Here is a 54295-nt window from a genome sequence, read left to right as displayed (position 1 = left end):
CAGATTTACGTTTTAGAATGCTCTTCTAAAAAGCACTTTTACACTTTTCTCACAAACCATAACATAAAACTTTGTAACTCTTATTACCAATTTAAAGTGTTATTTCACCAAAATAAGCATCTCTAAAGTATGCATAACAATTTTAACTTTAGTCTAGTTCTAACTTCTAACAACAAAATGACAGGTAGGATTACACGGGAATGTGACAGTTACAGAGGTGAACCCAAGCCTCTGTCATGGCAAGTTAGAAAAATGCTTGTTTGACTTCAATAAACTCGAAAAAATTCACTAATACAATGTAGATTTTTCATTCTATAGTGCAACACAATCCCCCAAATACACAAAGGCAATAGATTAATCACATTGCACCAAGTAAACTATACAATAACAACTAATTAACAAGAGTTGGCCCATCATTTTTTATACAACTAAGAAATTAACCGTCTAACTAATAATTAATTGCAACAAACGATCATCACTAATCAATGATATCTCTCACCATTGGAGCTAAAGTTCTTGGTATGCTTGTTCCTCTCCAAATGAATCTGCATCTGCAAATATCCTCAACTCTGCATCTCCAAACTCCTGCTTCTCCAATTCCACCATCTGTCTCCACTCCTCTGCCTCCACTCTCTATCGTCTTTGTCAATCTCTTAACACCTAAATTCTCTTCATTCTCATCCTCTTCTTCTTCTGCCTCCTCTTCCTCACAATCCGTGGCTGTAGCTTCTGCAGCCACCACTAAATAATTCCTATAATACCCCTCACTATTCTGTCCTCTCTTCCACACAGAGGCAACAACTGTTGCTGTGGGAATCAGCATCAAATTAGAACTTTCTTGTTGCTGTAAGAGCTAACAAAAATCTGTTCCAAAAGGTCTCTTCAGTCATGTAGCAAAAAAAACATGTGATTGTTTTTGGATGCTCTCATTGGTGAACCCTTCACATATCCTCACAGTTGAACATGCAAGGCCAACAGGGTATTGTAATGTCCTGTCTCAATATCCTCCTCTTTCACCTGATGGAGGAGGAGCATCTCAATAATAAAGTCTTCCCAATCAATTTCCCCAATTCGTTTTCTCTTTTTTCTCTTCCCACTAAGTACACATTCCGAAGGGGCAACATTGTCATTGTCACATGTATCAGCTGATTCAGCTCTGGATGGATCCATAATCTTATTAATCCTTACCTTCGCAGAATTTATCTTTGCTCTCCTCTTCTCATTTGCCATGCAGCCATTAACAAATGACGGAGGCATAACATCCAGCCCTACATCTTTCTCCAAAATTTTCTTAAGCATAAGTTTCTGGCTCATTTCTGATTTTCCATTCCACCATTTCCTACAAGCACTACGCTCAAACCCTCTCCTTCTCTTCCTTCCATGTAACTCTTCACTCTCTCCTAATAACCTCCGACCATCAATCTCATTTGAAAACTTAGCATAAATCATTCCCAAGCATTCATGAGAAAGCTCAAACTTATCACCATTTCCAATCCCTCTTCTAGTCAACCCACTTCTATCATCCATATCAAAATACTGAGCATCACTTTCCACCTTATCCTCATCAATCCCATACTCAAAATCTTTTTCCAAACACTCCCTAACCACATCATCAAAATCAACCGCACCACACTTTAGCCCTTCCCTGTCTTCTTTTTTCTTCTCCCGGGACTTCAACTCCATATAACGCATTACAAAAGGTGCATTCTTCACTATGTTCTTTACATTCACATCCTTTCCCCATGGCAACGCTTGAGCCACCTTCACAAGCGCTTCCAACAACTCTGAGTATCTCTTTCTACATGTTCCAAGCACACAATGTACCTCCTTGGCAACATCCTCAATCCTCAATCCAACCCCATTCAACTCTGCAACAAACACCAAAACAGCTGCCACCAATGGCATTGGTCTCCTCCCAGTCGTCAAAAACCACTTCACTGCACAATTCAACAAAAACACTCCTTGTTGTCTCATCTGCTCCAACTTATCCCTCTCCAATTCAACCAATTTTGACAATTTCGAGTTACTAAACACTTTCTCAAACATAATCACAATATCAAATTCAGGCAACTTCAAATTCAAAAACTCAACCACACGCGTAACCATTCTTCCTAATTCATGCACATCACAATTCAAAACAGACGCAACCTCACCCAGAGGTAAAGATTTATTCTCCATTCTCATAACAATATAACCACACGCACCGATTAAAATCGGAAACCACTCCCCTAACCCAAATTCACCCTCAGTGATTTTATTAATCATGTTTTTGACATCCACGGATCTTTGACCGGTCAAATTTAATTTATAAGTATATTCATCGATTAATTTCTTAGATTCGTAAACTTTTTTATCTTTATAGTTTAGGACGGAGCCGGTACCTGCAGAACCGACGTGGATGTAAGTTCCGATAGGGCCATCGCGACCGTAGGTTTGGGGGTCAAAATTGTCGAATGATTGGACCGTACCGCACGATGCGCAAATCAGGTTGCCGGATATGTCATCGTGGGTTAGAGATTTTGACCAGCAGCTAGTGCACGACATTTCTGATGGGGTTTGGAGGTGTTTGGTTCTTGAGAAAACTCCAATTTTAAACAGAATTTGGGAAAGATATAATTGATAGCTGAAACAAAAACCCTAGCAAAACCCTCTGATATAATTTCAGTTTCACTGGGAGGAGAAAATATATTAAAATATTTGCGTTTTGTGTAAACAGAAAAAGCCGCTGAGTCCCTGTTGTTGGATTTGGAGAAGTACTTTCACAAAAGAATTATATAGATAAACCGAATCTGTGTATCGAAAAACGTAACAAAATCATCACTGTTGATTTTTAATTAATGGTCGGAATTTTACTATGTTATTNCGACCGTAGGTTTGGGGGTCAAAATTGTCGAATGATTGGACCGTACCGCACGATGCGCAAATCAGGTTGCCGGATATGTCATCGTGGGTTAGAGATTTTGACCAGCAGCTAGTGCACGACATTTCTGATGGGGTTTGGAGGTGTTTGGTTCTTGAGAAAACTCCAATTTTAAACAGAATTTGGGAAAGATATAATTGATAGCCGAAACAAAAACCCTAGCAAAACCCTCTGATATAATTTCAGTTTCACTGGGAGGAGAAAATATATAAAATATTTGCGTATTGTGTAAACAGAAAAAGCCGCTGATGTCCCTGTTGTTTGGAGAAGAACTTTCACAAAAAGACTAGTTTCAAATTCCTAATCCTAATATAAATACGGTTAATTTTTTAACGGGTTAATGTATAAAAAAAATTTTTACCCCTACTTTGAATTAAAATTTTTAATTTGACCTTAAAAGAAATATATACAGTATAATGTTAGTTATCTTACAAATTAATACAAAAATAAAATATGAATAATTGAAATATTATAAAAATTTATGTTACTATTCCGACGATGCCAACAACGACATTTTCGGATTGTGAAGATAAAGAAACCCTTAATCTATTCTTTTGTGCTACATCCATCATCTAATTATTGAAGAATTGATATCCGACGATATTTTTTTGAGGCGATCTCCTTAATGTGCCTCATGTATTTAGTGCTTTGGTGACTTTTTTCTTTTATTGTTAGAAGTGTCTAAACCAACTTATACGTATCTCAACTAATTTATAGAGTTTTCAAACTGTTAATCAAAGAAGAACTCTAATGATCATCCTTATTATTGCCACTAGCTTTTTAACTGTTACAGTTGACAAAAATAAAAAATATAATTTACTTAAAATATTGTGTTAAAATACTATTTTAAAGGTATAAAAATTGAATCCATACTAAGTTTCTTTGATGTGATCTCCACAATGTGCCTCATGCATTTAGTGCCGTGGCGGTTTTTCGACTGCCACCTTTATCCCAAATAAAAAAGGTGATTTACTAAAAAGATTTTGTTAAAATTGCGGTTTTTTATAACGTCTATTAAAATTATGGGTGAATTTGTTACTATCAGATTATATTGGGCTAATTTAATTTAGGTAAAAAATAATGGGTGAATATGGTATCCCCTTATAAACCCTTTAAAATATAGAGTAATGCTATGCTTACTCACGAACTTTCTAACGTCTTACTCACATTTATTAAAATTACATATAGTACCCGTACTATGCTTATGGTACCCGTAGTAAGATCGTGAGTAAGCATAGTACTATTGTAAAATATAACCCATAATAAACCTATGACATGAAATTATGGATTAATTATAATTAATTGAACTCAACTTCTTGAGTAGTGAATGTAAAATCTTAAATACAGAAAACATTATCTCATATATTCAATTTAACTTAAATTTTGACTTAAAAGTTATAATAGAATAATACATTATTCGAAATTTAGAAATCATGGATCACAAAATCATATAATATATATAAGGTAGGTTATTGAATCACAAATGATCTGCAGTAATACTACATAGGGGTGCTAAAAAACGGTTAATCGGTGAATCGAATCGGTTTTCAGTTCAAAAAAATTCCTGAATCGAAACCAAATTGATTTAGGGGAAAACCGGTTTTTCAGTTAACCGAAAAATTAGTTAATCGCTTTGAAAAAATTGGCTAACCGGTTTTGAACTGGTTTTCCCCTAAAATTGATTTAAACTTTTTTTTTTAAAAAAAAAAATCCGGAATTAAATTGTAAACACAATATATATCCAAATAAAAATAAAACATTCATATATATCAATTGTCCACAACTAACAATACATTAAAAATTGATATAAATAAATTTAATTTTTATTTTATTTTAATATATAATATCCATTAAGATTATTTTTTTATTTTATATATATATATAAACCGGTTAGTATAATCAGTTTCAATTAATCAGTTTGCATTTTCACCCAAACCAGAAACCGAACTTAAAATCTAGTTTTTTAAATTCTTTAAACTGTAACCGAACCGGTTTTTCGGTTCGATTCAGTTTTTTACATTTTTTTGAACACCCTTAATACTACACTCACAAACCCTTCTCACTAATTTTCTCTGACAAATACGACGTGTCAACTCATAATTGATCAGCTCGTAATGGGTCCTACCTAACCAAATGCGAATTGACTAATTGTGAGTTGTCATATCAGTGTTTGTAAAAGGGCATGTTATGGCAACAACTATAATTCATTATAAAAGGGCATGTTACGGCAACAACTGTAACTAGCGTTGTCCTTACAACGACACCTCCAACTCGTGAGAAAAGAGGAGGCTTTGATCTATGCTTTTGTGTTACATCTATCATCCGATATTACAAGATTGACTGCACATAATGTTTCTTTAACGTGGCGTTTATAGAGTAATGCTACATTTACATCACCCATTACATCATGATGTGGCATATCCCACATTCACACAAATTTTTAATTATTTAAAATTTTTAATATTATAATAAAATAATTATTAGTAAAATGGTGATGTTGTAATAAAAATGATGTAATGGGTGGTGTAAATATAGTATTACTTAACGTTTATAACATGCCTTACACATCCGGTGCCAAGGTCGCTTTTCAGCTGCCACAGTTAACCCAAACAAAATAAAAGGTAAATTTTTTGATAAAATACTATTTGTTGATAACGTCTATCAAAATTATTGTGGATTTTATATAGGGCTTCTCTGTTATTTAGTCCAAATCTAAGGGTGAATATACCATTCCCCATATATATTAAAAGAATCCGCGTGTGACATGTTAGTCCCTATTGTTCTGATCTTACGAAGGACACATTAATTTTAAACTTTCAAAATCGTCCTCTAAACTCACGGACGTTAGAATGAAATGAATAGACAAAAGGGCATATATGACTTTCGGTTCCATTACTACATAAAACATTTAAATTATAAAAACCTCCTAAAAAGTTTTTAGATGAGGTTGAACATTTATTTATTTTAAATAAAATAAATAAATCAAAATGGATTAATTTTACATAATCTATTAACATTAAAATAATTTTTGCTGGACTAATCTTCATTCACAAAATCTTTTTTGTCATAACCATAACCACACTCCACCAATCTCCACAACCCACCCCTTCTAGTTTTGCTCCCATCGCCGCCTTGTAACCTGCCACTATTTTCACCTCCTGACCACCCTTGTAATTAGCAGCGCCACCTCTTAACCTCTTACAACGAGATGTGTTTAACCCATTGTGACATCCCCTTTATCTTCATATTAGATTTGTGATCGGTGACTTTGTTTTATGCCGTGGGTTTTCCCACCGTGGTTTGTACTGTTTGCCAATTTAGTACATTTTGTTAGTTACTGTTTTTTTATTTTTTAAATAAAAATATTAATTTCTGTGGCCCATTATTCTTTTTTAATATTTAAATAAATTACTCCTCATATCAATTATTTTTCCCTTAGATAGTGGATAGCGGGACATGTGGGAAGACATAATGCCTATCCTATAATGTTTCTTCTTTTCATAGGAAAGAAGTCTATAGAACAACATACGTTATATTTTCTACAAAGAAAAGGGTCTCTAGTCTAACAAAGAAAAGTTTGTGATATCTCTATCAATTGCATGGATTAAGGTCTTCGATAGACTAGACTAAAAATTCTCAAATATTTGGTGTATGTGATTTCTTAATATTGGAATCTGTTGCTATGGCAAGAGACATGTGTTTTTGGCCTCACTTTAGTTTATTAAAATTGATGACATATTGCTTACATTTGGTATGAGAGCAATATCTCGTCTAGTTTTTGGTTCCGTTAAATTTTTTTATTTGGATTTCTTTGATTGCTATTATCAATGATTATGTTGAATTGTTGCTAGAATGTGTTTTTCATTCATTAAGGTTTGTGATTCTTCCATATATATATATGTGTGTGTGTGTGTGTGTGTGTGTGTGTGTGTGTGTATTTGGAGGATTAAATTCCTTATGCAATTGTGAGAAAAACAACTATTGAATTGTCAAAAACAGACTTATAATGACTGAGATATTGCATTTCAAAGTTTTGGGTTTATAATGGGTCATTTTCAGGTCGGGTATCTGGTTGCAAACACTATTGAAGGTTAAGACACTTCAAAATGATATGTCGTTTCCTTCCTCTAAGAAAACACGTGTCGTTTTGTCACAAAAGAGTCACTTGAACCGAGAAAAACAACATGTCGTTTTGAACACTTAAAAAAAAAACGACGTGTTGTTTTAATCAAGGAGAGGCCTTTTTCGGTTGTCTGGGCTTGACTTTGGCTTCTGGGTATGAGTTGAATTCATTTAAATAGTCATTTTTGACATTTTGGGCTTATTAGTTTGTTTTTCTTTGCAAATTACTACTTGTACAAATTTATTTAGGATTGTTATACATAATTAATTTTCTATGCATATTTTAGTTTTCCTTAATATAAAGAATTGATAATTGATGTAATGTTTAGTTAATAATTTTGATGTCATATTTAAGTTTACATTTGAGTAATTAAGTAATCGCCACAACATTCTTAATTATGAAAATGTCTAGTGATATTAAGTTTAGTCACATAAAGTCAATGACATCAATAATTGTAATTAATCATGAAAATATAATAATTTAAATGGGGTAATGTTTATATTGAAATGTTTAATTAGGATGGGCTGATGAGATAAAATTATTAAAAAACAAAAAAAAACTAGTTGCCCATAGGCCTATAAAATTATTTTAAAGATAAAATGCTAGTCTCATCATAAAGTAATTTAAATCACTTGCGTGTTATAATCTAAGCCCACATGAAAGATTATAATGACTTCTTGTTTTATTTGTTTGGATTGTTCTACATGGGTAAATATTCCATATTGGGTCATTGCTTGTTTAGTAAGCTTTATTGTTTATTTTGCCATTGTTCAAACTTTATCTGTTTCAAATTTGATTCCTCTCATATTGCTCCTTTGAGTGGTGATAACTATGCTGATTGGAAGGAGAAAATTCTCCTAGCATTAGGGTGCATAAACCTTGATTTGGCACTTTGAGTAGATGAACCACCAAAGCCCACAGAATCAAGCACCCAAGTTGAGAAAACATCATATGATCTTTGGGAGCAATCCAATTGCTTGAGTTTGATGTTTATCAAGTCTCATATGGGATAGTATTTAAGGATCCATTCTTGATTGTGCTTAAGCAAAAGAATATCTCAAAACTATTCAGAATCAGTTTGAGACTTCTGATAAGGCATTAGCGAGCATCCTAATGACAAAAATGTGTTCCATGGAATTAAATAGTACCAAAGGTGTGAGTGAGCACATCATGTAGATGCAGGACATAGCCGCTCGATTGAAATCATTGGAGATTGAGATGTATGAGTCATTTCTAGTTCTCTTCATCCGTTACTCGCTCCCGTCTAAATATGGACTCTTCAAGCACTGTTACAACACATATAAGGAGAAATGGTCATTCAATGAAATTCTGACCATGAGTGTGCAAGAGGAAGGGAGTTTGAATCAAGAGAGGATTGAAAGTGCACATTTGGCGACTCGTGACAAGAAACCATCCAAGAAAGGGAAAGGCAAAACGCCTCTTAGTCAAGTTAATAAAGGCGATGTCAAATGCTTCTTTGTAAGAAGAAATGACACATAAAGAAGACATGTCCCAAATTCAAGCATTGGTTTGAAAAAAAAAAGTAATCTCATCTCTTTAGTGTGTTTTGATTCTAATGTAAGAAAAATGCTACGAACATCGACGCTTTGCATCGAATTTTTACACTAAACGACGTGTCCACTGAATCAGATGAGTCACGTATCACGTTAACAAATATTCCACGAATGAACGATCGTCCATAAAATATGGACGATCATTCATTGTTATTGGACGGCCGTTCATTTGAAATGGACTCCCGTCCATATTATATGGACGGGCGTCCATATAATTTTAGATGAAATATTCATTTTTAAAGTATAAAATTTTTAGATGAAATAAAAGAAAAAAAAATTTGATTTTAAGTAAAAGTATGGACGCTAGTCCACTCATTTGGATGGTTGTCCATATACAGTCCACTCATTTGGATGGTTGTCCATTGTATATGGACAACCATCCAAATGAGTGGACTGGCGTCCATTCTCAATTTTTTTTTTTAATTTCAATTTTTTTTTATTTATAAACAAAATGCAGAGCAAGAGAGAAATGAATGTAAAATGTTTGGATTGAGATAGAAACTGAATGTAAATTTTTTTAAAATTAAACAATGGACAGGCGTCCATCTAAAAGGGACGCCTGTCCATTGAATGTAAAATTTTTTAAAATTTTACACCCGTCCATTATTTTTCTTTTAAAATTTTTTAGACGGGCGTCCATATAATATGAACGGGAGTCCATTAAATATGGACGGGCGTCCATAAATGTTGGACAATTGTTCATTCATGAAAGACTCCAGCGTGGTCATGTGTGACTGGTTGCCATGTCCTTTGGTATAAAAATTCGGTGTAAAATTTCGGTGTCCGTAGCATTGCTCCTAACGTAATTCATGTTTCTCATAACACTTGGTGGATTGATTCTGGTTCCATAATCCATGTTGCCAATACCATGTAGGGCTTCTTAAACCAAAATAAACCGACAAAAAGTGAATGTTCCATCTATTTAGGAAACAAGATGCGTTCACATGTTGAGACGGTTGGGACCTATAGACTTGTCCTTAGATCTAGCTTTATTTTATATGTTGAAAGAACCTTTTATGTTTTATCCTTTTCTAGAAATCTTAGGTTTAGTTTCAAGAATTTACCTTATGGTTTCAATTTCAATTTTGTTGATACTTCCCTTCATTTGAATAAAGACCATGTTCATGTTGGTCATGGTATTTTAAATGATGGGTTATTTAAACTTCATTTAAATTCTACCCTTGTTTATAACCTTACGACTATGCAGGTAATAATGTTGGCATTAAGTGTGGTGTTATAAATGAGAAATTCTCCATGTTGTGGCATAGATAGAATTAAGAGATTGGTAAATGATGAAATCCTTTAGGCTTTTGACTTTACTGATTTTGGTACTTGTGTGGATTGCATTAAAGGAAAACAAATTAACAAGGCCAAAAAGGTGCCATGAGGACTAATGTTTTAGAGATTACACACATTGATATTTCAGGTCCTTATGAAACGTGTTTTAATGGTAAGAAATATTTCATTACCTTTATTGATGATTATACATATGTATCTCTACTTACTTTATGATAAAGGTGAAACATTAGATGTTTTTAAAGTCTATAAAGTGAGTGTAGAGAACAATTGGGTAAATAAGTTAAGATTGTGAAGTCAGATAGAGGTGGTGAATATTATGGTAGGTACACTGAAAAGGGACAATTACCAGGTGCATTTGCAAAGTTTCTAAAAAAATTAGGTATTGTGTCACAATACACAATGTTAAGCTCACATCTCAAAATGGTGTGGCTGAAAGGAGAAACCGAACATTGATGAACAAGGTGAGAAGTATGATTAATAACTCTAATCTCCCGTTGCCTTTGTGGAGTGAAGCTCTAAAATTTACAGCATATGTACTAAATAGGGTTCCAACCAAGGTGGTTCATAAAATGTTGTTTGAATTATGGAAAAGTTGGAAACCTAGTTTAAGGCATGCACATTTATGGTGTTGCCTAGTTGAAGTTAAGATCTACAATCCACATGAGACAAAGTTAGACAAATATAGTTAGTGGATATTTCATTGGCTATGTAGAAAAGTCTAGCGGATACAAATTTCATTATCCATCTCGTGCGACGAGAATTGTGAAATCTAAGAATGCAAGGTTCCTTGAGAATGATGAGATTAGTGGGAGTAGCGAACCTCAAAACTTAGTTTTTAAGAAGGATTACAGTTTTGAACCTACTCCTACATCTTCATATAAATTGGTTGTGTTTCATGATAATTATCAGGAATCAACAACTCATGAACAACCAATCGTTGAGGAACCATATCATTATAAGGATATTCTTATAGATTCAGTTACTCAACATTCTTAAGCTGAGCATGTTGATGTAACATTGAGAAGATCTTCAAGAGTTATGAAACCTGGAATTTCTTCAGAGTATGTTGTGTACCTATAAGAATCTAACATGGATATTAGTGCTGAAGATGACCTTATTACATTTTGATAGACTATGCGTAGAAATAAATCCATATTATGGCATAATGCCATGAAGGATGAGTTGGATTTAATGGCTAATAATCAAGTTTGGAATCTTATTGAGTTGCCTAAGGAAGGAAAGACCATTGGTTGACAAAAAGAGACTCTTTAGGCAATATTGAAAGATACAAGGCAAGACTTGTAGTCAAATGATTCACTCAACAAGAAGGAATTGATTATCACGATACCTTATTTCCTATTCTAAAGAAGAATTCATTTTGGACAATCATGGCATTGGTGGCTCATTTTGATATGGAGCTACATCAAATGGATGTGAAAACAACATTCCTTAATGGAGAACTAGAGGGAGAGGTTTATATGAAATAACCAGAAGGTTTCATTTCAAAGGGAACGATCAATTGGTTTGTAGGCTTAAGAAATCTATATATGGGCTAAAACAAGCCTCTTATCAATGGTATTTAAAATTCCATAATGTCATTTCTTCATCTAGTTTTACGAAGAATATCATGGATCAATGTATATACCATAAGGTCAGTGGGAGCAAAATAGTTTCATTAGTCCTATATGTAGATGATATTCTATGTGCTTCAAGTGATTTGGGCTTACTTCATGAGATTAAGTGATTTCTCTCGAAACAATTTGATATGAAAGATATAGGTGAAATTTCATATGTTATAGGCATATAGATTGAGAGAGACAAATCCCGAGGGATATTAGGATTGTCTCAAGAAGCCTATATTAATAAAGTATGAAGGGCTGTACATCTAGTGTTGCAACTGTTGTCAAAGGTGACAAATTCAAATTGGAATAAAGCCCAAGAAATGATTTAGAGAGAGAACAAATGAAGGACATTTCTTATGCTTCTGTCGTTGGAAGTTTAATGTATGTTCAGGTTTGCACAAGATCTGATAATGCATATGCAATTGGAATGTTGGGTAGATATCAAAGTAACCTGTGTTTTGACTATTAAAGAGCTGCAAAGAAAGTCATGCAGTACCTTTAAGGGACTAAGGACTACAAGCTTACATATAGGCGATCTAATAATCTAGAAGTGATTGGATATTCAGATTCTGACTTTGCTCGTAGCCTTGACTCAAGAAAGTCAACATTAGGATATGTCTTCTTATTAGCTAGAGGGTCCATTTCTTGGAGAAGTACAAAACAATATTTGGTTGTTACTTCTATCATTGAAACGGAGTTTGTATAATGCTTTGAAGTGACATCACATGCTACAAGTTTAGGAGTTTTATTTTAGGGCTTGAAGTTGTTGACACAATTTCCAAGCCATTGAGGATTTACCGCAATAATTCGTTGCAATGTTTTTGGCCAAGAACAATAAAAACGGAAGTTGCAGTAAGCACATCAACATTAAGTATCTAGCTATTTGAGAACATGTCAGAGCCAACAAAGTGGTTATTGAGCACATCGGTACTAGATTGATGATTGTTGATCCATTGACAAAAGGTTTACCATCTATTGCTTATACGGGACATGTTGAACATATGGGACTTAGTTCTATTATGTAGTTTTTGTGTGATTGAGAGACCCTTTATGTTTGTATCGCATTTTGTTGATTTGGAAAACTCTATTAATTTCACATTTTTCTTCTCTTATTTAGTAGTATACATGAAGTTTGGAGAATAACAATACATCTTTGAATTTCGTTTGTGGACCCTGAATAGCCATTTGGAAGTTCATTCGTAAAGACATGTACCACATATGGTTCTCATTCAAAAGAGAAAGTTGCATTGCAATACGTGGAAGATAATACTTGCTCTAAAGGACTTACTGCCACGATTCATGTAATTTAAACTCTTTTGTTTGGGTATGATGATATTATAGCTATTAGAAAAAAACTGCTACATATTAAGTGTTGAATGGGCCAAGTGGGAGAATGTTACGATTTTTTATTTTTTAAATAAAAATATTAATTTTTGTGGCCCATTATTCATTATTAATATTTAAATAAATTACTCCTCATATCAATTATTTTTCCCTTAGATAGTGGATAATGGGACATGTGGGAAGAGATAACTGCCTATCCATATAATCTCTCTTCTTTTGATGGGAAAAAAGTCTTCAGAACAACATACGTTATATTTCTACAAAGAAAATGGCCTCTAGTCTAACAAAGAAAAGTTTGTGATATCTCCATCAATTGCATGTATTAAGGTCTTGGATAGACTAGACTAAGAATTCTCAATATTTTTCACAATATTTGGTGTGTGTGATTTCTCACATATAGAATCTGATTGCTATGGCAAGAGGCATGTGCTTTTGGTCCTGCGTTAGTTTATTAAAATTGATGACATATTGGTTACATGTTTTTGAAAAACGTTGACGAGGCTTTTTGGGTTATGAAGCATGTTTTGGTGGTTTAGTTTGATTTATGGGTTTTTGGTTTATGAAGCATGTTTTGATTTATGAGTTTCTATGGTTTCCTGGGTTATATAGCATGCTTGATTTATGGATTTTGACATATTTTGATTTATAGGTTTATGGGTTTTCTCAGTTATGAAGCATGTTTTAGTGTTTGAGGTTGATTTACGGTTTTTGGTTTTTGGTGTACAATGGTGATGGTTTAAGATTCAGGTTTGGTGTCTTTGGTTAAAGATGATTTTATTGTTATCTAGGCGATGAATTATAGGTTTTTGGTTATGTTGATAAATTCTTCGATTTTTTAGTTATGGTGTTTACTGTTATGGCGATGAATTGTTGGTTTCTAATTATGGCGATCATCAATGTTTTAAAAACTGGACCAAATAGGACTGGTCAGTTAGATCAGTCCAATCGTCGACTGGCCTTTTTTTGGGTCTAAGATTTCAATTTCACTGTTCATACAAATCCCTAATTTGATCGCCGGTGAACGAGGGGCTACCAAGTATTGGAGTTACAAGGCTTTTGTAGAGTGGAGGCCAGTGGTTCAAGTGGTAGTGTTGGATTGAATTTTCGATGTTGGAATAAGCCAAAATTTGACCGTAAAGTTCAACCAATATGGGAATCACGACCAGCAAATCGGGGGCTACCAAGTGCCAAGGCTAGAAGGGTTTTGTAGAGTGGAGGCTAATGGTTTAGGTGGTGGTGTTTGATTGAATTTTGGAGGTCGGAATAAGCTGGAATTTGGCTACAAAAATCAACCTAATCGCGGCTGTGTTTGTGACTCACGGCCGGCGAACAGAGGGCTACCAAGTTTCGGGGTTAGAGGGGTTTTGTAGAGTGGAGGACGATGGTTCAGATGGTAGTGTCGGATTGAATTTTAGCCATCAGAATTTGGCCATAAATGTCAAAATAAAAACAGATCACGGGGGTGTATTTTCTATATTTTAAACTTGTGGGGACCGACAATAGTTTTCAGGGGTGTGTTTGAAGAATTTAAACTTTTTGGACCATAAAAAACCGGCCATTTAACCGATCAAACTGTGAACCGGGACCTTGACTGGTTAAGGCCCGATTTGGTCTTTAGAACATTGGCGATCATTATGCTTTCTTTTTTCTTTTTTATATATATATATATATATATATATATATATATATATATATATATATATATAAAGAAAGCATAATGATCGCCAATGTTCTGAAGACCAAATTTCTCTGTTTAGGGTATTTTACACTATGTTTGGCTTACTATTTTATCCAGATTCTGGATCCTACTCTCCAAATAATGTTTGGCACATTATTCTAAGAATATTAACCAATTTTTTTAATTACTTTTAGATCCCATAAGGTTATTAATTTCATCAAATACACCCTAAAAAAAAGTTTAAAAATTATCAAAAACACCCCCGTAACCCATACTCGCCAGATTCCGGCAACCACCGTCGGTGGTAGCCGAAATCTATACAACGGCCAACCTGCCGACTATAAATGGCCGGAATTTCACCGATCTGGCCTTTTCCGGCCAGATCCACCACGGATTTGGCTGGAAAAGGCCAGATCTGGCCGTGAACGACGGCTAAAGAAATGGCCGTCATTGAGGTCAACGACGGCCAAATCTTGGCCATCGTTGACTGAAAACGACGGCCATATCTTTGGCCGTTGTTTTGGCCTTTTTCGGCCGTTGACAGCCACGACAGGCCGTAGATCTGGCATTTTCCGGCCAGATCTGTGGTGAATCTGGTCGGAAAAGGCCATAACGACTCGTTACGACACAGATCCGACCGATCTGTGTCGTAACGCGATTTTCCTGCCAGATTCCGGCGGTGGTGGCCAGAATCTGGCACTGCAGGTGGTGGGGGTATTTTTGTCAATTTACATGTTAGGGTATTTATGAAATTAGCAAACTTAGGGGGTTTTTCTATGAATTTTAAATTTTACCTCGTAATACTCCCATATTCAATTATCCAATACTATCCCCAAAATCCTACCCAAAATAATAAACCAAAAGCATACTTAGTGTTTTCTCAAGATTTCTCCAGTCCATCAACAGAATTTACTAACGGCTTTTTGTTTAAGGACTATTTTGCTGGTGAAAAATCAAAATATCCTGAATTAGGAGTAGGGTATAACTCAGGGACCTCTAATATTTACTTCCAGAGACGTGGTTAATTTGTTCTTTCCTCTCCGACTCAGTCCCGTCAAACGCTTTATCGACCTCCATTCTCCGCCTCCTTGACTCACACGGCGTCGTGCTCTGTCTTCACTCCATGCTTGCATTCTAGCCGTCGAGACAAAACAACTTCCACCGGGTTTCCGCAGTCCGACAACGTACACGCGAGAATTAGATTGGAAGATTCCACTAGTTTTACGGGTCAGTGTTTCTTCTTTCCTAATTTCATAATTAGGGTTTGTAAATTATGTTTTACATACTATTATTTGCTCAAATTTATTCCAATTTGCTACAGTTTGCCAATGCTTTCCCTGTATTACCATGCTTAGTGCTTCTTGTGAAATTTAAATTATTGGTTTGTTTTGATTCTTTTGTTGCTTATTTCGTACAGTGTAATGGGGAGTGATCTTGCTTTAAAGACGTGGATATCTGATGAGCTGATGTCGCTGCTTGGATATTCTCAGCCCACTATAGTCCAATACATCATCGGATTATGTGAGATAACCATACTTCCTGTTTTCCCATTTAATTTGGCTTTTGTAGAATCATTATGGAAGATGTGTTTACTAATAATGTTGCTCATTCTCCAGCTAAGCAAGCTACTTCCCCTGATGATTTGAGAGCCAAGCTAGAGGAGGAATGTGATTTTCCTAAATCAGGGGATACCACCCTTAGATTTGCTCAAGAAGTCTTCCATAAAGTTCCCCGTAAAGCATCTGGTTTAAATGTGGGTTGGTAGTTGAATTTCTTTATTTATTTTTGAATTTGTAGTCATAAAAAGTGTAGTCATTGTATATCTAACGTTAAAAAAAAAAAATTTGGTTCATATATGATACTTTGCAATAAGCTTTTTTTTCCTTTTCCATAATAACTCTAAAATTGCTTGTTATTCTTGTTCTTGGTGCTATACCAGCTATATCAGAAACAGGAAAGGGAAGCTGCTCTGTTGGTGAGGAAGCAGAAGAGTTANGATGAGCTGATGTCGCTGCTTGGATATTCTCAGCCCACTATAGTCCAATACATCATCGGATTATGTGAGATAACCATACTTCCTGTTTTCCCATTTAATTTGGCTTTTGTAGAATCATTATGGAAGATGTGTTTACTAATAATGTTGCTCATTCTCCAGCTAAGCAAGCTACTTCCCCTGATGATTTGAGAACCAAGCTAGAGGAGGAATGTGATTTTCCTAAATCAGGGGATACCACCCTTAGATTTGCTCAAGAAGTCTTCCATAAAGTTCCCCGTAAAGAATCTGGTTTAAATGTGGGTTGGTAGTTGAATTTCTTTATTTATTTTTGAATTTGTAGTCATAAAAAGTGTAGTCATTGTATATCTAACGTTAAAAAAAAAAAATTTGGTTCATATATGATACTTTGCAATAAGCTTTTTTTTCCTTTTCCATAATAACTCTAAAATTGCTTGTTATTCTTGTTCTTGGTGCTATACCAGCTATATCAGAAACAGGAAAGGGAAGCTGCTCTGTTGGTGAGGAAGCAGAAGAGTTACATGATTTTGGATGCCGATGATGATGGTGATACCGTAAATGTTGATGAGTCCAGGAAAGTTGGTTCACATAAGAAACGGTTTAGAAAGAAAACTGGAATTGAAGAAGATGACGGAGATGAGGCATGTTCATACTCTAATGAAAAACAATTTAGTTTTTGGTTCTTTTTTTAAGGTTCTGTTTAGCCTATTACTTATGGTATTATTATTATTATTTCTTGAAATTCATTGATGCAGGGGATTGCGCATGTGGAAGAAAAGAGACTGGTTAAAAGACGGACTTCCAAGGATGAAGATGATGATTCTGATGTATGTTAATACTTTATAAAAGCATGTGATTTTATTGCAACTGATCCTTGCTTTTTTTCGCTACTTGAGTGAGAGTTTCCGCTTGAGGTTTTGTTGTTCTTCATCATTCATCTCAACTGAAATGGGGTCTTGCACTAATTTAGTCTTTGTTATTGATCCATTTTTAAGTGTTTTTTTCACTTTATAGCTCTGGTTCAGTTATATTTCTTTAATATGGACGACACCGATTTTTTTGATAACTTTGTATAGTTTTTGCCTCCTCTCTTGGGGTATCTGGACTCTTCAGTGGATACTCAATCCACTTGTTTATTTTTCCTTTTCCTTTAGTACCATAGATCTTTTACTGTTTCCTACCCGGAAACAGAAAAATAAAAGAAAAAAGACTTTTGGTTTGAGGACATAATTGGGTAGTTGACTTAAAAGTTAAATTTTATCAATTCAGTTATTATTTTAATTATTTGATATTATTAGATAGCATTTTCAGCCTTAGTATTGTTGTCTATTTTCCTGCATTGCTATATCAAAGGTGGAACCTGGGGCTGCTCTGTTGGTTTGCTGGCATGTGTTGTCTTTTGTGTTTGCCTGCTTAGAATATTGGACAACATTATTAATCGTTTGTGCTTTATTGAAGTCCATAGGTTTTATCTATTTCTTTTCTCCCTAGTCATTGGACATTTTACTTATCATTTTGTTCGTTAGAGGAATGCTTTCTGTTTTAAATTCTTTTTACCATCCATCTTTCTTGTTTTTTCTCCTTCATCTTTTAAATTTTGCTTTTATGTTTTGATATGCAGTCCGAGGAAGAGAGATTGCGTGATCAAAGAGAAAGGGAGCAATTAGAGCAACATATAAGAGAACGTGATGCTGCAGCAACAAGGAAGGTACAATAATTGCCATTTTATCCCTGTTAGACTGTTTCTTTTCTTATGTTGAGCCTTCGTTTTAGACCACCATGCTTTCTGCAAACCATGCATATACATATTAATCTCATGCGACATTCTTATTACATGTGTGCATAAGTGACTGGATTTAACGGGAACTTTTTAACCTATGAAACCTGAAAAAGACTTTTTAGGATAATGTTATTATTAATAATTTTCTTGACAACTCCGTAACAGACTTAAAGCTTGCTAACTAGTTATTCCATAGTGTTTATGTGGATGCTACCATATATTCCAAACAAACTTAGTCACATGGTTGCACTTGCTTCATGATTGATGCCAACTATCCAATGTTGCATGATACTCACAAGAGGCATTGATAAGTGCAAGAGCCACCTGTTTACAGCATAATTTCCTAACATATGTTTTCGTATTATGTGTCATGAATTAGTCTAAGATGTGGATCTACACAGATTCATTGTATATCTTCACTGTGTGCTTTCTGTTGATTTCTGTTTACTGATGTTCATTTCTGTAATTGTCTTTTTTGTTATTAACAGTTAACTGAGACAAAGTTAAGCCGAAAGGAGGAAGGTTAGTGCTTTAAGAGTTCTGCATTCACTTCTCCATGTGCACATTTATATGAAGTAAACTCATTTGTTAGTATGGATTATGTTTATAGATGTGATGTTTTAGTCTATTGATACATTTTATTTTTGTGTAACAGAAGAGGCAATTCAAAGATCAAATGCTTTGGAGAAAAATGAAATGGAATATTTAAGGTTTGTACTTGTGTGTTCTGAGTTAGGTTACTCTGTCTGCATGTGTACATACCAATGTGCTCAGGAATTGTGTGTGTGTGATGGTCATGTGGTGCTGCCAACATAGTTGGGCAACTTGACTGAATTGTATTATCAAGAAAGAGGTAGAACCGTCTAGATTAAAGTAGTGCAAGCTAATGTTTGAATGTCTTTTGTGATCTGGTTTTGTTTCCATGAGGGATTTTCAATCTCTTTTGCTGGTAAGGAAGGATATATGCTGGCCAAAGCTTGTAATTGAGGTTACTTTCATCTATGACTGTGTCAACTTGATGGCATTAGATAATACCAAGGAAAAACTTCTTCTTGATGATAATGAATTTGGCTGCTATCCTTAGAGAAAAAGTTCTGGGGGGATGATGAGGGAATATAGGAATTTGAACCATCAAATTTTGTGGTTTAGCATTAGAAATAATAGATTGGTATGGAACCCTTAGCTTTAGTAAAAGTTAAATAGCTATTTTTAATAGTTTGATATAGTTGATTCAAATCTTTGGATTCCTTATGTGGTTTATTACCTCTAGGTCTTAGGTTGGTTGCTTCTGGTTTAATGTGGAATAAGTATCTCTTTACTCCATTGATGTGGCAAATTATCTTTCTCTAAAAGACTTTTAGGACTTTCTTGTCATAATCTCATTAGCCAATTAGCCAATATTTTTTTGTTGATGTAAATGGAGGTGTTTTATGCTTAAGAGTGGGGCTCTTTCTACCAATGTTGGAGGAGTGTTTTTATGTAAAATGACAGTGGTTAATCAATTATTGGTTATGCATAGGAGTGCTTGAACATTTCAAGAAAACTAGAACAAGTTAAACCAATATTTTTTTTCAAAAGCCTTGGTTTGAGCTTATCAAGTCAAAATCCAGTTTCCAGATTTGAGATTGATTCATGATGCGAGCACTAATCCTGCACTTGATTCCTTTGTGTCCGTTATAATTTCTTAGATGTGGATCTAATATAAGACCATCACGACTGTTATTAGAAACACTTCGAGATTTCTAGTATCAACTTCTAATTTGAGGCTGGCATTTTAGGATCTACATTTCAGGGGGAAAATAAAGGAGGAAAATCTTGGGTGCGTTTGGTTTAGTATTTTGGATAGGATTTTAGGGGTAGTATTGGGTTATTGGATATGGGAGTATTACGAGGTAAATTTTAAAAATTTATAAAAAAGCCCTTAGGTTTACTAATTTAACTAAAGACCCTAACATGTAAAATGACAAAAACACCCCCACCACTGCAGTGTCAGATTCCGGCCACCACCGCCGGAATCTGACCGGAAAATTTCGTTACGGCACAGACTTGTCGGATCTGTGCCGTAACACATCGTTATGGCCTTTTCCGGCTAGATCCATGGTAGATCTGGCCGGAAAAGGCCAGATCTATGGTTTGTTTTGGCCGTCGACGGCCGGAAAAGGCCAAACGACGGCCATCTTTGGCCGTCAGCGACGGCCAAAGATGTGGCCGTCGTTTTCGATCGACGACGGCCAAGATTTGGCCGTCGTTGACCGTCAACGACGGCCATTTCTTTGGCCGTCGCTGACGGCCAGATCTGGCCTTTTCCGGCCAGATCCGTTGTGGATCTGGCCGGAAAAGGCCACAGCGGTGAACTTCCGGCCATTTCTGGTCGGAAGTTTGGCCGTTGTACAGATTCCGGCTATCACCGACGGTGGTTGCCGGAATCTGACAAGTTGGGTTGATGGGGGTGTTTTTGTTAATTTTAAACTTTTTTTTCAGGGGGTATTTAGTGAAATTAATAACCTTATGGGGTTAAAATGTAATTAAAAAAAATAGGGTAATATTTTGAGAATATTGTACCAAACGCGATTTGAAAAATAGGATCCAGAATAGGGATAAAAATATTAAACCAAACGCATACCTTGCTATTTTATCTGTAGTACCAGTATTATGCTTTTGCCTAATCTATTTGGGAATTTTTATTTTTTCTTGTTAATGTTCTTATGATACACCATAGAATACTAATTCTTTTTTCATGTATTGACTCTGATTCAGGAAAATTTCAAGGCGGGAATATCTAAAGAAAAGGGAGCAAAAGAAGCTGGAAGAAATCAAGTATTATGGATTTAAATCTGGATTTTGTGGTTAAATTGCTGATTTTATTTCTGTTCCTTGCCTTCTTTAATCCCCTAATTTTTGTAAATTGTATTACAGAGATGATATAGAAGATGAGCAATATCTATTTGAAAATGTGAAGCTTACAGATGCAGAATATCGTGAAATAAGGTAATTATTTGTTGTTCTTGACTATGAATATAACATCACTGTTCTTATCCGTTATCAAGTATGTCTTTTTACTCCCAATATAGTATTTTGTGAAATTGACATTAAAAGTTTCTGTTAATCCAAAATTAATGTCACTTCTTTTTGAGTTTATATCTGCTTCTGTGAGGTGGTGTAACATTCACTTGTTTATATAAACAAACAGAAACTTATATAAGAAAACTACTGATGGGAACTTGATAATTCATTTTTTGCTGAAATTTCTATGCTATAGTTTTAATTGTATGTTTTTTTTAGCTATTATTATAATTTATCTCTATGGTATATTTTTTTCCGTACATTTTTAGTTTTTTAATTTCTTGAGATCAGTTGAGAATGGTTTTATTGTCTCCCGAACATCCCCTCGTTTGTTTCTGCATACAATTTTGATTTATTAGCTTTGACATATTTCATATGAATAATTGGTTAACTTCATAAATTCCATTATAAAGTGAGTATATATTCCTGGTTCTAGTTATTTGTTATGGGATTGAAATTTTTTTCCCCTGTAATGCATGACAAAGTAAGGTAATAATTATAATTTTGTGGATTTCATTTTTTGGCAGGTACAAGAAAGAAATCTATGATCTTGTTAAGAAGCGGACAGAAGAGGTTGAAACTCTGAGTGAGGTAGCTAACAAGTGGTTGGGTACATTTATTTAATTAGTGGTTTCTGATATTTGTTTCTGTCATAAGGTTGCTTTTGTAGTTAACTAGAAGAATAACTGTTAGCCCATTGCATGCTTGAATTTAATTATTGTGTTTATAGTTCAATGGGTGCAATAAAGAAGACCCATGAGGGCTTAGCCAAGCGGTTAGGCCATGGTTTGTTCCCACAAGGTTTGGGTTTAGAGTCTGCTATGGGCATCTACATGGCTAAATGTCACTGTTTCCTGCTAGAATCTATTATAGGGTTCGGCAGGGGCTCTAGTTTCAAACTCAGCTCTGCAATGCAAGGCTGTAGAATTTTTGGATTACAAAAATAAAAAAATAATAGTAATAATAAATGGGTGCAATAAAGAAGACAATGTGTGTTTTGGCTGTCTTTCTGTAAGTGGTTTTCTCTCAGTATTATTGTCTTCATTGTGGTTGGTTGGTTCACATTTGTGTCTTTTCACTCTTTTTCCTTTTAAACTTTTTTTGTAATGAAGCAACAGTATGGGGTTCTGGTAGCACGGTCTAATGCTACTATTTAATAAATTTTACTGGAAATGGTGTATTTTGTACATCTGACGTTCACTCAGTTGTTGTTGCTGGTGGATTTATATCAATAAAGTGTCTATTTCTATCTGTCTACAGCTTTCTGGAAACAATTTGTGATTATACACCTCTGATTCTTCTATTTTTGCTCAATGTTTATATTTCAATCCACTCAATAAATTCCTTGCAGTACTATTTATCTTTTCCTTTTTTTTTTTTCTCTCTTTTTCTTGTTCATGATTCACAGATTATGCTGCACTGCTAACCTTTTGTGTAGCTTTTTGTTCCTATTTCCTGGGAGGTGGCTGTCATATTAGTGGACATCTTGTCCACTCTTGTAACCTCTATTTTCTCTAATATTAAACATTTCCTGGTTTTCTATTTAAAGAAAACAAGTTCCCATATTTTTATTTGGAGTTGCCTCCGTACTTAAAGTGCTGCAAGAACTGCTGCTGCTCATGAAAATTCAATTTTTCATATTAATACATAGAGTACATTTTAATTGCACAATTTTTAGTAGCCAATTTGAAATTGCCTCAATGTACACTACAGCACTTTTTGGCTAGAGCAGAATTCTATTTGTATTTTGTGGTAAACGTTTAGTCTCGCCTCCATGCTGGTGTGCACATGTGTATGAGAATGTAGTAGAGTCTCATTTGTGGCACTATGAATGCTCAAGTCATGTTAGAGGGTCATGTGTTCCACACCAGCAAACACAGACAATGGGGTTGTAACAGTGCTGCATTTCTTATTTCTAGCAAGAAAAATTTTGCATTTCTGATCTTGTGGAAACAGTCTTTTCTTTTTTCTTTCACATCAAATGATTAGGTTCTGGTTGGTTCACTTAAGCTTAAAGGTCAAGCTATTGTAACACAAACTCTTGACCGTTGTTTTAATACAATTCAATGATTAGAAAGTTGATGAGTGGTTTTGAAAATAACTACCTCTAACTTTTCTTTCAAATCTATTGGGCTGCATTAAATTAATTGTCAAGAACTTGTGTTACAATCTTCTTAACCCCGAAGTGTAATCAATACTTGTTTTATTATTTTCATGGGATAATCATCTTTTAACTTATATTTTACTTGTTTTTCGTTTCTTGTTTTAAATTTCAATTTTTAATCAATATTTATTATATCCTGCATCTGTTAGTTGATTCTTTACCAACTGCATGAAATACTCACTGTCATTTGGGAGTGCAGTACCGGATGCCGGAAGCTTATGATCAGGATGGTAATGTTGATCAAGAAAAGCGATTTGCTGTGAGTCTGCAGCGTTATAGGTCAGTTGGAGATGAATTGTGCCACATAATAGCAATCACTGGAATTGTTGCTCAAAAAGCTCTTAAACCAAATTTTCTTGTAACTACCACCAAGCATATTAGCATTTACTTTCATATTTTGGAAGTATAACTTAATCTCCTGTTAAACTCAACTACATATTCTTACAGCCAGGATAATGCTGGGGAGAAAATGAACCCTTTTGCGGAGCAAGAAGCTTGGGAGGAGCATCAAATGGGTAAATCTCATGACACTTTTAGCATATTGTTAGCTTTCTTTTCTTTTGTTTTCCTTTGGTAGGGGATGTAGGGGGTAGCGCTTGGGTGATGTGAGTTGGGGAGGCTAGATTGCATGGTAGTTTGGTCTTCATTAGGTAGTCTGATAGTAGTTGGACTTTGGCATATTAATTTTCAATTCATTTCTTTTGCAGGAAAGGCAGACATGAAATACGGTTCAAAAAACAAGAAGCAAATATCCGATGACTATCAGTGAGTTTAGATATCTGATGACAGTCACTATACTTGTGTATCATCCAACACAGCACTTTCATTTTCTTCTCTATTTAATTTCTTTTTACCAGTTTGATTTGCAGATTCTTTTCCCCTGTTTCCTTGAAATTAAATAGATGATTGGAATTTTTTCTTATATTTTATTTTATATGATATAGCAATAAAATTTCTACTGTTTCTTATTAATGAATACATAATTATAGCTTATGGCTAATTTAGTTTCCTTTTCTTTGTAACAAAATAAAATGATTAGAACTCATTGTTTTAGAGCTCAGTGCTAAGTTATTTTCCTTTGAAACAAAATAGATAGTTAGATCTCATTGTTTTTGTTTGCATAATTATTATCCTCATAATGTTTTATGTTTTCAGATATGTGTTTGAGGACCAGATTGACTTTGTCAAGGCATCTGTGATGGATGGCGATGAGGTAAATTCTTTAACTTCATTCCTTGTAGAGTGGTATTATTTTGGTTATTATGGTTACATGATGAATTTTTCATTGATTTCTGCTTACCTTTTGCAGTTTGATGAGCAGCCCAATGAATTGCTTGACAAGCCCAAGGAGAAATTAGCCTCGGAGATGCTTCAGGTCTGCACCCCGTTAATAATTTCTTTTTATATTTTCTATTTAATGTCCTTCAATTTTGGCATAAGTGACTGGTAAAAGCTTCTTGCATTTGTGGGCAACATATAGTATAGAGAAGAAGACCTTAAAGCATATGATATAAGATTAAAAACAGGCAAATCAATTTGGGGAAAGTTTAGAGATGTTAAGGGCGTGTTCTTTTATCAATTTTGTGTTTTTAAATTTATGCTTTTTAGAGAATATTGGAATTGATTTAAAAATGTGAAAAATGACAACACATTCGGCATATTTGTCTAAAAACAGTATTTGAAAATGTGTTCGGCATGTTTGTCTGAAAATCCAAAAATAAAAAATACAAATTTTATCGCCTACACACCCAATAAAATATATTCAAATTACCACTTATTTTGTTTGTCTTGAATATGTCAAACAGTTGCTTCCCATTTGTGATTCTGTGTTAAAAATCTTGATTTTAGTAAAAACTTTTATTTAGGAAGAGATTACAAGAATATATTAATTATTTACTTTCAAATTAATAGAATTTGAATAAAACCTTTTTGAATGGGAGGATTACCCTCTCTTATAACCCAGTAGGCTTGAGCGTGCCTAGTCGATGTGTGACTCTAACACTTTCTCTCACGGTCAAGCCTATATGTTGGGTCATGCTTGTTATTGGAGATAGTTGTCGGCTCTAATTCCTCAGCTCAACTGAACCTGAACTCTAATACCATAATAGAATTTGAGGTGGGTTTGACTCCTCACCTAATAAGGTCTTTTTGAATGGGAGGATTATCCCCTCTTATAACCCAGTAGGCTTGAGCGAGCCTAATCGGTGTGGGACTCCAACACAAATTTTAATTTTTTATATAAAAAAGGTGGGTCCAGTTAATTTTTTTATGTAAAGGAGGTGGGTCCAGTTAATTTTTTATATAAAGGAGGTGGGTCCACTTCTTTCCCTCCTCTCTGTTTTCTGTCATTTTCCACAATCAAATTCTGTAAAATTGGTAAACGTATGCGTATTTTGTTGTTCCCCAGGCGTGATATGAAAAGAGTAAATCCAATACATAAACGAATGGGGCCTAGATTTTTTTGGATCTGCCTTCAAGGTTGATGACATTTCAAGGGTAAAGTTATGATAATATTTGGTTTTCTTACTGCTGATACATAAAAATTGGTCTGATTTATGCAACCCTTTAGTGATATAGCTACTTAAGCTCAACTGGAAAAAATTTTAATCTAATTTTGACTATAAGAGTCAAGTGGTATTTCTATTTTATTACTCAAGTTTATGATTTGATCTCATATAATGTCAGTTGTGGCTTTAAAAATTGGTGGTTGATGTAACTCTAGTCACCTTGGAAACCACATGGACCAATTGAGAATAGGTATATGTGTGAGAAAGTTGTCTTTCAAATACTAGTGCTTTCAGGATTCAAATATTGTTGTGCAGGTTTTTGACATCATTTACTGCTTCATTTGAATAGACACTCTATAAAACAATTTCATTTATTGCATATAGTGAATTTCTATTTCTTCTGTTATTTCCTTGTATGAACTTTAGAGGAAGAAGGAAATTATTATATGTCTAGTTGCATATTAATTGATTTTATCCTAGATTGTGGATTACTAATGTATTTGATGAAGCCGGCTTTACTTCTTATTTACTGTTTACTTATTGACGATTCAGGAGGAGAGGAAAACCTTACCCATCTATCCATATCGGGATCAGTTACTCCAAGCTGTTCAAGAATATCAGGTTTTAAATTTCTTAATTGTAGGTTTTACATATGTTTGACCAAGGAATGCTTATCAATTTTTGCTGCTGAACAGTCATGGGTCCATGAATTTTATTTATTGTTTCCTCTAGAAGTTAGACTACTCAAATTACTCTAGGACCTGAATAGACAAAACAGATCATGTGAGGTTCTATGAGATGCCTCATAGAGTCCAGTTTTTTGTCCAATTGGTTGGAGTAGGAGAAGTTACGAGAAACATATGAAATTCTTGTCCAATATGCCATTTTGTGCAGTTTTCTTGAGGTTAAGATAATCACCAGGGGTAGAGAATCAAGTAGGGCTTTGGTAATATAATTTTGTAGATATATTCTCTTATAGTTGTGCATAGTTTGATGTTTTACAATGTCTCTGTATGTTTTGGTTAAGTTTCTCACTCTTAGACACTCATGTATCACCCATATTGGAGTCAATGCACTACTGCTTTACTGAGAGCAATGTAACTATGTAACTGTATATTTTGAATTTTGTTTCCTATTTGCAAGTTCTAATAATCCTAACTTGTTCTATTTTAGGTCATTGTTATAGTTGGAGAAACAGGTTCTGGGAAGACTACACAGATACCCCAATATCTTCATGAAGCTGGTTACACCAAGCAGGGAAAGGTATAAACTTTGTTCCTTAATACTTTTTTGCTGTGAACGGATGGTGATGGGTATACTTGACTGAGTTATATTTTATGTGGAATTACTTTATGATGTAAATGGCTGTTGTTTAAAATGTTGGAATATTCTTTTTGTCCCTCTTTAGTTGCAATGAATATTTGTTACTCATAGACTAGTTTTATCATGTATAAAAATGTGATTTATGAATTTGATTGCTGTAGATGTTTGACCAACATTATGTCTGGAACTTATCAGGAATGTGAGTCTTGAGATCTTAAAAAAGACTTGATGTCTGTTCTAATTAACTTTTCAGTGTAATGAGGCAGTTGCTGCAAAATTGTTTTGGATTATTTACTTGATGTACAGTGGCTACTTCTGTTAGAATGCTGCTTGATCAATATTTCTGTATTGTGATTCCAAGTTTGCACCTTTAAGGTTCTCCATATAAGGCAACAAAGTTTGCATCACTTCTGGTCCAAATAGACTCCTAATGAGCTAGCAGAACCATGTTTGGTAGTTTTGATAAATATATGGAGGTCATTGAGCAATTATCTGAACGATGATTATTTATACACAGGTTGGTTGTACACAGCCACGACGAGTTGCTGCTATGAGTGTTGCTGCTCGCGTTTCTCAAGAAATGGGAGTCAAACTTGGGCATGAGGTATGTCTCTTTAATTTGATGTAGTTTGATACTTTTTGGTAACTAATTTGTCATGCTTTGTTTATAATTCATTTAATCAATTATAAGCTTAGAACATATTGGATATTATTTTTTGCTCAATGGTATGGTTCATTTAGATGTGCAAATAGAGTGGTGCTACATATACAATTAAATATATAAACTAATGTGGGAATACTCAATTCATTTCATTTACACGTCATCCATCTATAATTATTTAGTATTTATTGAGTTCACTTTTTACATGCATTTATCCATTCAATTTATGACACAACAGTTTGTATAGAAGAGTTTGTACATCTAGTATTATTTGTGCAAATATGGTCAAAGATCTTATAGGTGTCTTCTAAGGCTAACTGTTTGTTCTTCGGTTATGGGGTTTGTGTGCCTCTAATATGCTGAATTTAAGCTTGCTCACCTAGATGACCACCTACACTCTTTTATTGAAGAGCTTCAGTTTTAGATAATTCTTTCTTTCAAACATGGCACATTTGAAGAGTTTAGTTCCTTGCTGAGTGCCCCAAACATCATAAAATAAGCTATCATCTATTTGAGTTCGTAAATTTGCACTCATTCTGCTTCTGCATGTGTATTCAATATTTTCTTCATAATAAAAAAGAAAAATAAATTAATTGATAATAAATTATTGTGGCAATATAATTTTTTTAGTTCGCTAATGAATCATTAATTGTTTGAGAAACAATGGATAGTAAATGTTTGAAGTTTATTTATAGGTTGGATATTCCATTCGTTTTGAAGATTGCACATCAGAGAAGACTATTCTGAAATACATGACGGATGGAATGCTGTTACGTGAGATTCTCAGTGAACCAAACCTAGAAAGCTACAGGTTAGCCATTTTTTACAACTTAACATTTTTTTTAATTCTGTATTGAATTGCCTTGGTTTACTGGTCATGTACATTTAATTTTTCAGTGTGTTGATGGTGGACGAGGCTCATGAAAGAACTCTGTCGACTGACATTTTATTTGGATTACTAAAGGCAAGTAGAAATGCTTCAATTTATGTATATTAATTGGTTGACTTACTCCAATTGATCTATGTTTTTTGCTCTCTCCTCTTTCTAACTTGACTAAAGCTATTCTTTTATTTCAATTCAGTGGTCACTATTATTATTATTATTATTATTATAAATCTGATCGAAACATGGAAAAACAATATTGATGGAGGGTTCTGAAGAAGAGAAATGAAATTAAAAAAACAATATATATATATATATAGAAGAATGTCGTGATACATCATTTTTTTAGTAAATAATGCTTATGATTAATGAAAGGTGAGGAGCCTTTTAGTCTTATAAATTTATTCCCATGATAATCTCAATCTTGCATTATTTTTACCCTTGTGAAGAAGCATGGATATATATGGTGTCTTCTCATTTGAACATATTCTTTAAATTTGAAGATCTGTATTTCTTAAAGTAGAAATAGATCTGATTTTCATATTGATCTATATCATTCCTTGAGAGAACAAATTAATTATTTGTTTTGGAGAGGTATGGAAAAGTGATTTTCACATAAAAGATTGTCACAAAAAAAATATTACTTATATAAAGCTCAACAGATTTTCAACATGATGGATGTATGAAAGAATTGGAAAAGGCTTTTTTCTGAAAATTTGTCCTCTTAGCTAATTTTCTGATTGTTTTTGCTCATGTGTGATAGGATTTAATTAAGTTTCGATCGGATCTCAAACTGCTTATCTCTAGTGCAACGCTTGATGCGGAGAAATTCAGTGATTATTTTGGTTCTGCTCCAATTTTCAAAATTCCTGGGAGGCGGTATCCTGTTGAAATTCATTATACGAAAGCACCAGAAGCTGATTATATAGATGCTGCAATTGTCACAGTGCTACAAGTCCATGTAACACAGCCTTCTGGAGATATTTTAGTTTTTTTGACTGGTCAGGAAGAAATCGAAACAATGGAAGAAATATTGAAACATAGGACAAGAGGCCTGGGGACGAAAATAGCTGAACTGATTATCTGCCCTATATATGCAAATCTACCGACTGAGCTTCAAGCTAAAATATTTGAACCAACTCCTGCGGGGGCTCGGAAAGTTGTGCTTGCAACAAATATTGCAGAAACTTCATTGACAATAGATGGAATTAAGTATGTTATTGATCCAGGTTTCGCCAAGGTGAAATCTTATAATCCAAGGACTGGAATGGAGTCTTTGCTAGTCAATCCCATCTCGAAAGCTTCAGCCATGCAACGTGCTGGTCGGTCTGGACGAACAGGTCCAGGAAAATGTTTTCGATTGTATACTCTTTACAATTATCACAAGGATATGGATGATAATACAGTTCCAGAAATACAACGGACTAACCTTGCAAATGTTGTCCTAATTCTTAAGAGTCTTGGAATTGATGACTTGGTAAACTTTGATTTTATAGACCCCCCACCAGAGGAAGCATTGCTGAAAGCCTTGGAACTACTTTTTGCCCTTAGTGCATTGAACAAGTTTGGTGAGTTGACTAAAGTTGGCAGGCGGATGGCAGAGTTCCCTCTTGATCCTATGTTGTCTAAGATGATTGTTGCTTCTGATAAGTACAAGTGTTCTGATGAGATCATTACCGTTGCTGCTATGCTTTCTGTTGGAAATTCAATCTTCTATCGTCCGAAGGACAAACAAGTTCATGCAGATAATGCAAGAATGAACTTTCACTTAGGGAACGTTGGGGATCATATTGCGTTGCTTAGGGTTGGTATCTGTTTTTTTTGTTTGTATTTCTTTATAAGCATTCTTTTCCTAATATCTGTTCCCTGTCTTGCATCTGCACCAACATGTTAGATGAAAATTATTAATTTGATTTTGCTCCTTATTTTAGGTTGGATATATTTTTTTAAATGTTAAACATGACACCTGTATTTTAGTGTTAAAAAAATGGTGAAAGTAGTTAAACATATTAATAGTTATAGTAGAATTTTTAGTTTGCATCCTTAGTGTTGTAGCTGCATGAATAACTTTATGAATTTATTAATTAGCCTGATTGTGTTACCTGGGATATTGCCTCTTAAAAGTTTATTAAACCTCTTTGTTATCTTTATTCAGGTTTACAATTCTTGGAGGGAATGTAATTACTCCACACAGTGGTGTTATGAGAATTATATTCAGGTATATTATGATGTTCTAAATTGCTTTAATTTGATTTTTGTTCTTTCGTTCCAGTCATATTTCATGTTTCCTCGTAAACTTCAGTTTAATTGTCGGTATCATTGGCTTGAGATGAAATGATTGTGGAGATTGTAAGTTGTTAATTTTTTATTAGGTTTGTAATTGAAAAGGATTCACAAAAATCACAGCGGTTTATGAGGAAAGATATTTTCTTCCATTACTTTTTTAAGGGATTTATTTGCAAAATGATAATATTCATTTTCTTCCTCAGCCAAGTGACATTATCACATGTAATTACACCAATTCTTTATTTGTGGACTGTTGTGGTTTTGTATATGTTCACTTGATGAATTGTAGAGTGTTGTAGTCTTGTATACTTTCTTTGATACAGAACTTAGTGTTTACACTGCTTTATTGTGCATATCATACGCTAATAACTTCTTGTTTGTGTTTTTAATTTTTTCAGGTGAGGAGTATGAAACGTGCCAGAGATATCAGGGACCAGCTAGAGGGGCTTCTGGAGAGGGTTGAAATTGAACTAACATCCAATCTGGGTGATTTAGATTCCATAAAGAAGGCCATTACATCTGGTAAGACTGCAATTGCTATTTACTTTTGATGACTTAAAATCAAAATTCTTGTGGGCATTGTTGAATTTAATGCTTGCTATTGCTTTGTCATTTTTTTCAGGTTTTTTCCCTCATTCTGCAAAGCTGCAGAAAAATGGATCTTACTGGACGGTAAAACATCCACAAAGAGTTCATATACATCCCAGCTCAGGGTTGGCACAGGTGACTATTTCGTAACTTCATTGTAATTCCATTAAGTTGATAAAAGTATAATTTTATGCAGGGGTCGAGCTCTGTTATGGCCTGCCCCACAAAAATATTATAAATTAGTTTTATATACAATTGGTTCCTGCAGATTCATTTTTGTTGTTCAGTATAACTCTTTTCATTGATTATTTGATCATGTAAATTTTAAAAAGTTTAATTATTCATTTACTTGAAAATTTGAGGGTAAAATTGGTACAATTTCACTGGTTAACTATTGAAATACATTGGAGAGGAGTTCAGAGGTTGGTTTTCAATGCAGAAGGGAGTCTACGGGGTATTTTTGAAACTATTATGTCCTGACCGCATTGCATTTAGGTAAACGATAGGAAAGATAGTGAAATTTTCCTTGTACTTCTTTTGTTCCATAGATGTACCATGGGTATGCTACTGTTAAATAAACCACGTGCTGTTGCACATTTTACATGGACATTTCCATATAATAGTATGTGCTGCCCCAGGTTACGGGTTACAGGTTACAAGGACTAGTATAGTAATAATCCGGTTACTTGATTAAGTTTGATCTTTTGTGTCTTAACCAGTTCAACACTCTACTTCACCATGCTACATCAACTGAGGCATGTAAATATGTTTACAAACTTTTATGGTGGGTTCGTTTTGCCAGTAGCATAAAACAATAATCAATTTCCATTAATCTTTTCTTGGTGAGAAAACAAGAAAGCAGTAGTTAGTAGAAAACAAGTGTTGGTTAAGGCATCCTATAGAATCCTAAAGTTATATATCTCCATAATGTGCTTAAGATTTTGCTTCTTTGCTCATTTCAGGTGCTGCCTAGATGGGTTGTGTACCATGAATTGGTTCTGACGACCAAAGAATATATGAGACAGGTCAGTTTCAACCGTTGGCTACTTTATATTACATGTTCCCCAGAGCAGGTTCTTTGGCTGACATGTTTTGCAATCATTGATCAATTGCAGGTAACTGAACTAAAACCAGACTGGTTGGTTGAAATAGCCCCCCATTATTACCAGATGAAGGATGTTGAAGATCGTATGTTTCTCTTTTCTCTATTTCTCTTTCTCTGTGTGTTGTCTCTGTGTGTGTGTGTAAAGCTGAATATTGGTGCATTCTCTCTGCAGTCAAACCAGAATTGCAATCTTCCATAATTTACTAACACTGTTAAGGAGACTTATGATCAAATAATCTGAATCTAAGATCTGCCAGTGTAAATAGATTGAAATAATAAAAAATTACATGTTGTATGTGCAGACTGGTTGGATAGTTAGAGTAGGGCAATCACTAGGGTTTCTGATGATAAAGATTAGTATGTTTAGGTTCTTTTAGAGTGTTCCTGGATACCCCTGTTAAGTCAGTCGCTGAAGTTTTTCAGATAGATTGGTAGTAGGTAAAGCATTTTTCATCAGGATTTAATTAATCAAAATACTGATCTCAAGTGAGTTTAATTTTTTTTCTGTTGACAAAGCGTGGATAATTATTTCAGGATATTTCCTTTTTCATCTTCCTTACGTTCTCGTTTGAATGATATGAAAGTAATAAGACCTGGATAATGCCCATTTATTGTCTGGGAATTTTTACTTAAAAAACCGGTTGTCCAACAATTTCAGTTTTTGTCATATAATACTATTAATTTGTACCATTATTGATGTTCATTATTGATGTTCTCCGAATGCACATGCTTTTTTGCTCATGATTGATTTCAATTTCATTCAGACATAGGTTCCATCGATTTTTTTGTTATTATTATTATTTTGGGGGGAGGGGGGAACATACTGAAGGGAGTAAAACATTATGGCTCCGTTTGGTTCACAATTTTGTGTGTTTGGGAAAAGTTTTTTGAAAAAAGTTAAAAAAAAGTTGAATTGGGCGGGTATTACGATGTAGGATTTACAAATTATAAAATACCCTCTATGTTTGTTTTTTTTACAAAACACCCCTTATAATAAAACATTAAAAGTTAATAAAAACACCCCCAATCCACCCTCAAATACGGACATCTGGCCACCACCGTCGGAGGGTGTCCGGAGTCGTCGTAACAAAAACATTAAAAATATTTAGGGGTATTTAATTGAATTAACAAATTTAGGGGGTTTAAAAATGTTGAATAAAGTTGAATAATATTGTGAGTTTTTGGGTATTTTACTATTTAACTTTTTTGGGAATACTAAAAGTAGTATTCCCAAAATCCAACCAAACGAAGCCTATGTTTCCCACCACCGATACTTTTGAGCTAACAACCTAGAAAGCTGTAGTATTATGAACAAACCTTATAGATAGTTATGTTAGATACTTGCAGGTGTTCTATATGGTATAAGATGGAAGTATTCTATCGGGATTCTTTATTGTAGAGGTTATCTTTTATTGCATGAGGCAATCCAAAGTCTTGTTCGTTTTGGTATTAAATAATTGCATGGTCCTATGAGTTACTGATTTTCTTTTTCTCTGTGACAGCGGCGTCCAAGAAGATGCCACGGGGAGCAGGACGTGCATCATAACAACTGGTTGTATATTAGCAGGAAGAGATGGACAACTCTATAGAGACATCAATTTTTCTGTCATGTAGCTTGATGCTTATTTTTTACCAACGATTTCTGGTTGGGCCCTGAAGGAACAAATCCAAAGAAAAAGCCGCCTTTTCAAATTCCCCGCTTTAATTCAATGAGCAAGAGACGGTACATGAAAACATAAAAGAAGAAAATAGCTATTAGCCTGTGAGATATGTGCATGAAACTTGTTACTGCCTTTAGGGATGACCCAATTTTTTTTTTCTCGAGATGTCAAAGCGTACACTGTACAGAGTAGTAAAAGGGACAATGTTGGAAGTATTGTGTATTTGAGGTACCAAATTGTAAATACATTCGCATTCGTTGAAATCTTGAATGGTCTCGCTTGATGGGTAGAAATTAATTTTGTTGATGGTTTCATTCCACCATCTAGAAATATATACTTGATTTCTTTGTACAAGAATGTGCCAATTTTTAGTTATGCTATTAGATTTGAGGGTGTTTTGGTTCTTATATGCGAGGTATGCAGCACTGTTTTAAAACCCGGCCTGAGCCTTGACCCAGTCAAGGGCTCGAGTCTCGGGTTGATTGATCCAACCGGTTGGATCGGCAGGTTGGACCAGTGACATCATTATAATGATGTTAGTTAAAATCCAAAACGACGCCGTTTCAAAGAGGATATTATTGACTTTTTAAAATTTATAAAGAAAACCCTAAATTCCTTACTTTTATTCATTTTTCCCATTTCTTTCTCTCTTCTTCTACTGTTTCCCTTTCTTCTCTCACTTGCATCTTCTTTCGATCTACCATGACTACTGTTTGGACCTTAACGGTGTAGACTTTGTGGTTGCTCCGCCACGATGTAGATTTCGTAGTTGCTTTGCCATGGTGTAGGCTTCGTGGCTACTGGATCTATCTACCACGGTGAAGGCTTCGTGGTTGTTGGATCTATCCGTCATAGTGAAGGCTTCATGGCTGCTAGATCTATTCACCACGGTGGAGGCTTCATGGTTGCTGGATTTCCTTTTTCCATTTCTTTTTTCTCTTCTTCTATTGTCTTGTTTCTTCTCTTCCTTGCATCATTTTTTTTTTTTTTTTTTTTTAATCTACGATGGCTAGTTGGCTACTTGCGCATCTTGTTGGCTTTTTGACATCTTTACCTAAGGTTTTCTTTGAAATATTGATTGGGTTGCAATTTGTTGGTTGGACTGTTTGGTATTTGCTGCAATCATTCTTTTCCATCCAATAATCCATGAATTTAAATTTTGAAACATTAGCTGTTACTATAAAATGTTGTGATATGTTAATAGGCATTTAAATTATGATGAAAATTGAAGATGGAGAATTGGAAATTGGAAAAAGGGAAATTGTTTTTAGGGATTTTTGGTGACTAAGTTGTGCCACCAGTTCGGTTGAACCGGCGGTTTGTCACTATTCTGCCGGTCCAAATCCGATTTATTCCGGGTTAATTATTAAAAGCGGGTTTAGAAGGTTTTCAGACCGGTGTTGGTGCCGGCTCTTGGTCCAACCGATTCGACTGGCCGGTCCGGTCCAGATTTTAAAACAGTGCTATGCAACATTGCATTACTATCTGTCTTTTATGTTTGTTAAACTGTTAGTTTTGTCCAATTTTTCACCGTTCTTGTCTTGTCTTTTTCATTTTGCATGTTTTTGTATCATTAACTATAATTTATTTTATTGATTTAACAATAATCAAATATACATTTTATTATAATGTTTAGTCTTAAAATAACGAAATTAGGGTCTTGTGGGATACTGCGTCTCTTGGGATTTAATTGAATTTGATGGTGCTTTATTTGAGGATTGAGGAGTGTATGGGAAATAATTAATTAAATGCCTCAATTGGGATGTAATTGAAGTATTTCCTATCATGATGTATAACAATATAAGTAAAAACTTCGAAATTTAGTGATGAGGGCAAAGTATAACAAAGGAGGAAACGACAATTGATGTATTTGAAAATGTTTTCTATTACCATTATTTTTGCAAAATCATTTATCTTTTATTCTTGTAACAGCAAATTACTAGGTATTAAATTTCTGGTAAGACAACAAATACTATGATTTTAGAGCAAGACAACAAATAATATGATTTTAAAGCCATAATCACCAGAAATTGGAAAAAAAAAAATATATAAAAATGAATAAGATCTCCATTCCTGAGCTTTAGACCCCATGCGATGAAACTCTATCTTATGCCATAGAAATTGTGTCTTTGAGCCATGGATCCAATGGCTTCCCAATTGAGTAAACTATGAATCCAATCTCCCTTAGCTTTGCACCATCCAAAATGTTTCGCCCATCAAATATGAATGCGGGTTTTTGCATGTTATCATAAATCCTTTGATAATCCAGTGTCTTATATTCATCCCACTCAGTAAGAATGCAGACCCCATGAGCATCCTTTGTTGCCTGATATGCATCCCAAACCACGTTCACTCTTTTCACTGCAGAGGGGCTCGCCGGCTGGAGGTGAATTGGATGATCCCAATCAAACTTGTTCATTGAAAGATCTCTTCGAATTTGATCCTCTGTGACCTGCGGGTCATATATGCTCAAGCGAGCTTTGTCGCCCAGCAGCCCATTGCAGACATCAATAGCTGGAGTTTCCCTTGTGTCGCCTGTGTCCTTCTTAAAGGCGAAACCCAGAACAGCAATCTTCTTGCCTGAAACAGTATTAAACATGGAAGAAACAATCCGATTCACGAAACGGTTCTTTTGGTAGTCATTCACCTTAATAACTTGTTTCCAGTAGTTAGCAACTTCTGTGAGGCCATTGCACTCACAGATGTATATCAAGTTCAGTATATCCTTCTGAAAGCAAGAGCCACCAAAACCAACACTCGCGTTTAGAAACCTGGATCCAATTCTCGAGTCCTTCCCAACAGCATGAGAAACCTGAGTAACATCAGCACCGGTAGCCTCACAGAGAGCTGACATAGCATTGACTGAAGAAATCCTTTGAGCCAGGAAGGCATTGGCAGCTAGTTTGGAGAGCTCAGCTGACCAGAGGTTGGTTGTGATGATCCTATCTTCAGGCACCCAATGAGCATAAACATGTTTCAATGCTTGAATTGCCTTTTGGCCATCAGGAGTTTCTCTGCCTCCAATGAGAACCCTGTCAGGATTAAAAAGGTCCTGTATGGCAGTACCCTCAGCAAGAAATTCCGGGTTTGAGAGAATTTGATATTTGATTTCCTTGCTATTGTGAGTCAGGATTTTTTCAATGGCCTCAGCTGTTTTCACAGGTACTGTCGATTTCTCGACAACAATCTTGTCAGACTTCGATACATTAGCTATCATTCTAGCTGCACTCTCCCAATATGTAAGGTCTGCAGCTTTGCCGGCGCCAAGGCCTTGAGTTTTTGTTGGGGTATTAACTGAAACAAAAATTATGTCTGCCTCTGAGACATGTTTCTCAACATCAGTACTGAAGAAGAGGTTCTTCCCTCTGCACTGCTTCACCACCTCATCAAGACCGGGTTCATAAATAGGGAGCTGATCGCTGTTCCAAGCTGTGATCCTTGGAACTGAGATGTCCACAACAGTTACTTCAATCTTGGGGCACTTGAGCGCAATAACCGCCATGGTTGGGCCCCCAACATAGCCAGCTCCAATGCAACAGATCTTCACCATTTTTGATGTTTATATAGAAACTGAAATAGCCAAATTGTCATACAAGTGTAAGATTAAAAAACAATTTATGCAGAACCTTTCTTTCCACATATGCTCAGATTGATCAAGAAAAAAGAAAGAGAAAAAACAGAAATAGCCCAATATGTAAGGTCTCCATGAAAACCAGAGTTGAAATAATCTGCCAGCAAAACTAAAAGTGAAAAATTCTTCCATTTTGCAAACAATGAAGTGATTTACTCACCATTATCTTAATTCCATAATCCCATTCCGAATAAATGAAATTGTAACAAGAGAGTCAGAGTATATTCTTGGTGAACATGGCTACAAGACAAAAATCCCATATCGAAAATAAGCTCTAAACAAAGAAGTTCTTCCTTTTTCCAAAAAAAAAAACGATACTAGCAAACAGATTTCCAAAAGTTCCCAGAAACCAATTTAGATTAAACAAACAAAAAAATCAATGAACAAAAGAAAAATAAAAGTTGAAGCAAACCTCAAACCCACATGCCAAAACAATACATCTTATGAGATCATGAAGGAAGTTCAGTAAAGGGTGGCCAAAAGTACCTTATTTATCTCAAAATACGCAGGAAAATCACAAGAACCCCACAGCAGAAAGTGAAAAAATATATAAGTGATGGACCAGGACTATTGTACGCAACAACAAACTACGTTTAAGGCGAAGCAAAGCAACCTAGGATTATAAATATACAAAATTAAACCCATCTAAGATCTACTATATATATGTACCTTTCACGAGACTAAGCAAAGTCAGATTTAAAAGCTATAACTGAAAAGTTCAACACGTTTTCAGACTGCAACTTTCAGTACCAAACAAGGGAACGTCATTCATGCACACCTTTTTTTACTTGTAAAACAACCAAAGGCCAGTTCATACATTTCAGATTTTGAACAGTTGCTATTTGTTAAAGTCCACAAAAATCAAAGGTTTTTGAATTTGATCTGTCAACAGTCCACTGATTGCAAAACATATGGCAACACTTGAAAGACCAAAATATTGACTAACCCATAAAATTGTCATCAATAATTTTAAAAATAAATAATTCTTGTTACAGATGTAACCTTTCCTCTAGTTTTTTATAAACAAATAAAAAAACGAAACAGAAGATCTTAAATTTTACAGTTCATGAGGAAATGAACATGGCAATGGCATAAGCCTACCAACCATCAAAAGTTTACTACTTTTGGTAAAAAAAAAAAAAAAAAAAAAAACTGAAGCTTTAGAGTCCAGAAACAACGTGCTTTGGCGGGTTGAAAAAGTGGTTTTGATTAGAAAATTAGGGGGGGAAAAAAAAAAAGTGGCAGTTAAGAAAGATTGATTGTGAAGCAAACAAACCATGCATTGCTACAGAGAATATGTTGGTACCTGATAAAATGCCCAGAAATCAGCACCAAACACTTGAGGGAAAAGCTTCAAGTTTACTACAAAATCATTTCTCAACTGGAATTCTGTGTGCCATTTTTATAGTAATCTTTTAGGGTGAATAGTTTTGGAAAACTAACACTAACACTAACACTTTTGACGTAGGTTTTACTGGTTAAAAAGACAGTTTGAATAAACTCCTAAACTGGTTGGCTGTTTAATTAAAAAGGGCATTTTTTTTAAAGAGAAAATGACCAAAATCGTTTGGCCTTAACTTTTAATTGTTTGTCTAAAATTGTCAATTGTTTATTAAAAATATCTATTCTATGCCTTACACTGTCATATTTAATTTAATAAAAACCCTATTTAGGGGTGAGAGTGTTAATTTTTCCCAAATTGAGGGGGTGTCAGAATATATTATAATCTTTTAATTGTTCAATGTATTAATTAACTTGACTTTTATTGCTTTCCTACTGAGATTTCATCAATTGACAATGATGTGTGTTGTCACTATCAAAGCCAAGGTTTTTGCCAACTGGGCTCAGGTATAAATTTGTGGGTACTTGGCTATTTTATTTTTTAATATAAAATAAAATTATATTTTATATAAGAATAATCTTTATTAAACTATAAATATTTTATTTTAATTTTAATCAATTATAAATAAGAATAAAATTTATATTATAATAAATTATAAATTTTTAAGATTCTGTTTTAAGAAACTTGCGTTTATATAATAATAATTAGATGTATATTATAAAAAATATATACTATATTACATTCAAGGTCTAAGATAAAATAAAATATTTATGTAAAGTTGTTTGAGACAATGATTTATTTTTTAGAATTGTCACCACATATTTTATCTTGCAGGTACGTAATAAGTCACCAGCATAGACATCTTCTTATTGAAGCCAAAATATTTCTAGCTTTTCAAACATATTTAGAGTTTTTTAGCATGAAACTTTGGATATTTTCGTACTATCATTCTCAAGATTATTTCCTTCCTCTTTTTGTCTAATTCTAATAATGATTTATTCTTCCGTTAAAGCATACACGACTTGTTGCTTATTTGGATGATTGAAGAGAAAATTAATATCAATTTAATTAGTGTAGTAAAGTTATCGAATTTGATTACTCAATTCATTTGTACTGCTCAAACATAAATTATAAAATAAGAAATTAAAACAATAATTTTTGAATCGAAATAATAATTTTTATAATTACACCTATAATAAATTATAATCTTCTCATAATAATAAATTTAGTTGGTCTCAATATTATAACTATAAAGAGATTCATTCTACTGAATAATTAATTATATTTTACACGTGGTGGAATTAGTTATAGAATGAGTTATGACATAAAAAGAAATTGGGTTTTAGGGTATAAATGTTTTGGCAATACACAACAAAATATTCAGTTTCATTTTATTAAATTTTGGTGTCTATATTTTTCATAATTCTTTGGTGGACCTTTAAATTTCATTCCATCTATATTTATTTCCTTTATTAGGTTTTGATTCTTGATTACCTTACCATAAAATAAAAGAGATTACAAAAAAATAATAGTTAATGACAAAAATCTCCCTCTATTCAAAATTACGTTATTATGACTTTATTTTATACATAAAACTTAATTGTAAAATAGAAAAAATAAAAAAAAGGGAATTGGGTAAATAAACATTGCCTAACTAGAATAGACAATAAAGTTGAAAGAATATGAAGAAAAGAAATAGAATATTTGGTGTTTGAGAAATGAAAATATAAAAGGCAATTAAGACAATTGGGATTGCTCTACATTGTAGGATAGGTGCGCCAATTAAGACAATTGGGTTGGGATTGCTCTACATTGTAGATACTTAATTATAAAGAAATTTTCTTATTTAAAAAACGAGATTTTTGTATTTAATCAAACTTTATAAGAGTTGAACGTCTTAACCCGTTATTTCTTTATTTGCCACTCTAGAATGGTTCTTATATAAATGTGTGTTCTCTTGAAATACATATATTTTTTTCTCAAATTGTACACAAGAATAAACATGAAAAATATTTTTTTTTAGTTTTACATAGTCTAAGATAAAATAAAAAAGCCAAATGAAAACTAAAACGTCTAATGAATAAATTTTATTTTCAATTATATCCCTTTCAAAATCAACTATCAAATACAATATGTTTTGTTATAGTTGATCAAATGTTCATACAACAACAGAGATCAAATAAAAATGAACTCTTGTTATATATAAACACAATGTAATAAAATTATCATTAATTTTTTATCTTTTAATACAAAATTTGAGAAAAAAAAAAAAATAAGAAAGAAATACATCTTATAGAGTGTTTGTCTAAGCTTATAGTTGTAAACTAGCTTAAAACTCTAAAATTAAGCTGACGTTTGTTTATAACTTTTTTGAGCTTACAAGCAAAAAAATAAGTTGGGGGAAATAACTTTTTTTTTTTTTTTTGCTTATAAGTAATCTGCTTATAAGTTAGTTTGACCAAGTTATACCACATTATCCTGTTTAATTTTAAAATTCTAGTATATCCTTGTTTAATGTAGTACCCTTTTTAGTTATTATAATAAAATATACTTAAAACATATTTTACCAAACACGTCAACTACTTATCAGTCATTATAAGTATTTTAATCAAACACGTAATTGTTTAAAATTTTAAATGTTATAATCTAATTTTCATAAGCTCAAACAAACACCTCCTTTTAATATGCTTAGAATAAATATTAGGAATATTTCCTAATATTTGTTTGTAGATGAATAGATTTGTGTGGTTTAAAAAATTATAAAAAAGGGAAATATGAATAGAGCATGCTAGTCATACAATTCATTAATTAGGCTTACAAACACAGCAATTGAAGCGAAAAAAAAAAAAAAAAAGGAGGGAATTTGGTAAGTAAACATTAATTAGGTGTTTTATGAATGAAAATACAAAGGCAATACCGTAACCCTACCCTACAAGTGGACGAAAGCCTAACACTTTATCATACCAGATTGCTGTTGAAAACTGATAACACTACCAATATGAATTGCCTAATTAAAAGACATTTTTGGTTGATTTTTTTATTGATGTTGAACTTGAAACAAGTCTGGTTGAGTCTTTAATGGAAAACTTTTCGGATGCAAGAACTGAAATCAAAAGTGAGTTCACATATCTTTAATATTAATGTCCACATTCCTTTTACCAAAACTAATAAAATCAATACACAACACCATCAATTAACGCATAAACTCTAGGCTCCAATGTCATTTTCAGCTAATTCTCCTCAATGAAAGCAACGTCGTTGTACCAAATAAGACATCTAATTAGTTGACTTACTCCACTCAAGTCTAAAGCCATCTTGTTTGTTGACCCGTTTCCTTTACTCATCCCAACCCACTTTCTTTTCTTTGTCTTCATTCAAATTCTGTACAACCAATTCTAATGTTCCACCCAATTATGTGGGCATCAAATATTGCCACCACGTCTTGAAGAATCCTAAAAGTTTAACCTTATTTTCTAGTTTAAGATTTGTCATATTAGTGAGATCTTATGACTCAGTCAAATGGGTAATAACAGTTCAGTTGAATTAACCTAAATTGATATGAAATAAACCTATTTAACCAATTCAACAGTTATTATCAAAACACTAACTTTGTATATACATCCAATTGACATCATCTACACACCCATGAAACAACAAAAAGGAATAACTAATACGCTTGTTTGGATCTTCAACCAGCCCCCACAAGACTATTGTTTTTACGTTTTGCTTTTTACTTCCTGATCAAAAACAATTTCACTGATTATATCTATTCCTTATGCCATACCCACTAAACCAACCATAATCTACCACAATGATACTCAAAATCCATGTGAGAACATGCTGAAACGTAGAAAACAAAGCAATTTTCTTGTTCAGAATATTATAATCAACCCACGTTACCTACGAAGAAACATCACTCACAAACACATTCAAAACAGCAAAATCAATGAAACAGCGGTCACAGAAGATGGGAGAGGCCTCAAACCAAAGGGGCTTGCCCACTTCTACAAATTCCCCGGCTGAGAAACAACTATCAGTGACCCTGAACCCCGTTTGGAGGACAAGCCCCCGCCCCAATGGCAGCACCCTATTTGACTCGTACGAGCTTCAAGCTGTGACTCACCAACTCAACAAGGCCATGCAAGGCACAACTGGATCGCCTACATATATCAACTACATAAAATCCCCATTCTACCGTCAGCGCCTAGGTCGGATTTACAAAGAAAACGCAAAGACACCAAAGAAAATTATGTGTTCACAAGCTCCTTTCCGAGAAATCGACAGAAAGGTGAACACGAGGGCAGCTACCAGGGGATTTTTAGCAAGGCTATGGAAGAAAGTTAAACAAGGGTTGTTCAGGACTAATCAGAAAAGCTATAGTTGACCAAATAAGCATTGCATAAATGTAACTAAAGTGCAGTTTTAACCAAGCTGTGTTATGATAATCAATGTACAGAGTTTGTGTACACTTTGGTGACTAGTGTAATGAATCAAAAATCTTATGTTCAATGCAAAGGCCATTCTCTTTAAATTGTGCTAAATACTTTCAACTGGGGCAGATAGTTTCTTGTCTAATAATATAATTTGATCAATATAACATCAGACAAGTACGCTTGTCGCAACAATATAGCTCCACTTTCTGGTAAATAACTAATTAGAGAAAGAGACTGAAGTTTCAAAATTTTAAACAATTTAAAAGCAAAGGATTTTTTTCTCAGTCAATACCCTCATTTTTCAATACAAGATTGTCAAAATTCCACTCTCCTATAAACTTTTTGAGTAAGTCCCTTTTCGTATACAAAATTACAGCATGCTTCAGCTATATTGTTCCTATTTTTTTAAATCATTATATATGACAATCAAAAAGACAAACAAGAAATGCTGATAAGCCAAAAAAGATATTTTCAAATATGCTACGCAACCAAAAACGTATCACCAACTGGAGTGGCATGAAAAACCTTTAAGCCAGCCTCAATGCCATTTCTTGAAGAAGAGCTCGCTTCTGTGTGGCATTAATTATATGATTGGTTTCAGCATTCTCGAGAACATCTGTAATTATCGCTGCTGCATGACCAAGAGGTGCCTCAGCTGCCCGTTTCAGCATGAAGGCCTGTCCAAGATAAAGGAATTAGCTGAACATCCAAATCCTTAAAAACAGGGTTCTCCAAGTTGCATTCAAATAACTAAATCAACTTTCTGAAAACTTAAAGACTGATTGCAATTAGCAGTATGCTGCTGCTGTGAGTGTACTCAGATTGATTTGGATGTTTTTCTTAGCAAGCACATGCATAAATAAAAATTAACGGGTTGGGTGGGTGGATATGTGGAAAGTGAAGAAAGAGAGAGAGACAACCTGCCCATGGTGCGATATAACTAATGTACACGGTTGCTGAAACCAAGGCTCCCCATCTATTTGAACAGGCAGAGGAGCACAGAGCTGTATCTTAATTGACTGTCCCTGTGCAAGTCTTCGAGCACGAGAAAGCCCCACCTATTATCACACAAACGCAGCTCAGAAACATTTTCCACAAAGTAAAAACCTTAAATTTCAAAAACTACCGTGAACTCAAACTGAAATCAAAATAGCACAAAGCAAAGACCGTGGCATGTTATCTGTCCAAAAATGATGTAGAAGAAGATTAGACGGCCTTTGGGATACCAAAACATTAAGCCAGATGGAATTGTGGTTAAATGACATTGGCTGAATTTCTATTATCTCTGCTTTATTAAGAAAAGCAAACTTAGTGCTTTAAGTCACATTTGATTCCAGACATTCAGGGGTGAATCAATAGTTGGTCATTAGCTAACCTGGTATTCTTTTGAATAATTTCCCAAATAGAACCCGAAACCAAAGCATCAGGTAAGAAAGTCAGAAATCTACAAATTTCATTATTACAAAAGAGAATCACCAACATTTTTAATAAGAATGACTTACATACAGATACCAACGGCATGCGTCATAATTAAAATACCACATTACCTGAAGCTTTCCAAGGTGCCATGTTCCAGATATGCTGACAACCTCAAGTATCTTATCATGCATAGATTGTGGATCAAAATTATCATAATTTTCATCCTCGTTTTGCCAAAGGTCTACACCTCCCATATAGCTTCCAATGTTTGCAACAAGTACACCTTCTGCATCCTGCAAATGCTCAAAATGAAATCATATAGGCTCACAGAAAAAATTATAAATAACATCAGAACAACAATTTTAAACCAAGAGAACAAAGGAAAAATAAATTTCTCAAGTATTTTGCAGATAGACTTAAAGATAAAGTTGAAGGCACAAAGTGAAATAACGGGCAGGAAAAGAAAACTCTGGAAGTGCACCTGCTTCCCTTTTTTACATCACTGTTTTTGTTATATAACAAGTTGCTTAATTGAAATGTTACAGGTATCAACAAAAGAAGCCATTTTGATATAATTCATGTCTTCTTCAACCATAAGCAATGGACATCAATGTCACTTTGATACCAATTCTTCTTTTTGATATGTGAAAACTCTAGAAATTTAACAGAGAAAAAATTTACATATTCTTTGATGCCAATAATATTAATCTATTAATAAACATAACCAACAGTTCCATAACCGAACAACCCTGATTCTTTTTGTCTGACATTTAAAAGAAAACTTCTATTATATTTATATCCACTCAATACCCACCTCAGGGACCTCTACCTCGAGACCGTCCACCTCCACTCTAACTTGCCAAGGAAAATCTTGAAAAGTCCTGTCCATTATACTCTTTGCACCTTCTCTAGCATACAGCACTTTATTCATAAACTGGAGTAACAAGGAAACAGTTTCTGCTAACTGAAATCCGGATTATTAAAAAAAATAAGAGACAAGGAACACAGAATAAGTGTGCAGAAACTTCCTATGTCATTCATGCTCATGCTAAACAAAAGTCAAACAACAAGTTGGAATGGACTATAGCTTTTAAACATTTCTGCAACATGAGCAATAGGCTACTTGCACCAACAAATCAACAACCATTTCTAAATACAATCACTGTAAAATTTTAAAAGATAGAATTTTACTTCACATATTTTCAAAATTCCAACGCATAATTTATAGATTAATGCTTAGTTGAAAGAAAAACATAATAAAAACCACAATTTTTCTTGAAAATGGATTAAAAGATTTGTCTAAAATTTTAATGTGTACACTTAACAAAAAGGGTGTATGGAGTCTAAATTTGGGTGCAAAAGAACTCCACCCCAAATGCTTTCTTATATGACCATGGGCCATATTATTCATTAAAGTCTCCATGTGAAATAGTTGAATTAAGTAAAATGCATAAGAAATGCACAATATTCATCCTGCACTGTAAGTTAAATGCTAAACAGGGACTTCATGAGAAGAACGCAGTTTAACAAATTTGGCTAATAAATACATGGCCCGGGAAAAATGACTGGACAGACTAATCAATATTCAACCATTTATTTGTGCTTCTACTTGTACTACTTTCCTTATGCTTTTTAACTTTCCAATCAAGAAATTAAATCATGAAACTTCAGTACATAGCATTTAATGAGTATCAAGTAAAACAGTACCAGGTTTTCTACTTTAACAAAAACATCCTGGCCCCTTGTCCATGTTGCCGTTTATTTAGAAAATCAGTTTACAGTTCATTCTAATCAAAGTTGACTACCTGATTGTAAAATTTATCAGGATTCTCCTCCCGCAGATTGTGAATGTCCAGAGCAACCTTCGCATCACACCCAATTCCTGCAATCAATGCTCACCAGTGTTAGTGCCAATAATGCATAAATAGCTTTGCGCATAAAGAAACAAAAATTCCCCAAGTATCAAAGCCAACATAATCATTTAAAACTCAAGCCTTGCTACGGTCCAAAAAATGAGTTAAACTCTAATCTAGTATGCCAAACATTGACCCATGGTCTAGAAAGTCAATTTACGGTCCAAAGAATGAGTTAAACTCTAATCCAGTATGCCAAACGTTGACCCATAGTCTAGAAAGTCAATTTACTATAGCCCACATTCAAACCGACCAAATCAACATGTCATAATTTTGATGTACAGTCAGCTTATAAAATTTATAAATCAAACATTTTTTCTCACTAAAGGTATTCTTTTTTTTTTGATAATCTAGTAATACCTTGGTGTATGAAACATGTTTTAAACCAGGGACTATTGCCAGAACTACATAATTTTAGTAGTTAGAAAACTTAAAGAGTATAAGACTCTAGATAGTAAATAACCCAAAAGAGATACGTACTCTAACCTATTGGTAGCAAACCAAGGGTCATATCATTCAACATCCTCTTGGGTTTCTACACAGAATATGTTGCGTCTATAATAAAATTCTATGTGGCAGTTGCAAGAGGAAAGTGTTTACGTACCAAGATAGTTGTTCATAAATTCTGGAGGTCGGAGTTGCTTTCCCTGCTGGTTTAGAATCGATACCTTCCACCGATCAAGAATGGTTACTGCAGCATTTTCTATGTCTTGCAACACTGTGCAAAGGCCTCCTTGTCTTTCAACAGAGCCCAAACCACCTCCCCAGGAAAGTACTCTGGCTAGATCATTTCCAGTTCCAGCAGGAAGAATAGCAACTGGAGGAGGAGAAACATAGTTCTGCTTGTCTATAGCATTCAAAACCCAGCCAACAGTACCATCTCCCCCACATACAAGAACTTTGAAGTGAGGCACCTTTCTGAATAGAAAAAGACCCACCTCTGGTCCCTGTGTTGAGCTCAACTCAAAAACCTGCAAGAAAGAACAGCATGAACAACCCTTGAAAAATTAAAACTGGTATGATTAAGAAAACAAAGAAGTTAACGGAAACTTGAGACAACAGCTCAACATGGTTCTTGTTGATAGACTCCCAGCAAATACTTTCAACTTAAAATGTTTTAGTTTTAAAGCAGCAGAATAACAGTTCATAGTTCATTTCATTAGTTCCCATTAATTTACGGGGAAATCATTTTCCAGTTGACAAGTACTATGAACAGGATCTAAGGAAGAAATAGCTATCACATTAATTGATCCCACACGAGTCCATGTCAATGGAAACAATAATAAATATCTTCTACAAATATCTAGAATTCCATCAATAACAAAGACGATTTTCCCATGCAAAACAGGAGAAGTCAATTCTGCAATTATAATACAATTTTATAATAAAAAACACAATCAACAACCATAGCAATCAATGCTGTCATCAAAACTTATAGTCTTGTTTGATAATAGAACTTAAAAGCAGTTTTTGGTTAGTTAAAACATGGAATAAAAGAAATTTACATAAACGTGTTTCATTGAAATGAGTTGAATTGTATTAAAAAAAATATTTCGAGCACAATTCTAAAAACTAGTGAAAATCATAGAAATTAAACTTGTTTTCTCATTTTCTATAGTTTTTAATTCTGAACCTGGGTTTTCAATTTTATATCAAACAGGTTTTCAACTATTAAAATATTGATATACAACTTCGATATTTGAATTGTATCTTCGTTTTTGAAACTTTTTTTTATATAAAAAAAAAAAAAAACCTTACAATACTCAATCAAACAAAAACACCACACGAACTCACCAAAGAAAAAGTAAAATACTTTAAAGGGCTTTCAAAGCTACATTAACAAAATTCCCAAGCTCTACCACAGAATAGTGCTTATTCATTGGTGGAAGATGGAAAATTAACAAACTTCTAGTGGTCAACATTAAGAGATTCTGAAAATGGTTAAGAAGTATACTGGCAGTGATCCTAAGGATTTTGTTAAGGGAGTCAGATTTCAACGAACAAAATCCTCAGCATCAAGAGGATTAAAAGTAACAAATGAGCCTCGTTTATCACAATAGTAATATTAATCTGATATCAAGGTTGCATATACAACAGCTCAACCTTAAAACACCTAACAATAATGATTTTCCATGATTAAAAAAAATTAACTACTCAGTATAGATGTGACAGATCAAAGCATATTGAAAACAATATGACTTTATAAAAGCGACTTAATGTTGGATAGGAAAAAAAAACCTGGACAGGATTCAAAAGAAGGTTCAATCGTTGCTTGAGGGAATCTCCACGTTGAGCCCCGCTTTTCTTGTTGATGAAAACTAACAAGGGCCTTGCATCTGGAGGCAAATCAATTAACTCAAATTTCTGTTTCATCCTCAATGTTTGAGATTCGTCCTTCTGATTACTTGAACTGCTTCTTTTAAAACTGGGCCTTGATTCCATCTTCTTATCTAACTCAGCCCCTTGGGGAGAAACCACCATATTCATGCTACCATTACAGTTTTCCTCCGGTCCAGAAGAGCTATTTACTGTTTTATGAGCTTCAGCTGTGCTTTCTGTAGAGGGGTCACAGGTATTACCACTATCAACTGTGTCAACAGAAGATTCACTACCATGCTTGTATCTCTTGCTCTGACTCCTAATACTTGCACGCACTGAAGATATAGCTTCATTTGCTCCATGTGTGATTGAGCTTAAAAATCCACCTGATGTATGGTTCACTTCCTTAACATAAAGCGGTGAGAGAATCAACCTTCTGAATGGGCCTAAATCACAAACATCACCAGTTTCGTTTGACACATTATTATGGCAATCAACATGAACTAGTTGTTGACACCAGAAGCAGCACCATATAGGGGATCCGCCAAGAAAAGACCCACTACATGGCTCTTCGCAGTAACTACAGAAGGAAGCTTCATTGGGTTGATCTGTGATTTCTGTCCATCGAACCGCCCACTGATGCACCACATGCTCAAAACCAATCATAGACACACACTTGCAATCCTTGTGGGCACTGGAAGAGCAACTCAAGTGAGCTGCCGCACCACAAATGTTGCAGCGGTGAATAAAACTATCTGAAGGCGACATAGGCCCAAGCGTTTGAGAAGGGGACATGGGCTTTAAGCAAACACAACAATTTAAATTCTTCCCACGAGATACAGATTCTGGAACCCAACTATGCGGAGCTAATGGAGCTTTGTGCCTTGTCTTCGGGTTCTTTTTTGACCTGGCTATGGCTTTCATCCAACTTAAATTAATGTTTCTTCTCCACTGAAAGGCCGTATAAGCTATGGTCAAAATACCGACTAAGGAAGCAACAAAACAAGAGACAATAAAGAGACGAGACTCAGTTGTTTCAGTTGGACTCCAGTTGTTCCAACTAGGAAACCACATTTCAATTTCTCTATCATCCATTTTTCAAAGTATATCTTCTCACATTCTACAAACAATGTAGCTTCAAAATGAAAGAACAAAACCTCCACGGTAAAAGGTATTTCAACTCAGTAACTATGTCCATGTCCTCCAATATTCCACCATCCACATACACAATCTTCACCCTAAGCTGTTAAAATTAAAATCCGGAAATCGCCAATTCACAAGAAACCCATATTCAGACCTCTCTCTCCAGCTTTTAAATTCAAGCTATCCCACACTTTAAAACAAACTGTGCTAATTATACCAGCACTTATTACTAACAATATCTGCACTACTAAACCAAGATACGCATACCTTGATCAAGCCCAAAGTTGAAACAAAAACACCTGAGAAAACTTAAAGTAAGAATACAAGTTATGTCGATCATACTTTAAGATTGATAATATATTAGAATATATCTCACAAATTTAAGAATAACAAACACAATATCAACAAAACAAAACAAAAAAATATTGCATCAAATTTTTTTAAAACTAAGATTAAAAAATTGTAACACACAAACTTCCACACTCAACTAAGAGCAACACGTGCTTTAACCTAATCTATCCAGACACTAATTCATAAGTTAAAGAAAAAAAAAAAAAAACAAATAAATGAAGAAAAGGAGACTTACAGTTTTATTATTGGATGAGACAATGAGATAAAAGAAGATCGATGAAATCAAAGAGAAGAAGAAATAAAGAAAACCCTAGAAGGGGTAAGTAATTGATGATCTAGAGAAAGCAACTTTTGGTAAATAAGAAAACCGAGGATCGAAGCTAAGCGCTTCTCTGTTCAAATATTCGAAATCGTGAGAAAGCAGAGTGCCTGATTTATAATAATTATATTAATATTTATACTTTATTTAATTTTATTTAAAAAAAAAAAGGAAATGAGGAGATTCTCTGGTTCGAGAAGTGCGTGTTGGTGTGGAGAGTGTAGTGAGCGCGGGTGGAGGGTAGATTCAGAATCTTTATGATTAAGAAATGCCACGNTGTAACACACAAACTTCCACACTCAACTAAGAGCAACACGTGCTTTAACCTAATCTATCCAGTCACTAATTCATAAGTTAAAGAAAAAAATAAAATAAAATAAATGAAGAAAAGGAGACTTACAGTTTTATTATTGGATGAGACAATGAGATAAAGAAGATCGATGAAATCAAAGAGAAGAAGAAATAAAGAAAACCCTAGAAGGGGTAAGTAATTGATGATCTAGAGAAAGCAACCTTTGGTAAATAAGAAAACCGAGGATCGAAGCAAAGCGCTTCTCTGTTCAAATATTCGAAATCGTGAGAAAGCAGAGTGCCTGATTTATAATAATTATATTAATATTTATACTTTATTTTATTTTATTTTAAAAAAAAAAAAGGAAATGAGGAGATTCTCTGGTTCGAGAAGTGCGTGTTGGTGTGGAGAGTGTAGTGAGCGCGGGTGGAGGGTAGATTCAGAATCTTTATGATTAAGAAATGCCACGTGGAGGGAGAATAAAGTAGGAGGACCAGGGTGGCATGTTGAGTAGTTGACAGGTCAATTGAATAGTGTGGTAGTGTGGGGGCTTTCTATTTACAGTCCTCTCAAAACGGCAATGCGTATTGCAGTCGGCAAATGGCGAATGAAATGGGCGGTGGACAAGGGGGATGGAGGTGCTGTGAGCTTAACTAATGCAAGAGTCTGAGCTCTTAAATTCAGTTAATACGTGTATGCTAGGACAGTTTTGTGAAAAAACAGTAAACGGATTTAATTATATTAATTGTAGAATAAATTAATTAACGTTTTTTTTTTCCCGTAAATTATAAATTGATTATAAATAAACATGTAAATGAGTGTGGAATGCCATAACTATAATCAAGCCTGCTTAGTTTGCCGACATCTGAGGGAAGGTGAACCAGGACGCTCTCATAAATATATACTTTAAAAGCTTGAGTGATGGTAGCATTTAACCAATTAAAGGACATAAATGTACACTGTTGTCAACCCCAATTTATGGTCACTAAGGTATCATTTATGATAAGCAGTGATTTTGGTAAATAATTCAAAGAGAGTACAATAATTTAGTTCATCATACTGTTTTAAAAACCGACCGTTGTAAGACCTGACAAGATGACCAAATTGTGGGTCAACCGATCCAACCGATTAGACCGTTGATTGGACCGGTGAGATGAGATTGAAATAATTTTTTGAGTCTATTTAATTGTGTTTTCTAGAATTTAAAAATGCAAATGGAGTAATGGATGCATAGCAAAATGGGTTTTTATTACAACTCATGGAACCTTTATGTTTTGTTGGAAAATGAAGGTCCAATCCCAATTACACCTACACACCTCAATCATTTATCATTTTAAATTATCAGATGATATGTGTACGCTCATAATTGTTGGCATGTGCGAGGTAGGACAGGCACTGCTTAACTCTAGCCACGTGTGGGTGAGGGCATCTATGAATACTCTAGAAAATCTCCAACATAACTCAAAAGATTTGTGACTGTGATGGAGGCGAACAAAGAGAGAAGAAAGCAAGGGCAGAAGCAGAGGGTTGAGGAAGTTGAAAGAGATGCGTAGAAGAAGAACGATTTTGATACAAAAACAATGGGTGTTGGAGCAATGGTAAAGGAGTTGATTCGTGAATCCATAATTACTCAACATGATGATGACCGAGATGAGCAAGCTCAACATCCTGATGATGGACCGAGTGTCTACTCTATTGACTAAGAGCGAAACAAAGCCTACGTAGTGCCGTAGTCATGATTTCATTAACGAATTCCAGGTCATCGATTTCGATGAAGAAGATTGGATTTCAATAGAGGAAGTAAGTTGAAGAAGATGAAGAAGATGAGGAAGTAAGTGTAAACTTTACACTTTTGAGAAGATGAAAATGGAAGCTGCGGTTTGGAGATGAAAATGGAAGTTGCGGCGACTGAAATGGCCTATGGCGAATGAAACCGATGCAAGGGAATTAAGATTAGGTTTTTTTTAGGGCTCAATTAACGGACCAGGATAAGTTTTGGGTCGGTCGGACCGGATTGTTTGTACTATAACACCGGTCCAATACCAATCCAAAATGGCTCTTTTAGTATTAACAGGTTTAATAATAATCGGGACTGGAGTGGAGCCTAAGTCCCAGTCGGACCGATCGGTCCGGTCCGGGTCACTGTCAATAGTGATTTTGGCAAATAATTCATGATATGTCTGGGGATAAAGTTTAGCTATTAATCACATGAAGCCAACACATTCATGCTATATATAGTAATTATTATTATTTTAATGATCGAAGGTGTCCAGACCAGTTTACGTACACTTTAACTAATTCTCTGAAACTCTAAAATTATCGACCGAATAAAAGCTCAAATGGTCATCCTTATTAGGAGCTGTAGAGAATTGAACTCGGAAGACTATATAAACTTAGATCCTCCTTTACTCTTTTACCATCAGACCACACAATAGTGGTTTATAGTTATTTCTCTTATTCATCGAATGATGATATTCTAGAATTTTTATATCATAGATTTTTTTCATAAAATAACATAATAATCTGCTTGATAATTGA

General features: G+C 34.3%; 4 protein-coding genes across 11 annotated transcripts; 1 reads left to right on the top strand and 3 right to left on the bottom strand.

Annotated features, from left to right (window-relative positions):
- Window positions 1-913: 913 nt before the first annotated feature.
- On the bottom strand, window positions 914-2544 carry LOC116117041 (plant-specific TFIIB-related protein PTF2-like). The gene has a single exon (XM_031403076.1). It carries the CDS (start codon window positions 2542-2544, stop codon window positions 952-954), a length of 1593 nt encoding a protein of 530 aa, XP_031258936.1. The 3' UTR covers window positions 914-951.
- A 13074-nt stretch (window positions 2545-15618) lies between these two features.
- On the top strand, window positions 15619-35009 carry LOC116116635 (pre-mRNA-splicing factor ATP-dependent RNA helicase DEAH1). 3 transcript variants are annotated; one of them, XM_031402693.1, is made up of 28 exons: window positions 15619-15787; window positions 15978-16081; window positions 16716-16852; window positions 17039-17215; window positions 17330-17401; window positions 18196-18282; window positions 18843-18876; window positions 19010-19064; window positions 21112-21171; window positions 21271-21342; window positions 21945-22008; window positions 23781-23860; window positions 24029-24096; window positions 24289-24346; window positions 24737-24794; window positions 24891-24956; window positions 26641-26709; window positions 27262-27351; window positions 27929-28015; window positions 28768-28883; window positions 28970-29036; window positions 29719-30759; window positions 31111-31173; window positions 31640-31763; window positions 31864-31964; window positions 32792-32854; window positions 32945-33017; window positions 34437-35009. In XM_031402693.1, the coding sequence occupies exons 2-28, from the start codon at window positions 15982-15984 to the stop codon at window positions 34478-34480; spliced, it is 3126 nt and encodes a 1041-aa protein (XP_031258553.1). In that variant the 5' UTR covers window positions 15619-15787; window positions 15978-15981; the 3' UTR covers window positions 34481-35009. The 3 variants fall into 3 exon arrangements, with proteins under 3 accessions (XP_031258553.1, XP_031258562.1, XP_031258558.1); XM_031402702.1 differs by lacking the exon at window positions 16716-16852 and adding an exon at window positions 16177-16313; XM_031402698.1 differs by lacking the exons at window positions 15619-15787; window positions 15978-16081 and adding an exon at window positions 16566-16620.
- Window positions 35010-36476: 1467 nt separating this feature from the next.
- On the bottom strand, window positions 36477-39647 carry LOC116116788 (UDP-glucose 6-dehydrogenase 1-like). Of its 3 annotated transcripts, none has more exons than XM_031402851.1 (2): window positions 39533-39647; window positions 36477-38165 (listed from the first exon to the last, which is right to left on the bottom strand). In XM_031402851.1, the coding sequence occupies exon 2, from the start codon at window positions 38143-38145 to the stop codon at window positions 36703-36705; it is 1443 nt and encodes a 480-aa protein (XP_031258711.1). In that variant the 5' UTR covers window positions 38146-38165; window positions 39533-39647; the 3' UTR covers window positions 36477-36702. The 3 variants fall into 3 exon arrangements, with proteins under 3 accessions (XP_031258711.1, XP_031258718.1, XP_031258703.1); XM_031402858.1 differs by lacking the exon at window positions 39533-39647 and adding an exon at window positions 38896-39036; XM_031402843.1 differs by lacking the exon at window positions 39533-39647 and adding an exon at window positions 38713-38868.
- A 4541-nt stretch (window positions 39648-44188) lies between these two features.
- Window positions 44189-52069, bottom strand: LOC116116705 (diacylglycerol kinase 1). Of its 4 annotated transcripts, none has more exons than XM_031402788.1 (8): window positions 51866-52069; window positions 49572-51103; window positions 47938-48304; window positions 47226-47302; window positions 46235-46354; window positions 45549-45713; window positions 44922-45059; window positions 44189-44678 (listed from the first exon to the last, which is right to left on the bottom strand). In XM_031402788.1, exons 2-8 carry the CDS (start codon window positions 50745-50747, stop codon window positions 44529-44531), a joined length of 2193 nt encoding a protein of 730 aa, XP_031258648.1. In that variant the 5' UTR covers window positions 50748-51103; window positions 51866-52069; the 3' UTR covers window positions 44189-44528. The 4 variants fall into 4 exon arrangements, with proteins under 4 accessions (XP_031258648.1, XP_031258632.1, XP_031258625.1 ...); XM_031402772.1 differs by having other exon boundaries at window positions 49572-51094; XM_031402765.1 differs by lacking the exon at window positions 51866-52069 and adding an exon at window positions 51382-51523 and having other exon boundaries at window positions 49572-51094.
- Window positions 52070-54295: the final 2226 nt, after the last annotated feature.

The sequence above is a fragment of the Pistacia vera genome, unplaced genomic scaffold (genome assembly GCF_008641045.1).
Source record: "Pistacia vera cultivar Batoury unplaced genomic scaffold, PisVer_v2 Contig123, whole genome shotgun sequence".
NCBI lineage: Eukaryota > Viridiplantae > Streptophyta > Magnoliopsida > Sapindales > Anacardiaceae > Pistacia > Pistacia vera.
This window is presented reverse-complemented; position numbering and strand designations above follow the sequence as displayed.

Bases quoted from the DNA above. Each gene is read 5' to 3' on its own strand.
- LOC116117041 (XM_031403076.1), bottom strand. From the start codon at position 2,544: ATGTCGTGCACTAGCTGCTGGTCAAAATCTCTAACCCACGATGACATA.
- LOC116116635 (XM_031402693.1), top strand. From the start codon at position 15,982: ATGGGGAGTGATCTTGCTTTAAAGACGTGGATATCTGATGAGCTGATG. The intron at 21,172-21,270 runs GTATTATGGATT...ATTGTATTACAG, and splicing joins AAGAAGCTGGAAGAAATCAA to AGATGATATAGAAGATGAGC. The intron at 33,018-34,436 runs GTATGTTTCTCT...TCTCTGTGACAG, and splicing joins GATGAAGGATGTTGAAGATC to CGGCGTCCAAGAAGATGCCA.
- LOC116116788 (XM_031402851.1), bottom strand. From the start codon at position 38,145: ATGGTGAAGATCTGTTGCATTGGAGCTGGCTATGTTGGGGGCCCAACC.
- LOC116116705 (XM_031402788.1), bottom strand. From the start codon at position 50,747: ATGGATGATAGAGAAATTGAAATGTGGTTTCCTAGTTGGAACAACTGG. The intron at 46,355-47,225 runs GTAGTCAACTTT...TTGTTACTCCAG, and splicing joins CTGATAAATTTTACAATCAG to TTTATGAATAAAGTGCTGTA. The intron at 45,714-46,234 runs GTGGGTATTGAG...GAGCATTTGCAG, and splicing joins TCGAGGTAGAGGTCCCTGAG to GATGCAGAAGGTGTACTTGT.